At 42.1% G+C, this 64,080-nt stretch overlaps 1 protein-coding gene across 2 annotated transcripts; it reads right to left on the bottom strand.

The window, feature by feature from the left end:
• Nucleotides 1–12,042: 12,042 nt before the first annotated feature.
• On the bottom strand, nt 12,043–60,997 carry syde2 (synapse defective 1, Rho GTPase, homolog 2 (C. elegans)). 2 transcript variants are annotated; one of them, XM_004562123.5, is made up of 8 exons: nt 58,749–60,997; nt 49,778–50,079; nt 49,026–49,422; nt 37,549–38,684; nt 31,580–31,706; nt 20,618–20,799; nt 19,770–20,001; nt 12,043–15,637 (listed from the first exon to the last, which is right to left on the bottom strand). In XM_004562123.5, exons 1-8 carry the CDS (start codon nt 60,796–60,798, stop codon nt 14,925–14,927), a joined length of 5,139 nt encoding a protein of 1,712 aa, XP_004562180.2. In that variant the 5' UTR covers nt 60,799–60,997; the 3' UTR covers nt 12,043–14,924. The 2 variants fall into 2 exon arrangements, with proteins under 2 accessions (XP_004562180.2, XP_023008513.2); XM_023152745.3 differs by having other exon boundaries at nt 60,672–60,997.
• Between the last annotated feature and the right edge of the window lie 3,083 nt (nt 60,998–64,080).

The following is a 64,080-nucleotide window of genomic DNA, read 5'->3' as shown; positions in this document are numbered from 1 at the left end:
AAAGTAAGAACAAAAAGAGAGTTCTTAGTCAAAGCTGTGTCCCAGATGTCACACAGGCACTTTTATTAACATAGAGCAGATGTACATAAAATTTACTCAAAAATAAATTATGAGCATTTATTAAATAATAATGCTCCATAAATAAAAGAAAACAATGTTGTTTTTGTGCATAACAAAAAGCTCACAAATGTGCAGTCAAAATGTAAACTAAAAGACGAGCACTATAACAAGGACAGATTTCACAGCTGCTCTGTTCCCAACTTGTACTGCGTGACTGACAACCTGGAGTTTGAAATCCGCTTCGCAACCACGTCTCTTAACAGGTGCCATTTATGGTCCTTATACACAGTAGGGTAATATTACGTTGAAACACAGTACGTATCACTCCGCGAGGCTCAGCCGTAATGCTCCGACAATCCATCAAGCGCTGCAGCTCCGTAGCTTACCAAAGTCGTACTAAAACATTTTTTGACAGATTGCTGAGCGCCGTGTTCCACATAAAATCGGTGCGCGGCCATCAAGCACAACCAGAATTCATACATAAGGCGCGCTGTCAACTTTTGAGAAAATGAAAGGATTTTAGTCCGTGCAGCACCTCTGGGCTGCATGGCGTTAGCGTGGTTAGCTCGTTAGCGTGGTTAGCTCGTTAGCGTGGTTAGCTAGCTAACACGTTGACGCCGTCCAGCCCCACGCACGGGGCGATGCGCAGTAACTCGTTAACGGATTTGCCGTGTCCATCTTGTCGCTTCCTGCAGGTGAAGCGATGGGGGAGGAGGGGGAGTTGTGTTCAGTGAAGGAGAGGCGAGGCCGAGTAACGTTGCGTAAAGACGAAAGTGGACGAAAAAGAGGCAAACTTGCGGCTCCGCAAGTATAATTATAACGTAACATAGACTATATCGATATAAAGGATATTGTCACATCTTATATCTCGTATAAAAATATATCGATATTTTTTAAAAACTCGATATATCGCCCAGCTCTAATGGTATGCTAATCATGTGTGTATAGCTTGCCCTCATTGCACAAGTAATCAGCTAATGCAGCAATAACGTCTTGATCTAAACAGTGGCCAGATGTTAGCATTATGTCTAAAGCAGTCTCCCTAATGGTCCCGCTGAATGAATCCATTGTTTCCAGTGAAAAGATTCTAATCATTTGTCAGTTTGTTTTTTTTGTGCACAAAAGGCCATGTAGTTATGTGCTAGTTAACGGCTGTCCAAGAACTTCCAAGGCTGTTTTGAGAGCGCAGGAAACTGCACCTATGGCCTTAAAACGTTGTAACCAGAACCACGAGTGTGGTGTGTTACTGTACAGCACCTCTACAGCTAAAAATTGGAATGTGTTCAATATTTTAAGTAACACACTTTTACCAGAATTAGAAGATTTTACTAACTGTGTATTATTTTAGAAAGTAGGCTACTGAAATGTAGCACACATGGAAACCAAACATTACAGTATAAGTTTGCAAAATGGAAACAGCTGGTTTCCCTTTCATAAGTAACTTTGGAACATTTCCATATGGGGAATAGATCAAATAGATTAAATCAAATTAAATATATCTTTAATAAATCCAAGACTGTAGACTGTAAATCCTTTAGACTGTAGTCCTCACAGCTTCATTCAGCCATGACTCAAAAACATAATACTGAAATGAGGCACGGTGGTTAGCACTGTTGCCGCACAGCAAGAAGGTCCTGAGTTCAATTCCAACATCAGGCCGGGGTCTTTCTGTGTGGAGTTTGCATGTTCTCCCCGTGTTTGTGCGGGTTCCCTCTGGGTACTCCGGCTTCCTCCCACCGTCCAAAGACATGCAGCTTGTGGGGATAGGTTAATTGGATAATCCAAATTGTCACTAGGTGTGAATGTGAGTGTGAATGGTTGTCTGTCCCTGTGTGTTGGCCCTGCGACAGACTGGCGACCTGTCCAGGGTGTACCCTGCCTCTCGCCCTATGACAGCTGGGATAGGCTCCAGCGCCCCCCGCGACCCTGAAAAGGATAAGCGGAAGCGAATGGATGGATGGATGGATGAGCCACAGTGATGCATTATAATATCTTAAAGTTTGTTTGTTTTTTAAATTCACTTCATCTTAGAATTGTGTCAGAACTCGGATTGTAGTCATTACTGATGAGTGTAATCTGTAACCCAACCGACTTTAGTCTTTGTTGCAGCAATCGTTAAAAATTGCTTCACCATGTAACAATGTGAGATTCTAGATCAAAGTGAGTGAGGGAAAGTTGGATATACTGTCACGTAAAAAAGAAAGTTTTCTTGGGATTCTGCACACTTGTGAGAAATTAAGTCCACACTTACTGCTTCCATAGGATCTAAGAGGGTAAGTCAGCCAGGTGCTGCTAATAACACGGCACTTAATTAACTGATTATCAGCAAGTACAAAACTTCTGGAACAATGTCCTTTGGACAGATGAGACCAAAATGGAGAGTTCTAGCCATAATGCACAGCACCATGTCTGGAGAAAACCAAACACAGTATATCAGCATGAACACGTCATACCAACCAAGCATGGTGATGGATGTGTTATGATTTACACTTGTTTGCAGTCTTTAAGTCAACCATGAACTCCTCTGTATACCAAACTGTTCAAAAGTCAAATGGGACTGTGGAATACTTGAATATCTGTCATACAAACAGGGCCGCCCATTCGACTTCACTAACGACAAACAAACTGTGTTCTCTGTGCTCTGTGCCATGTATATGGATACATGGTGTTTCTGAAATGCTGGAAAAAAAGTCTGATATTCAGATTTTTCTCCGTGTGCAATAAACACATGTGGACCATGACTTAAAGAATAAAGTTATATTTAGCATAACACAACTCAGTCATTTAAAGATAGCAACTAAGGCCAAAAACTGATCAACAAAGCGTTTACTGAGTTCAAAGACTCAGTAAAGGGATTTTCCCCATAAATATCTGCGCAATATACTGCAACAAGAGGACTCGCCCCCTGCTCGTCATTAAGACAGAACGCAGTGATGAAGAAGATGGCATTGACTTTACTTTACTTTTAACCAGATGCTAACTCAGTTTTTTACATAGTCTTTTACTAAAAGTGATAAAGCTTGAGGAATCTCGTATAAGAAATTTAATGTTAAAAAAAGACACACGATGGAAGGCAAATCCTAGTTAAAAGCATTGGAAATAAGCAGTTAAAATAATTTTACAATGAATTTGTATTAGGTTATGAAACTTTTGCCAGTTGTGTTTGATTCCAAAATGGTCAAGGGCTATGGAAATCACAAGAAAAGCTAAATTAAACGTCGAATCCTCCCCCATTGTTCACAACATTTATGAGAATGTCGTTTCCTTTGCAGTATCTTGCAAGGAGTACCTCTCAGCTTTCTGGACTCCATTAGTTTCACTCCTTCATGGGGATAAAATAAGGACGCCTCAGAGCGCTGGGTCCACCACAGGTCAGGGCAGCGCCGCAAACCTATAGTCCCAAATTGACAGCCGGTGTTCTGCCAGAAAAGAGGCCGGAGGGACGGAGAAGGAGGGGGCTATAGGGGCAGCTGTCTATTGCCAAGTTTTCACACTGTGTTCGAGATGCCTCAAAAGGAAAGAGAGAGTGCGAGGGTTGAGAGAATCAATGAACAACACAAGCACGAATGGTTGAATTCAGGGGGGAGAGGGGGAAGGAGACTGTTAAAGAGGAGAGAAAGATGAAAAACAGACACGATTCTCCTTAGCAGAAGTGAACCGGGGTCGACTTCACCCTGGCCATGACTCATTCACATGGACGGTCCTGTCACGGAGCGAAGGGGGTGGAGGACGGTGAAGAATGGGCTGATGTGAGGGTGCACAGCGACAGGCGTCCATATGGCCCCTGAGGCACCAACAAGGTCCCATGACAAAAGGGGGCTCTGCTCTCAAGTCGTGTCCTCCTCAAACCTCTCTGGGAATTCTCTTTCGCAGTCCCCCCTTTCCTCTGCAGAGCCTCTCACTTTTCTGCCAGCCCAGCAAGCAGCAGAGGAATGTGCCTTCTGCAAACCAGCACTCGCTCGGGGATTGCCTTTACACTTGCTGGCCAGTTATTATTGTAATGGCTGATGCAAAGAATGTTGTGCAATTGAGTAGGCTTATGTGCTATGTAAACATTTGCGGCATTTGAGGTTCTGCAGACGTACATAGAGATGTTTGCAGGGTAAGCTCTACTGCTCAGCGTTTGTCCTCTAGAGCATTCGCTACAATAGTCAGCAGCATGGCCATAAACCAAGTGGCATGAAGGGCATTCATGATGTCAGCTTTTCCTCACTTGACTTCTTCATCTAAGTCCCAAACAAGAGATTTCCCAAACATAAAAAGCGATCTTTAACTAAAGGGGGGAGTATTGGGGGGGGGGGGGGGGGGGGGGGGGGGGGGGGATCTATACAGAGCGGATTGCCCGTAGTCCAGTTTTTATTACCAGTTCATCAAAGTTCTTAAGCCAAGTCCTGGGATACAATGAGCGCAGGTGCTGTGCAGGAGGGGATGTAAATCTGACCAGGCGAATTAAGCCATTGCTTTGGCATTGTTCTGTTTGGCCTCCTATCTGTTTTTGCTCCGGAGGGTGTTGGGTAGATTGGGGTGTTGGGAGGGACATGTGAGGGCCTGCATCCACAAATCTCCCAACATGGGAGGCATCCTGCAGATTTCACACACGGTCATACGAGTCGGACCCCAGCTGCAGAGGAGGATCATGCAGGACAACGAGAAGGGTTAAAAGATATTAAAAGAGGGAGAGCTGGAGAAAAGGACGGTTGAGAGAGAAAGCCACATTTGCCTGTGAGATAAAGAAAACATTTAATTGACTGAAACAAAATTTCTCCTACTTGAGACACAAGCAAATCAGAATTCTGTTTAATCTCAAAGCAGCTGTGCAATTGCTAAAAGTATCCCCAGGTAAACTGTTGGGCTTTCTTTCTGTAAACCATGCCGCTGTTTCTCTTTAAAGCCTCTGCCAAGCTGGTGGTAGGTTTCATTAGTTGACCCTTGACCTCATAAGAGATCAGGTGACCAGGGCAGTGCTGTGGAATGCTCCCTCTTGACTCCTTTTCATTTTCTAATTTCAAAGCTCTCAACACTTTGGATCCTAGTCATTTTACCAGCGCCTTCTGTTATCTACAGCAACATGTAGAGAGAGAGAGAGAGAGAGAGAGAGAGAGAGAGAGAGAGATTTTACGCACTCAAGAAAAAGAATTGTATTTATTCAATCCAGTTTTCGATTCCAGCTGTTAAAAGGATTGTTGTTCGTAGCTTTATCTAATTAGCATCCGGGAAACCAGTGTGAGATATATTTTAAATACAATTTCATCAATGGGATCATTAGATGGTAGGTCATCCAATAAACCTTTCAGTAAACTTATTGTCACGGTCTGGAGGGCAGACCGTGGGGGATGTAGGAGAAAGGACCCAAAACGCAGACTTGATGGAATGAACAGTGGGTTTATTTACAGTGAGGTAAATGTACACCACACATTAAATCTCCAAAAGTGCTCCCTCGACTCCCGTGACGTGTCTTCTCCCAAGTGCTGGTATCCCGTGCTCTCTGCCCCTGTGCCTTCACACACCCCGTGTGTCTTGCAGTCCTGTGTTCCACTGTCCTCCTGGGGGAAAACACAGACACAGCCGTTATGGCACCAACTCCGGCAGGCATACACTTTAACAACACTAGAAACACTGACATGGAGTCTAACTCAACGATCCTGCGCCGGAGGAAGCTCCATCGCTCTGTTAAGTAGCTCCCCCGACGATCCTGATCAGAAGCAGGTGTGTGGTAAGCTAGGCGTGACCAGCAGCTGGCAGGGCCACACCCATCAGGCCTGCAGGTGGCTGTCCTTCATCCTCCAGCCTCACACACATACACACACCAGCATTGAACACAAGAACACAGTGCAGCAAACATACATCCAATACACTAATAACAATAAAGGTCCACACTGTTCACGAACCCCGAGTCCCCGGAACCGGGTCCGTGACACTTATAAGTCTTAAGTTCTGTTTCTACTTTAAGCTAAACAGAGAAGCTAGTGGCAGAAGATTCACAAGGACACTGTTAACCTGCTAATGTTCAGCCGGTGAAGGTACAGTGCATTTAAGTCCACCACTCTAGAGGGGAAAATAAGCATGTCTGTCCACTGAAACTATGTTTTGTGAAGATATCCCCTTTTTGTCTGCTACTAAAATACTGAGAAATAACCAAAATCTGCACTGTGTTGGGATTGGCTAATCTTAGCAGGTTAAATGAGCTACAAAACTAGAAACTGGAGCATTTAATTCAAAGGTCACATTAACCCAATATAGCAGTGGATGTACTATTTTAGCATGTTAACATGAAACATTACCATTGTAGAAAGTTTTGCAGTGTATCTGACAGTTGCAGCTGTATTTCTATAAATCAAGCTCTAAAGCCTTTTCACTGTCTGTAGTATTACAGTGGACTCTGAAAGTGTTTTAGCTAACTATGCATGACTATGGCTACTAACGCAGCTAACATTTGCTTTCTGACAGTGCTAAAAAAGATCCACTTATATACCAGAGCCTAAGCAAAAATAATGAAAATAATACTATCATGGGTTGTATATAAGTAGAGTTTATACATATTGTGCTTAAAATAGTAAAATAGGATAAAAATAAAAATTAACTAAAAAGCACTGCTTTTGTCCAAAACCATGTCCTAGGTATCACCAACAATCATTGATTGGCTGACTTCAGTACTGCAGCTACTGGATGTAGGGAGGCATTTGATCGTCAAGAGGTCTGAAAGTGATCAACAGAATCTTAAACTGAAGCGTCAGTATTGAACTGAACCCAGAGTAAACGGAACATAATCTGTGTCACATAGAACCTTTTACAGGACCTGACGAGAAGCCTTGCAGCACCATCTGGGCCATAAGTGATCCAGGGATGATTACTACATCACTTACAAATGCTTTAAAATTAGTCATTGAGTTATCCACTCCTCACTGTTCTGCGATAGACTAGTGCCCTCTTCGGCACCTACAATGCCTCTCATCCTTTAACAACTACTTTCACATTCCTTCATTTTTTAAAATATATTTTGTTAAATGCAGTTTAATTTTGGCTTGTATTTTGTCGTGGTGAATGTTTCGACCTTTAAATGTGTCCTTACTTGTGTCCTCTTGTGAAGAACTCCTCATGCTCTGCCGTGGAAGCCTCTGAAAGGGGATTCTGACTCTTTTCTTGAACCTGCTGCGACTGCCAGCAAAAACGTTCATCTCAACCACTTAAAAGAAAGCCACTTTAGTTAGGCAATATTGATAATATTTCTGTTCATGCTGAAATGTCATTTCAGACCATCATTTAACATTGACTTGGCAATAACCCTGTCTAAGATGCAATTCCATGATTCCATGAACTGTCAGTCTGTCAATGTATAATAAACACCACGAAGGCCTGAAAACTTTGAGTCTTCTTTTGACATGTTGTCATTACTAATGACCTCAAAGCAAACCAAACGTGCACTTAGCCTAGCAGAAACTTTGCTATCTTGAGCTAAAGCTAACGTGTTTTGGGGAGATTTTTAGCTAGGCTAATTGTAAAATAATGTCAATGCTATTCATGCCAAGTGTGAGATGAGAAATTAATTGAACTTGTATTTGTGCATTGACCTAGACTGTTGCCACGATTGTCTCACGTCCAAAATGGTGGACAAGTTAATGTCACATGATTTGAGGTCACGTGTCTGCAAAACCTCAACATGCAACTAGTTAGCTTAGCTTAGGACAAAATGATAAACCAAGCTCAGAGTTAGCCCCTTATAGCTGAACTACTGATTTTTTTCTAACCCATGCCATAAATATATAATGATTACTTTTCCTGTAGATGATGGATTCACATTTATTATCTCTGGACCAAACCAGGTTAGACATTTGTAGGGACTTCTGACTGTAGCTTCTTATTTAAAAATGTCTGTGGCAAAAAAAAAGGTGCATTTTCCCAAAATGCCTAACTATTTCAACAACAAGGGGCCATAGTGGCAGGTGGTCAGCATTAAGGAGACATCAAAGACCTTATAACCTCCCTATAGACATCACCTCAAGCAGCAGGGGAACTAAGTTTTACTGCTGACAGCTGGAGAGTGCTCTGCTGACAGGAGGAAGGTGATAACACTAAAATACCAACTGTATCACTCCACTTCCTCTGCATGGATCAAAGTTATTGCTTCATATCAGAGTGATGTTAAAGGCTGCTCGGAGCATGCACCACTATTAAAGGTGTGCCACCTGCAAGTTTATCAAACCAGTGAGGCCCAAATCTTCTTACTGAGTCCGAGCACAGCTGCTGTCAGGGCCTCTTTTCAGTCTCACCTTTCACATTTTTTTCTCTCTATCTGTCAAGCAGAGCAAACTCTCATCCTGTCCTCACTCTCAAAGGAGACCGCTCTCTCCTGGAGGAGCGGGGAGGGAGAGAGGTGATGAGCAGCTTACCTCTAGGAGGGATTAGCCTTATTAAAATGAAATCGTCTAGTCCTGAGTGACAGAGCTATGGAGGTGCAGGAGGCAAAGAGGCAAGGAGGAGAGCGCAGAGGGTCTGCGTTGTGTGAGGCCCAGCCCCCGGAGGATCTGAAGCACCGCTTCCTCTGTGTTCTCCTTCCCTCCAGTCTTCACTTTCACCTCTCGCTTTCTCTCTTCATCTTCTCTCTCCTTTCCTCTCGTCTTCTCTCTCATCATCAACCGCGGTCCAGAACAGGCGGATCTGTCAGCGCTGCGTCAAGAGATCTGCCCTCAGTCTCTCAGATGAACTGCCAAGTACAGGAGAACAAAAGACCTCCAAAAACACACACACACACACACATAGAGGTAAAATGTGTTTAATAGTCCTCCTATTGAAGGGCACCATGTATGGAATGTGTGCCCAGGGTCACTGCATAGAGGTTCCCAGCAATTACCCAAGCTTTAGCTCACTCTTGTTTATAAGGAGTCAGATGTAAAAGGCATGGACATACATGTGACTTTGTAAAGGGTGCCTAATGACATGTACACAGTGGTAATCCTTGTGTGGAGAGCAGCTCAGTGGTTGAATCAGAAGACCAGGCCATACACCATATTTGTGTTCATTTTCAGCGCTTTAACAGGTTTAGAGGAGAGAAACAAATATAATCTTAAAGTGACAAAAACAGAGGAACCAAACTCATACAAGAAGCCATATGTTTTCAGCTAAAAGGGGGAAAATGTGGCCAGGGCACTTTTTAATGACAGGGAACCAAAATAATAGCTTAATTGATACTTAAAGTAGACCTATTATCTTATACATAAAGTACAAGGATGCATAAATTAGCCACGGCCAGCATTTCAAATAATGAGCATTAGCAAATCTGCAAGGCGATGTGCTTAATATGGTCATCTCAGGCACAGCACGCTCACCAACCTGCAGTTGAACCCTTCTGTTTGCAAGTGGCAGCCAATCAGAAGAAAGTTTACTTCAATGGAGTTGACTTTATTTCAGGTGGTGGATGGCCAAACTAGTAGGAAATTCATAATCACTCAATAATTTTAGTTGTCTAAAAGTTGCACAAAGTCTAACTAAAAATTCTAACTAAGACAGAGGCATCTGTCTTCCTTCTCTCACCCCAACCGGTCACAGCAGATGGCCCCGCCCCTCCCTGAGCCTGGTTCTGCCGGAGGTTTCTTCCTGTTAAAAGGGAGTTTTTCCTTCCCACTGTCGCCAAAGTGCTTGCTCATAGGGGGTCATATGATTGTTGGGTTTTTCTCTGTATCTATGAAGCGCCTTGAGGCGACTTTTGTTGTGATTTGGCGCTATATAAATAAAATTGAATTGAATTGAATCTTTTATGGAACCAGCCAGTCTGTATATTAGTAGTCATCAATACACTTATTTTCTTTACAAATTGCTGGAAATGGTCCAGCTAATGATCTTGTGGTTTCAAAGGTGATTTACAAATGTACTTTGGGAAAGAAATATCCAAAGGCAGGAGTTGTTTTGCAGAAAAAAACATGATCAAAAGGGCAGTGCCCCTTAAACCCACTGCAGCGCCTTTCAACAGTTAAACAATCCACAAAGGTAGAAGAAGGTCAGACGCAGAAATTTTATTGGTTTGCTTTTTAAAGAACTGATCAACAAATTAGATCTGAACAAAGTGTCTTCAAGGTTATCTGAATGATTATTCAGACAATGCACTTATAAGTTTCAGCACAAGTGCATGAAAAGAAAACCTGGTTAAACTCGAGCATGTTTTGAATCTAAAAATGGTTTTATGAATGTCTTTTTATATATTGTATGTAAATAAGAACCCCCCTTGAGACGGGCCTGATGTTAGTTTATTGCCGGAGCGGCCTGGGAGTTATTTTCTTTTTCATTAAGGGTCATTGTCCACCCCCTCCTGCCCCCACAGCTGATCACAAACAACTTTAAAAGGTTGCGTGGATGATTTCAAAGGTCCAATCTTGCCAAAAACCACAGCTAACGCTGAAAAAAGTCTAATTTGAAACAAAGACTGTGTGTTATGTGGTCGGCTAGTTGACTTGTGGCCACAATGTTGACTCAAAGGTCAGCAGAGATTAAGGGAGCAGATGAGGAGGAGAGGAGAAAAGGTCTGGTTTCACATGCAGGTGGCTGTCAAGGATGTTTACCTAGCAAGACTCGTATCTCTTCTCTCCAGAATTAGAAATGAACAAAAGTTCAGTTCAGTTCACTCCGACTGCCTGATATCAAGTGGCGACCCTGACTATCCAAACAGGCTCGCTGTTATTATGTCTACCTCTGACTTCATATGGGATTTCACTCCTGCTTTTATTGGGACTGAGGGAACAGATTAGCAAGTTGAATGTGGACAAAGTACTTTTACAACAGACGCTTGTGCCATCAGAGTCGAGCACCTGAATCTAAATATAAAACCTTTTTTCCAGATGTGTAAAGTAAAAATGTGGAATTCAACAAAAGCAGATCCTTTCGCATTTACGCTTTGTGAGTGAACTACACAACACCCCCACCCAAAAAAAACCTTGAAGCCAATGGGATTGTTATTGTCAGTGTGTAAAAAAGTATTTGCATTTTCAGACTGTCAGTGAAATATTTGGCTCCATCTGCACAAAAACTCCCAGTGAGAACAGACACTGAAGATGTGGGCGTGCAAACAGGTATGTGTACATTCTGTACCCTAAAGCTTTCTCATACCTGTTCAGTGCAGCCATAAAAAACCCACCATATTTACAGTGGTGACATCAAAGAAGCCTGAAAAACCATTTGATGCTAAAAGGCCTCCGGCTGCTGAGACTTCTCACGCTGGAGCTGCCCGTCAGCGACGTTCCGCCTTTCTGTTTGAATTTATAGCTGCTTTGGAAAAATATTTCAAAATAAAATGACATTTAACTATTTCAGTAAACTGCTCACTCTAACTTGAGGCTATTTGTAGGCGTCTCGTGAATGTCACTGGAAATGCCGGGTGTCGGAGCCGCAGTAAAAGTGCAGTCTACTAGCAGTGAATATTACTGGACGGCTAAATGCAGCTGCATCCCGGGAATGTCCCTGTAGCTCAGAGTATTTCTGGGAGATTCCCACAAGCCAACAAGGGCAATTCCCCAGCTTATTTATCCGTATTCTACTGAGGCTGGGTTACCCTGCTCCCACAGCAAAGAGGTGAATTTGCAAAACATAAAAATGTCTCCTAAAGTTTAAGCTTTTCCTGTTGGGTTTCTATAAAACAATAGCAGTGTTTAAAACAGTTTGGGAATTATGGCCACAATGTCAAGTTATTTCAACAACTGTGACGTGATTGCTAGGCCACATGCTCGACTACCAGATGTATTTACACTAAAAAGCAAAAAAAAAAAAAAAAAGTTTTGTGAGGTTTTTATGAATGAATTCCACGTTTGTGTGTGAGAAAGGCAAGATGCTCTCTGTGCCACTGACAATGCCAACCACAGGTAATTGTTTATTTTTGTGATGGTATTTTTTTCTGTTTCTTAAATTATTTTTATTCTGAAAAACTAAAAACTACAGTGCTGTGCAAAAGTCTTGAGCCACCAAGAAGAAAGGGAGGGAAAAGACAACAGCAGCCACATGTGAACGTAAAATAACATACTTTATTATGACCATACATTTCTCAGGATCAATACAAAGCACTTCTCTGTTTTTGTTTAGCGATGCTTTGAATGTGGCACTTTTTCCTTCAAAGGACAAAGAGGATCAGACAGAAATGATTTTTGTTTGTTTGTTTTGTGGAAGGAGAAGGAGGTCAGATAATGACTCCGTCGCTGCACTTGCATCTCCATGTTAGCTCTGAAACAGACTTCAGTTCTGCCATTAGCGTCCCAGTTTACTTTCATTCTATTTGATTGTTGAGTTGAAACCATAAAAGCATGTGTGCTCTCTGTGTACTCTTTGAGTAATAATTTGAGATCCTATTAGGGAAACTGGGTCATTGTAAGGAAGAATGCACGTCAGATTTAAAGGACAATCTTTACATAAAAAAAAAAATCCTTAGCTGATTCTACACAATGGCTTCTATAAATGAGGCCCTGGTTCTTTGTGTGTTGCCTGCACAGACAGATGGTTTGAAAGGAACCCTGCTGAAACCCAGTTTCAACAGATCCGCTCAGCAGCAGCCCAGCTTCACCGTGCAGCAGCAGGACTGTGCAAAAACACCATGCAGGAGGGCAAACAACAAACTCAATGTATAAGTGAAACAATTTTGAAGACTATTTTACTTATTCTTATTCTGTATATTTTAGGCTAGAAATCCTCCTAAAATAAAATTAAACCAAAAGTGATTTAGCAAATATACTAATAACAATAACAGTGCAATTAAACCATTTCAATCAGTAAAAGCATTTTACAGTTGTTGCTGGAGTTTAAAAGAAAAAAAAAATTGTTACCAGTTTCTGCGTTTCATAAACTGCCTGCCTCTAAGTCCTTTGGAAAAAAGCTTGGACAATGCTGTCTTACAAAGGAACGGGGGTCAAACAAATGCGCATACGTTACAAAATAATCTTATTTTACACATAAATATGATATACAAAGGCAGATGAGACAGAGCCTTGCTTATGTCAGTAAAGCTTTTGACCATGCAACGTTCAGTACCTTAAAAAAAAAAAAAAAAAACGCCAAAAAATCATTAGCACGCCTTAGTCCACCAGAGACATAAAACAATGTCAAATATATACACAATATCACAAAAATAACAATATCACTTTTTTCTGCAAGAGCACGATTGTACCATATATTTTACAGCTAAAGTTGTACCATTAGTCCAGCACATTAAGATGTGTACAGGTAGCTTTAAGGGAAAGAAGCAACTATTGCTACACGGCAACACTAGAAGGTCATAAGAAGTATTTAAATACGCCATTGAAATATAAGCTGTAAAAATAATATATTCCGAATACATTTATATAATTATATACATATACATATAGGTTAAATACTGATCATTCTGAATCCCTGGATTGCTGAAAACGTCCTTTGTCTTTTTAAGCAGCTAGCTATTTTGAACTAACTGGATGAGCCCACCATTTTTATTTCCGCTGCTGATCTACATGATGTGCTTCACATTGTTTATTTCACTGTTTTTGACCATGTGTTTTTTTAAATTAACTATTTTATTTCATTTTTTTTCTTTAACAAAAAAACCCCCAACAACTTAGAAATAACCAGCTTAGAAATAACAAGCTTCTTTATGTTCTTGCATCAAGGTAGATGAGAAAGTTGATACCACGTTCGCATCTTTGCTAAACTATATTTTTGTTAATTATGACCTGTAACATTTTAGGATGTTTTTTTTTTAAATTTATTCATGTTTTTTACAACCAAGCTACTCTATTTTCTCAAAAACATAGCTATCTTAGCTACACTAACCTTAGCTATGCTAGCTTAGTGCAGCTAACTGCTTTCTGACTCTAGCTTATATTCATTTACAGACATGAGGGTAGTATCAATCTTTTCATCTAATCCTGGGCAAGAAGGTGAATTTACCAAACCTGCAACACTACATGAAACACCAATTCTGCTTAAAATCAAAATCTGTTCAAAATGTATGTTTAGCCGTAAGCATAGGTGTGACTTTGAACATAGAAGAGGTTTAAGTGGCAGCAGTTTCTCCCCTTAGTTCAGAACAGACTTTTTACTGCATGATGATAATCTACACTACTGCCTGCCTATTTAGTGCATTGTTGTTGTATAACATTTAGTGTTTTATACCTCAATAGAAAAAGCTCTTTACTGCCTTAAAAAGGAAATCCACCCTAAGACAAAGTGTACACGTTCCTCCAACGATCTTGGTTCGTTTTACTAAATTAACCACCATACAAGGTTTAAAGTAGGTCTGAAAGTGACTAAATTTGCAAGTTCTCTATTCAGACTGGGCCAAATTTTGCTACAGAGCCCCAGAGTTCAGAAAATGGATGTGTACCTGCTGAATTTGAAATACACTATAGCTTTTTTTTTTTCTTTTTGTAAGAAAGGCTCTTGAAAACCCATTCTCAAGCGTTATCTACACAGGCCCAGATCCTCGGAGGTGATGTGTTATATTTCAGGGTAGACTTTCCTCTTGACGTACCACCTTCACACAATTAAGGCACCTTTTAAACCCCTGAGGGGTAATTGGGTTCTTCTAATAAGAAGAGAAGCAACAATAACAACATGGAACACAGAACTGGACTAAAACAAAACCACACAACATAAAGTTTAATCAGCCAACAAAATAAAAGGAGAATATTGCGGAATGTTTGTGGATATGGTACAAACGCCACAAGTGCCCTGTTACATTTCTTATCTCATCTTCTAGGATTTTGCAGCAGCAGTACCGTGCACCATGCTGGCATGGTGACGTCACAAGACCTCCATGGCTGTATCCCAAAGCACCTTCAGAGATAAAGAGATTCTGTCACAAACCTTATCGAGCTTCATGGGGGTGCGGGTGGATATGTCTGCGTATCTGTGTCTAGGAGTTAGTATCCCACGTTGAGCTTGTTTTTGTTGAGCTCTCTCTCCAGGTTTCCTATCAGAGTGTCGATGCTCTCTTGCAGGTCCCTCAGGTTCACCCTGTTGCTCAATACAGGACTGATATCCTGGATCTTCATGTAGGCCTGGTAAGTGTGCTCTTTGGGTAGCCGAGGTGGCAGGATGTGGTTACACACCTTGTGTTCTTCCTCCTCCTCCTCTAATGGGTGTCCACTGTTTGAGCTGTCACTTTCTATTAGCTTCTCCTGCTCCTCCACCGCCTCCCGTGTTTCCTCCTCCTTTACCACCTCCCTTCTCTGAGGTTGCTCTTCATCTGCGGTATCAGACACAGGACAATCAACCTTGAGCTGTATGCCGTCTTTTGCTTCCTCTTGCTTCTCCTGGACCTCCTCAGTTGCCTCGATGTCTTCTGAGGGAACGTCGTCATAGTCTGCCTCTTCTTTGCTGGAAGGTAACAACATTTCAGAAGGGAAGTACGTCTCACCACAGCCACTCCAGTCACCAGCATAGCGGTTGCTGGGGCTGTCCAGACGCCCTGGTTTGGGTCGCAGAACCCCCGCCATCTCTGCTCCAGTGAGGTTCAGCACCTGAGGCCGCTCTTTTCTCCGTCGCAGAGGGGGGGCTGTCCGCAGGTCAGAGGAAGTTGGAACCAGAGAGGGTGCTGGGGGCTGAGAAGAGGACTGGCCATGTGGGTCCACAACTACAGGAAGAAAGAACAAAAAACAAAAACAAAGAAAAAGTTAAATATAAGCCAGCTGGTTATTAAACAATCATGAAAATTACAAAAACACAAAAATAAGAAAAGGTCATATTTTCTCATTCTTTTGTTTTCCTCAGAGGGAAAAGTGGTTGTTGTTCTTCTTTAATAATTACGTTATTTAGACCAGCGGTCCCCAACCCCCGAGCCACGGACTGGTACCAGTCCGTGATTCGTTTGGTACTGGGCCACGAGAGTTGAGGCTCGGGTGTGCAACTTATGGTTCTCAGGATTTTCATCGTTAACTCGGTTTCCCTGGGTCTTATTTTGAAAGAAATATTTACAAGTTACCATAGCGACCAAGACGGCATTAAGGGGTAGCGAGGAGGATGTTACTCTCAATGTTATTGGCACATTTCAGGAGGACACTGCTAATAAAGTTACACACTTACACAGTGAATTCGCGTTCATTGTTATATTTACAATATATTTGTGTCTTGGTTGTTTCATTTTATTTTGTTGTATTTATCCACGACACCTTAAAGGGCGGTCCGTGAAAACATTGTCTGACATTAAACTGGTCCGTGGTGCAAAAAAGGTTGGGGACCGCTGATTTAGACTGTATACTTCTAGTGGTATATTAGCTTTATAAGAGCTGCAAAGCACAGCTTATGGCTCACGTATTATTCACTTATATATTGTAGAATGCAGCTGACTGAATCCCCCCCCCAAAAAAGCAGTAAACCTCAGAGCGAGATACAGCGCAGGTCAGCTGATGACGGCCTGGAAACAAATCTACTGGAGCTTACAGTACAAATGATTTCCCCACTGCACTGCTACACCTACCAATTCATACTTCAGCTCCTGAAAATGACTCTACTTTTCATTTTATTTCTCCAAATAAATAAATGCATTTTTTTTACATCAACTGTAATCTCTTTGCTTATTTTAAGTCTTCAGTTCAGCATAATGATCATGAGCACTGATCATAAAGGGCGTGCTTCAGGGCACAGCCAACTTGTTAGTGACAAAGTGCTATCATAACAGTCTGAACTTCTCGACCAGATTAACTTTGCTGGCTTAAAAATACAACAACAACCCCCCCCCCCCACCCCAAAAACCACACCAAGATGCACAAGCTGATCTTTTATATACAGTCTGTATATGCAGCATTTTTTTTAAAGTATCAGCATGTTTATGGAAAAATACAATGGTGCGCATTTCATAAACTAAAATCCATCAGATTTCGCAGTACGGGAATGTGATGCTATCAGCGTGGCTAGACAGGGCTGGATGAGAAAATGTGATTTTCTGTGATTGAAATGAACTAAAAACAAACAAACAACACACATACATAACAAAAAAACACAAGCCTTGTTTTGGTGCAGCTGATTTCTATTTAAAAGACTCCCACTTTAGCGGAATGACCCTCTGTGAGGACAACATAGAGAACAATCGGTTCATCATTAGGTGAACGAACATGCTGAAGTCACACCACTGCACACAGTGTTTTTGTTGCTTCCTGTGCTGTTATCGAGTAACCAAACTTAAAAATTAACTAAAGCTTGAACCTTAAGAAAGACTCCTCTAAGTGGACTAGGTGAAGGAAAAGTGAGCAGCCAAACACAACCACAGTCTGGTTACCTTTCTGCATTTATCTCAGTACCTACATTTTCTGGCTCCGCTAGCTTACTATATTGGAAAAGAACAAAAACACAGTTGTAAGTCCATGTTCAATAGATACATTATATATTTAAAAAGAAATGCTAAATTTTATTTTGAGACATGACCTTGAAATGACTTGTTTTCCTTTGTGCGCGTTCGCCTATTTCATCCAGCTGACGATAAACAGAATTTTTTTGCACTTGTCTTAACTAAGTTCACTGCAGTTCATTCATCAGAGTGGCTGTTGCTGCTATAGTGTTTACGTGGAGTAGCTGCACACTTCGCAGCTCCCCCGAGGCTAAAGACTTGAGCAATTATCACCTTAAAATAAACAGAAATTATCTTCCTTTCAGAGGCGCTGTGTTATTTAATTCCAGACATGATTCACTGATGACATGATTAAAGCTATCAGCTGTCAGCAGAGAAAATGAAGACGGAAAGCAGGTGAGAATACGATCATATTTTTTTTTTCCTTTCTTGGACAGCTTCACAATGTTTACTTGTTGTAATATATTAAGATTAGACTTAGTTGTGCTAGGATGAGTGTATTTTTACATCTAAACACAATAAAAAACCGAAATGGACAAAATAAAACAATAAACCCACAGCTGATTTTAATGATAAATTAAAAAAAGAAGCAGGGCAAATTAACTGAAAATGAACATGCAGCTAATTTTGGATTTTAAAGATAACACTGAAAGAATCCTCTTGCCGTCACTTTGTCTGTCTAACCATCTGCTCACATCTTCTCACACATACAGTTGGAAAAACTTCTTCATGCACACTCATCACCTCCTCAGCCTCTTCAGTACACACACACACACACACACACACACACACACACACACACACACACACACACACACACACACGTCCTGTAAGTAGTGTCAGTCAGGCTGTGGAGGCCTGAGCGACAATGCCTCGGAAGGTTTGGTATGTGTGTGTGAAAGGCGTGAAGAGGCGGCTCAAAATATCCCACAATGATTGCGAAATGTACGGGTGAAGCTTCAGGGGCTGAGGGGTAAGGTTCAGCCAGGAATGTCTTTAATTATACAGTCCAGGCGCCCTGTACTCTGTACTGGGGAAGCGGATGGAATGGAAACACTGCTGAGGGTGTAAATGAAGGCTTGAACCTGGACTAAAATGCTCTGTCAGTGTCTTTATAAGTCATTAAAGGCAACTGCGGGGAAACAAAAAAACCCAACAAAAACCACAGTTTTTATGCTTTAATTTTTAAAATTCCAAATGTAATCCCCTCTGCTACCTGCAATCATAGGATTCACAGATGCTGACTAATTAAGCCGCTGGCTTACATTTCTTTCTCTGTGCTCCTTCTCTGGGTGATGTAAAGCAGGGTGCTAAGCTTCAGTGGTTTACACAGAATGGGTTCAACGTGGAGGATGCAGTTAAAGTTAAGAGGCTCAACCAGACGCAGAGTCACTTCGTCTTCAGACGCACATCAGCAGATCTGGTTAAAGCTGCAGGCTGTTTGGGAGGAGCTCCGAGGATTGTATAATCATTCAGGAGGGAAAGTTTGTCTCACAGGATGTCGGAGCCATTGGGAAAAAGGTTTTTAAAGACGGTGAACATGTGCTTTTTCAAAACTGTATCAATGGAAATGCACAGAATAACACTGCACTCAGAAAAATGTTAAAATATAGTGAGTTGGATTAGTTTCGGATTGGTAGTCATGCATATGTAAAACCCACAAAACAAAACAAAACAACTAAGCTGTCCGCCCGGCCCAGGGGCTCATTTTTTGATTTTTTTTGGAGTCTTCGAGAATTTAAATGCATCAGCAGCCCCTGCATGGCTCACTTGATTATTAGAAATGTGGTGAACTCATAAAATCAAGCCCACGAGCTAAAAAAATCAGATTAGTTCCCATAACCAATGCAAATATCACGCCACACACACTTGTCTCATCATTCTCCATCCTCTCCTGGATCATCTATGGACTTTGCCATATCTCACCGCAAGCAGACAGCTGCCGCTGGCAGAGAGCAGCTGTGCAGGCAGACAGATGACCTGTGCTGAGAGAAGCTGCTGCTGACTGTCCTTGATTGTTAATTTATCTAAAAACAGAGGGGGAGGGGGGGGACCACGCCCCAAATGTTTGGTTCACACTGAGGCTTTACTGGCTTGGCTCCGATTGGCTCAACCCATCACGATGAAGCACTTGTGGAGGGTTTCATCTCTGAGGAGCCGACAGATGGTGGCCTGTGGCTATCAGCTGCACTTGTGCCAGTGGTGGAAAAACCTCAAGGATCAAAGCAGCCCAGTCCCTTTAACAGCCCTTTGTAGAGCTGAACCGCAGGGCTGGCACTGATTTGTACAAGACCCTCAGGCAAGAGAGACCAGTGTGCGCACGACCTGACTGTAGATGTGCTGCTTTTTCAAGTCACGCCATGTGCTCAAAACGTCTTTAGAGAAAGCGGGACGAAAACAAACAAACAAAGGTCACAATCACCTGGCCAGAGCTGGAGCAGGTAGTGCAGTACTTCGATGTGCTTTTTGAAGTGTAGCGCGCTGGCCAGCTCCTCAGAGTCGATGAAGACTCGGTTGGTGTGGCAGGACGCCTCCTGACGCTGGCTCAGCAGCACCGGGCCGAAACACACCGCTAGGTTCTGGCACGTCATCTTATTCATCTCTTGGTAGGATGCCACCAGCTTCAGGTGGTCAAGAAGCTTCCGCAGCATCATCTGATCCAGACACACACACACACACACACACACACACACACACACACAAAAGCCAGACAAATAAAACATGTTATTATTATGATTAGTAGTTGCAGTTGTACCACTAGCAGCAGCAGTAGAGATGCAAAGCCAAAAACTGCTTTAAGACACATCTGCAGCAGTAAGTTTATCTTAAAAAAACCTGAAGGTTTTATAAAAAAACCAGAAGGAATATTATTATCAGTAATATAAGGCGTGTTGGCAAAGGAGCCGAGTGCAGAATACTGCAAATGCTACACTTTTAAAACTAAGAGAGTAGTTGTATTCTCACAAAGCATTGACATGCTTCTTTCAATGAATCTGGTGACTCTGTTCACTTGGACCAATAGCGTACGGATACAGAGTTTCAGCAACTATTCGTTTTCAGTTTTATGTCATTCTACTGTGGATACGATGACAGTGCTTGAGGTGCAAGGCTGCACGACATCACAATTATCAGCCGAACAGTGGTAATCTGTAGCATTATGATTATTACCATGATTATCTACCCACAATATGCCCTTTCAAAGCCACCTCTGTGACAGTCCTTTAACTCCTGTGCAGAAGAATGTGCACTTTTTTTTAAAATTGTCCTTACCCTCTCCACCTCTGGCAGGTTTTCCAGCAGGCTGACGGTGTGTTCAGAGTCGGCCTGGTCATTCTCACACCCAGACGCTCCCATCCGCAGAGGCCTCGCAGCCATAGACTCCAACACTGCCTCATATAGCTGCTTGTTGATCAGAGGGTAGGGCAGCTCACGTAGATAGTCCTTCAGCACTCCTGACGAGAGAGCGAAAGCAGGGCATGAGAAACTCAACTGCATCAGGATAGTGAGTTTAACATCCACGCAAACAAGCCCGTTTCATGTTCTTACACTAGCCGTTAAATACGCAGGCGACTTTTAATACCTGACAAATTGCTAACGATACCTCTTAATGAGGCGCTGTCACCGAGAAATAAAAAGCTTTTCTTCTCCTCCTCGTTTAAAAGCACTCAACCTGCCACATTCTCTTGGCTGCAGATTCAGGTCCCATTGTTTTCCGGGGTGATCCCGTGGCGTCTACCGAGAGGCCAGATTGAGTCGGGTGTGACTCGGCAGCGTCGGGGGGTTGTGGGGTCTGCTCTGGCATCTGTGACGGCGCATTCGCACCTGTGACTTCAGCCTCTCAAAGTTCAGACAAAAGCTGGGGGAAAACATGAAACCCACGCTGTCTGTCCCCTAAGCCCCTGAAATATCACTGGCATGTCTTTTCATCAAAGGCAGAAATAAAGAGAACGGAGGAGGGGCAAAGACGGGAATTAAAACAAAAAAAAGGGATCCTGGCCGTGTGACAGATCTTTGTGGTGAGTGTCTGCTCTGTTGTGTGCATGAAGCTGGATCAGCTTTCAAGGAAGACCAGGAGGGTGAAGGGGGGGTATATTGTGCAATTAGCAATATTTGTTATCTTCCCAAGTAGTGCAAACGGAATAAAGGATGAAGGATAACCAGATAAATACAGGTGAGCTATATTGGCGCCCAAGACAAATACTTTTATTTTCTTAAAGATCTTTGCTGCTAAGCTAATAATAATAATTTAGCCTGATAAATTCCTGATCCTTTATTTTAATGCAACAAAAGCATTCATTTGTCTATAAACCAGGATTAAATGTCTGCAAAAGAGGCTACAAATACAATGACTCTGATGTGCAACACACTGAATACACACTAAAGTCCACACTGCTCATTGACAAACTGCTGCAAACGTTTCCTGCTGTTCCCGTCACGCTGTGCACCCTTATATTCGTACAGCTACATCTGCTGGTGCTCTGCAACCTTGTTTTTCAGTGACTTATCAGCTGTTGGGTTCCAACATGTTTTTGAAGCCAGAGTACGAGATCTCATTCCCCATGTTGTTGGCAACTTCGATTGCCAGTGATCCCTGCTCTTCTTGTGCTAACATGCTTATCGGGAAACGTCTTCGCTCCGTTCAGGTTTATCAAAAATCTTATATGCAGCTGAGGCCAAAAACCTATCAGCTTGTGGGCTGTGTGTCAGTGTCTGCTCATATGCTGCTGTCTTCTGTTTACTGTATGAGGTGCATTTGCATTGATATCACGGGCGTAGTTCTTGTAGTGTCTGAGAGTGACTGTTTTTTTCTTTGGTTGTTGTTTGGGACAAACTCAGAAAGGGCTTGGTGCTGCTTGTTTTCTTTATTTTATGTTGGCTTACTACAATTAGCATTAGCAGTGGAAACATGTCTGTTTTGCATGGTCATATTTTCCTTATATATTACCTTTTTTCTTCACGTACCTCATATTCAGCTGAGCATCACATATTGGGTTCAAAGAAATCAGTTCAAGCATATTGCTGAACCCTTACTGGACTCTTTTTAACTTGCCAAGCAGCAAACATGTAAGTGGGAAATACAGTCAAGATGGAAGTGTGTGCAGACTGAAACACCTCAACCAATTTTCAATTTTCAAATTTGATATTATTTACGTAGTGCCACATCACAAACAACGGGCACTTTATATTGTAAGGTAAAGACCCTACAATGATAGAGAGATAACCACAATAATCAGGTGAGAAGCACTTGGCTGTTTCCTCGGAGGGCGCTCTCTGCACCGGGGCTGTTATTGACCGTGGCTGCTGGGTCTCTGGGGTCCTCTCAGACTGGCTGGGGGGCTCCTTTGCCTCCCTCCTGCTGTGTGCCCAGCCTGGAGGCTGCGGTCTGTGACCGGCTCCCGGTGCAGACGGCTCCCTGTTATAGTGTTTCCTCACTTGGCTCATGCGAGCCCAGCCCAATTTTTACTCTTTAAGTGTGCGCATGTGTGTATGTGTGTGTGGGTGGGGGGATATATGTGTATTGAGAGTGTGGGGAGTGAGTTGGAGGGTGGGGTGGGCTGCTTTTAACTATGTAAAGCACTTTGTGCTACATTTTCTCTGTATGAAAAGTGCTTTATAAATAAAGATTGATTGATTGATTGATTGGCGACAGTGGTAAGGAAAATATCCCTTTTAACAGGAAGAAACCAGAACGAAGCTCAGGGCGGGGCAGCCAGTTGCTGCAACTGGTCGGGGGACAGTGGAGGGAGACATGACAAAAAGACCAAAAGAGAGACCACTTAGGACTTTTTCAAGGCTCCTGCTTCTGGATAGCTTCATCTTCTCCTGGCTCACCTCCAAACTCCCTCTGTCAGTGAATCTCTTACCTTCTAACAGACAGGATGTAGCTAGCTAAGCTAGAGAAATTCACATCCAGCACCTTCACAACAGGTCTTGTTCCCCTCTTCTACATTTAGACAAATAAACGCACTTCTTCTTATTCCTGTGTTAAGCTCCTGGTGTTTGTGGATGACACTGCTGGGCTCAAACGTATCCAAGATTGAAGCAAGCCTGCATAAAGATAGGAGGTTGTGCAAGCTTCCGTTTGATGTATCAGAAATGCAAGTCAAACTTCAAATTTCAGACAAATACCACGGTTAGGTTCTTCAGGTTCCATAGACGTATGACATGAAGCACAGTATTTAAAGTCCTAAGGAAGTTCAACCTCCCAACGGAGCTGCTGTCCTAGTTCTGCTGCGCTGTATTTGGGTCTGTGTTGCATCCTTCAGTTAACTGTTTTATATGGCTTAGCCACTTAATCAGAAATGAGACGACTACAAAGAATAGTCCGGGCTGCTGAGAGGATTACTGGTGCTCCCTGATCGACCCTCGAGGACCTGTACTCTTCTAGAGCAGGAAAAAAGGGCTGGAAAAGCTGCAAAAATCATTTCAGACCTTTCACACCTAGGCCACAACCTCTTTGATCTGCTGCCCTCTGGTCAGCACTTCAGAACACTGAGCACCAGAACATCCAGTCGCAGGATCTCACAAGACCTCTCCAAGTTTGGTAGTCTCAGTGTATAACAATGTGGAAGTCTGTCTTTTAACATTTAGTGTTACCCGTTGGTATTTGTGGAACATTTAAATTCTGAAGTAACTTTAATAATTGTGATTTTTCTGTTGCGTTCATGTCTTGGACATTTTATCCATTAGGAACATTTCCCTGTGGCAACAGTTCAGTTTGACTGCTTGGGGTTGTTGTTCACATTATTGAACATGTGGCTGTATGTGCGTGATTATAGGACAATAAATCCAGGAAAAATCACGTGTGACACAATTAGTGAACACGCCGTGACTCTAAAGCGTGCAAGAGGAGCAGCTCTTGGTAGAACAACAGATAAGACGACACTGTATCTATGTCAACCACGAGCCTGTTTCCAAAGCAGTGACACAACTGATTAAAGTGCTATAAAAAGGAACACGTACTTCACTGCTTTTCTTGTCCACCTTGTTTGTTTTTTGCCTCTTGTCTTCTATTTACAGCATACTACAGTACGATTCATAGTAAATCCAATGAGCTTCCTTAGGGCCAGTAAGAAGGACAGAGGGCCCAACTTAACGTGCTCACTTTATAATCCCACTAAGTCCTAAATCTGCTCTTTAAGGGAGCATTAGGATTACCACTTTTCAGTCTATTTCTAAACAGCATCGTCAGAACATCAGAATAATGTGGACAAACTAATGTTTCAGTATTAGCTAACAGCACCAGAGTTTCAGGTGCTGTCACACGTGCATTTTCTATTTTCCTTTGCTGCAGTTATATACAAATAAATTGGATTAGAGAGTGGAGGGAGGATCTAAAGTCAGTTTAGTGTGTTACAGTACAAAGTCTATGATTAGCATTGTGATTAGTATCTGCACAGTGGCACTCAGCACCAACATAAACACAACACTGATCTATTTTAAATTGTCTGTTTTACATCACAAATAAAACCAATCAGTGATCAAAAAGGCAAAAAATAAAATAAAAATCTGTCCAACAGCTGACAATAACTGCTTCCTTTTATCTCTGTATGTTACCACAGAAATAAAAAAACCGACTGACTGAGCTACCATAATGAAACTTGTGACTTCTTAAAAATTTCAGAAGAATCTCTGGATTTTGGTGTGGTGGTTAGCAGTGGTGCCTTACAGCAAGAAGGTCCAGGGTTTGAATCCATTCTGGGGCCTTTCTGTGTTTACATGTTTCTGTGTCTGTGTGGGTTTTCTCCAGATGCTATGGCTTCCTCCCACAGTATAAAAACATACATAGGGTTGTGAACGTGAGAGAGAATGGTTGCCTGTCTGTCTCCATTACTGGAGACAGCTGGGACAGGATCCAGACCCCCCAACTGAACAAAACTTTGATAAAGACATTAATGGTCACTGTTGACTTTTTTTTATCCACATGTCACCATGCAATGTATTCAAAAAATGTATTAATAAACTTGCTTTCATTTTAATGGCCACAAGGGGGCTACTCCTCTGGCTGAAACAAGTAAGTCAGAACTTATAAAGGTCTATGAGAAAATTATTTCTAACTTGATTTCTAACTCAAGTATTTTCACAATGAAGGTTTTTAATATTAAATAAAGCCTGAGCATATTTAAAGTAAAATAAATCCTGTCTTCAGCTTCTCAATCAGTTCCATCCCTTACTTAGCCGAATGCTAAACTCCAATGTTCAAGCTGGGAAAACAAACCAAAGTGGGCTTATTTCGGTTACAACCTCAGTAAACACTTTCCTAATGAGGTCGTGGCCTCAGCCCATAGATTTAAGTCTTATTAGAGTAAAATTGCTGATAACAGAGTATTCTTTGTAAGAGCCGAGTTGCTACCATGTTGGTGTGCAGTGTCCTTGGTTCCTCAAAAGTTTCAGATGAGGGATAAAAAAACCTACCACGACAACAGGTGATTGTGGCTATGTCTATCTTTTATATACAGTGTCGTGCAATGTGGCACAATTTTAGCATGTTAGCATTATACATAAATGCATAGGAAGTATGTTTTAGCATGTTAGCAATTATTTGTGGCAAACATGCCTCATAGAGCCAAGTCTAGAAGCAACTTAGCTTTGACCGAAAATATTGAATATGATACATTAAGGAATTATTATTACTTAATTATGATTCTGTACAGTGTGTCTCTTCATAGAAAAATAATAAATATAGAATATAAAAATAAAACAGTAAATATGATTCTGACAGCTTAACATAAACTGAGACATTTTTTAAGTTTGTTCCTTGCCATAAGTATTTTCTCTGAACATGTAATGTTCAACACTTCCTGGCATTAGAAATACGGAAACACTCTGTTTATGAGACAGCCAGCAGATGCTTAGTAGGCAAACAGCTCATACCCAAACAAGGATAATAACTTACTATCTCAGCCCTCCAATCTCAGGTAGATCAAAACATTGACAGATACTACTCAGCAGGGTTAGACTTTAACAGCACTCTGGGGAAGCATGCTCTTAAACCCTCATAAAACTGCCCTGCAATTAAACGCCCTCCCTGTGCCTGTGAGCTAGCATAGGTTCAGTATAAAATCTGGTATGAGCTGAATTTGATCAGGGTATATAAACAAAAGACACATTCACTCTCTTTAACGCTTCCCTAGGATTTCAGCAGCAGATTAACCGGAAATGCTGTGTGAAGATTCCCCCCCCCCCCCCCCCCCCCTTCGTCAATCGTTATGGAAAATGTTACAAAGATAACCACAATCAGCTTGTTTGATCACACGAACACAGACCGTCTGGAAGCAAAAATTAGCAATATATTTTTATCCTTATCTCGCTAAAATAAAGCTTTTATTTGTTTGTTTTGTGTTTTTCTGCATCTGCGAATAATACGTGCTGGGAGGCGCCGCCTGGCTTGCTTTTTGCTGCCATTATTACAGAAAATCATGCAGAGCCCTCTGACCTTCCCTGCACTGCAAGGAAGACCCGACAACAGCGGGACTGTTACACGTTAGCGCTGCCCGATGAAGCGAAACAACTCGTGTTTTTCTTGATATGCAACACATGAAAGCAGCACACACATTTAGGCTCTTTCCAGTTCAAAAGCCAACTGGCCAAAACTGTGTACGTGCATGTGCACATGGGCTTGTCTGACGTGAGGAGAATGGGGCCATTCAAGTAAATCATTAGCCTGCTTTGACTTGGTGCTTTGTTTACTTCTGTGTGTTAGCCCCTGTTGATGCCCTTTTTCACGCAAACAGACACACACAGCTCTCACATATATGCACATATGCACGTATGCATGAGAACTGTGGTCGCAAGCAAGCTGACAACAAGCAAGCTGACAACAAGCAAGCTGACAGCAGGCGCACGCTGCGTGTCTTTTTCACTCAGATTTCAACTGTCGGGTGGGGGGGACTGGTATGGCTCTGCACCAGCACTATCTGCACTGCGCTACATATACTTTCCCCACCTCCACCTACATGTTTGGCTGATAAAGACTGCAGAAACAAACACTTAAAGAAAAACATTAACAAAAACTGAAAGCACCTCAAAGTAATCTGATACAAGTATTTTTTTTTTTCCTTGCTCACTTCAGACTATTTCAGTGTCCCAAATATGCCACCAAACACTACAAGGGACACAATGCACTGGGGCATGGCTCTACCTTTGACCTCTTGTTCAAACAAAGCGGAAGGTCACTCCTCTTGTCAGTGCTGCAGTCAGTGCCTCGCCTGGAGAACAAACAGGGGGTTTGTTCTCCGTCCTGCCCCCTTCTCTGCTATCCCGCACGCCCCCACGCCACTAGGGGGGCCAGAGGAGATTTGTGTTTGTGTACTGCCTTATGTAGTAACACAAAATGTACAGTTGCTGCTTCAACTTTTTCACTTTTCCAAAACTGAGCAGACTCCAGCTCTAACTCTAGAACCACGCGCTCACACGGTACACGTGGATTCATCACAAATACGCCTGCTTCCAGTTTTCAATCCCACCCTGCAGTTTAAGAAATATTCTGACAGCCCCACCGTTCTAAAACTCTTCACCAAGTGGTTGCCTGCCTCCCCGGCCGACCCAGGGTTCAGCTAATCCCCCGTGCGTGAGCCAAATACCATCTGTGTTTGTTCGGCAACAAAGGGGGCACTTGTTAATGACTTTCCATGTCTTCACTGGAGTACTGGCAAGGGTTGGGGGTGCTGGGGGGCTTGGGGGCAATTTAGAGTAGCAGGCTATGGAAAAGTCGACTCAGGCAAGGGAAATTGAAGACCACAGACTAAAAATCAATGCCAGTGCTCCGAATGAAAAAGGGCAGAGGACACACCAGTTCCATTAGTAGAGGAGAAGCGACTTTCAAGCCTTTGTTTCCACGTTGAGACCAAAATCTTCTATTAGATGGATTTAATCATAATTTAACACATGTGTGGCAAAAAATGTTCAGGTGCTCACAACCGCACACTCGCAGGGGCTTCAGGCAAAGCTACCATATGGGCCTACCATAGAGGGCACCGATCCCCCCATTATCATGTCAAACCACTGATTGAAGCCTTCATTCTTCAACAAAAGGGATACCAAGAAGAAAGAAGAAGAATGTCATCAGGATGTGCTCAGAGGCCTTTGTAGAGTTTAAAGAGAACGGTCCAGAAAATATCCAGTGAGGAGCAGTTCTGAAAATAGATGCTGATGTCAGAGGCCAGAGGATGATAGCCAGACTTCTTCCAGACTGATAGGGAGGCAGGAGTAATTTAAATAACCACTGGTTACAGCCAAGGTCACCTCTGTACGCACGGCACGTTGAACCTTGAAGAGATGGGCTACAGCAGCAGAGGACCACACAGGATGCTACCCATGTCAGCTAAGAACAGGACACTTTAGATGGACTCAGTAAAAGTAGATATCAGAACAGTGGAAAATGTTGCCTGCTCCAATGAATCTCAATTTCTGCCACAACATTTGCTTCATAGGGCCACGATTTGGCATAAACAACACAAAAGCATGGAGCAGTCTGTCAGTCCTGCATTGTATTAGTGGTTCAGGGTCGTGGTGGTGTGATGGGGTAGGGGATAGTTTCTTTCTCTCACTTTGGGCACCTTTGGGACGTGGTGGAATGAGAACACAGATGTGCAGCAACTGTGTGACTCTATCGTGTCGATATGGATCAGGAATGTTTTCGGCACCTTGTTGAATCTTTACTACTAACAGTAGCAGCAAGGTGTATCTAATAAAGTGTACACTGTTTTTAAATGAAATGAAATGTGAGCATTTTGTGAAACATACTGTGAAGCAAAGAACTGTGATTTGAAACAATGGAGCGCCATGCGCGGAGCATGTTTTGCAAGCTTAGGATTGAACTCTGACCCCTGGATAATCCCTTTCACTACCTCCATTTTTAAATTAGCTGTGCGACGCGCCAGCCCTCTTAGCTCCATTAGCTGTTCGCTAATTAGCCTCTCGTCTGACTCCATAACAAAAGACTCCAAGGTTAGTTTAAGGCTTCCACTATGAATTAAAATTAGAGCAAAATATATGTTTTTTTATTCCGTGTATGTTGGCTATTGAAATCAAACAGGGTGTATAATATAACAATGCTACAATCAGCTTTTAAAACTCCTGTTATTGTGTTTTTTATTCTGCTGTGCTTTTTATCCTTTCTTTTATTTTTTCTTACCTTATGATCACTATATCCCAGAAATCCCTGCTTTTTTTAAAGCACACACCATAAACCTCTTCATCTTCAGCTCTTTTTCTCTCTATGTCCTCGTCCACTCACTCAGACCCATCTGCAATGGCAATTCGCCTGGCAGAGCAAATTTAGGCAGCGAGCAAAAACCAACAATCCTTTTTTCTAACCCGCTCAACTGTTAACTGTGTGCTTTGCCCTGCCATGCAAACGCATGTGGATCAAAGCAGGCATGATAGGACGACGCCTATACAGGGCCTCTCCCCAAAACCAACAGCAGCCCCTAAAATGCCCAGGGGTTTCCATGGTCCTTTCCTCCTTTTGTGGAAGAAAAAAAAAATCATGACCAAGTCATTTTCTACAACTTTGCCGCCCCCTCCCCATCTCCCCAAATCTGCTACACTTTTAGAAGTAATACTCAATTCAATGCCACAGCTGATTTTGGGGTTTCTTTTTGTGAGATGTGCTCACTGTTTCCATTTTTCATTTCAAGGGAGCAACAGAGCAGAAAAGAAATTCAGCTGACAGGAATCTGAATGGAGTTTAAATTAGAAATGTAAGGTTTGCAGTTCTGCTTGTTGGACAGTCAAACAGCTTCAGGGGGACTTTTTTGCATTTGACAAGATAAAAATCCCCACATTTGACGTGATTTAAAAGGTCCAAAGCACAAAAACTGAAAGAACAGTCCGAATGCGTGCAATGATCTGATTTGTTTGACTTTGTGTGTGTGTGTGTGTGTGTGTGTGTGTGTGTGTGTGTGTGTGTGTGTGTGTGTGTGTGTGTGTGTGTGTGTGTGTGTGTGTGTGTGGCCCTTCCTCTCACACTGATCTTTATGTTGCAGGGATTTGATACACACACACATAGATTCTTATAAGATATACACAGGTGCTGACCTATTCGCCATGGCTACATTCAGGAAAATTTATTGCAGTGGATCAATACTGAAGCTGGACTCCATTACATTAACACCCCATTTGTTTTTGTTAGTTTTGTTCCATGAGTAAAAACTCTCATGAATTGTATTTTTCTTGTTTTACTGGGAGTCATGTGTACATGTCAAATGATTAAATGAGATGCCTATTAGAGATGCCAGTTTTAGGTTTGTGGTTAGTATTTACTTAATGACAGCTATAGAAGCAGTTAACAGCTGTCTGTTAACTTCATTGTTAGTTGTTCCTAGTCCTTAGTCATTTCTCCACCCTTATTTTACTCAATATTAACTGCAACTTGTTATAGAAAAGTGGGCATTTTATTTAGTTATTAAGCTTCCAAGGGATTGGAAAAGTAAGAAATTGTGGTAGTGCCAAAACTGAGATTCCTTTATTGGCCACTTGAGGCAGACAGAAAATTATTAAATGTTAAATTGCCCAACTTTACAGCAGAAATAAACATTTTCATTGTCCTGTTAAAAAAAAATGTTTTGGTCTCTATCGTGAATTTTTAGCTTTGCCATACATATGCAGGGTTGTGAATTTGTCTATAATTTGCCTGTTTAAATTGTATTAAGGTATTTTTGCCATTGTTATTAAGGGCGTGGCTGTTTTGAATTGAACCAGCAGGTGTAGTTAATAGCTGCCTCAGCTACTATAAGTATGTAATTTTCTATCAAATAATTGCTGTGGGACTAAATGTACTCATGTAAGTTGAGTAAAACTGCATTTTTGACTAACATTTATTTAGCGGTTATTAGCAGGTAGCACTATCTTTGTAATGTACATATTCATGCTACAAATGCTTGCTAACTAAGCAAGCGAGCATTAGCTCATAGCTTAGCATTTCAAATTCCTGTCCAAATATGGTCACTTGTGGATTTTTACTTGGGTTTTGTGAGTGAAAACTGAAGAACTGGTTTTCAAAAATCCTGTTCAGTCTCTTTTTAAATTAGAAACTGCATACATTGCTCATTTTGTAACTATCCTGCTAAGTACAAGTAAGAAGGTAATTTACAGATAAACAGACCAAAACACACCAGTGCTCTCTGGAAACTTTGTCAGGTTTGAATAACACCCTTGTAATTAAACTAAGTGTGTTTAGTAATCTTATGCCTTGTTGGCATCTTCTCTGTTTCCTGGTGATCATTTTACCTGTAATGACGTTTATGTCTGGATACGTGTTTTCGCACAGCTCCACAGCGTGGCTGTCTCTCTCAAACGCCTCACGCAGCTCCTTCTTTACTGCTGCCGAACCACACAGACGGTAGAGACCCACCACCTGGTAACATAAACACACACACACAAGTAGGTCAAATAAACACGCATGGCTCGAGAGTCAAACAGTTGACAGCGATGTAGACATTTTTACAGCCTCATCGATCAAGTTCTACGTCTGCACTCAGATAATGTCCTGGAAGGCAGCCATAAGTACTTTCTCAGAAAACTCACACGTCACAAACACCAGTCTGTTTTATCTCCAGAAAAGGGCGCCTCAATTTAACAACTGACCAAAAACCAAAAATGTATATGTTTCTAATAACACTATAAGCACTCACTTTTTTAAAGACACAGGAAGATGACTTGATGTAACAAAGAAATGCTGGACTAACAGAAAACCTTAAACTTAACACGTTCCCTATATTATCTTTTCCCCTCTACTTTCAGTTACTTTACACTAGCATCTTTATGCACTTTTTATTATTGTGATTTTGGATCCACTGTATCCATAGTTTAATTCTTTCATTGCATGTTTGTGTGTAGAGGCTGCTATCCAGTAAAGCCATGAGAGAAATGTAGGCGAGACAAATAAATCTGAAATGAATGACCACTAAAGTACTGGCACTCTCTGAAACATGGTTGGAGACAGCACCTTAAAAGTCAGCCAACTGTCTCTGTGTCTATCTTTATCAGTCTAGAATTTGATAACAAAAGCCAACATGAGCTAATAAGGCCCAGTCGTCAAATGCTTGAATTTACAGAACACCGCAAAAGCACATTTATTGCTTGTAGTTTCAGCTTTTATAGTCAGAAGACTGAGTCTCTGTTGTCAACAGCAGTATCTATTTAAAGTTTGCTATGGTTAGCCACTATACCACAAATGGGTAAAATACAGCCCCAGGGCTCAAACCAGCTTGCAGCATCCTAAGAGGAAAACACGACAACCCCTAAATCTCAATGAAAGAAAGCATTATGCTAATGAATCTTTAGCAATGGGTCTTTACCATCTAACTGTAATAGAGAGAGTATGCAAACAAACTTACAGAAACTACAAGTCTAGAATATCAATTCAGAGGTGGCCATCTCGACATCAGCAAATAAGAATTTAAACAGCAAAGAAGAGAAACACCCTTCAATAATTTTAGGAGTGTTAATGTTTCATAGTTTGTTCACGAGAGAGAGAGAGCTCTGAGTACCTTCATTTTTGGCAACACACAGGAAACTGATCTGAGTAAATAAATGACTAAATAAATAACTACACATATCAAAAGTTAGGGATCTGATTTGATTCTGTTTGGTATATCAGAATATTTCGTTTTTAAATCACCAAATATTTGTATCGCTGTTAGAAATCCTTCCATTCAGCCCATTCATTGATGCACACACAACGTTTGGAGTAAATAATGAAACAAAAGTGCCTTAAACTAACAATGAAAGAGTAAGTCTTCTTGGTTTTTGTTCTTTTTTTCTTTTTTTTTTAATGAAGACTTAGGCCAATATCCTATTTTACCACATTTAGCCAAATTTAAAGGATTCAATATAAGTCACTATTATGTCTCATGCTTCAATTCAACTGTCCAGTGTTTGGCCCTCTGCTTACTGCGTCTTAGCTCTGCTCAATCCAGCACTATGTATTGACAGTCAAACCAGAGGAAGAGGGATGTCACTGCAAAACCCCTTAGTGGAATAAAGGGACTAAATGTGCATTTCCTCCCTTATTAACTTTTCATCTGTAATAAGACAATTAGATCATTTATAGACTGGAATGAAAAAGGAGAAAAGCCTGTTCAGGCAGTCTGCCTGAGCTGGACTGTGTCAAAAACACTTTAAGATGCAAGTCTCACCTCTTTGGAGCCATTTGGCAACACCTCCAGGTAGTTACTTCTAAAACCCTATCTGAGAAAACACAAAGCTATTCATAAACTTTTACTTTAGTGGTCACCAGGACGTAAACACTGCATGTACAGAATCATTGTTATCAGTCAACAAAGGTCACTTTGTACCAAAAATAAGATTTAAAAAGGTTTTATTCCACCACAAGTTATACTTCTACTATATATGTGCACCTGTGGACCCCAGAGCTATGCATACTCATCACTCCACATAACATTATCCTAACATATTTGCAACAGTCATGAGCCTGATGAGTCTCTCATGATATTCTGCTGCTGTAATAAATCATTTCCACAAAACTGACAATTGCAAAAGTAAAGACTTAAACACAGTATCGTAAAAGCAAAATTAACCTCCCACTCTGGAGACAACATGTTGAGGACCATTTTCCTGGACCATTTTCTCTTTATGAAACCTAACAGTAATACATGACACTAAATTAGCTGGCAAAGTGAAATGATCTTAGAGTTGACATCCTCATGAATGAATGGATAAACACTGAGATCTTCTAAAACCCAAGTGACAGCTCAGCATTAAAAATGAAAGGACTAAGCTATAAAGCATTTATGTTTCTTTACCTAAGGCTCCAGACTGTGACCTAAAGAAACTTGAGACATCTGATGTTTGTAACTCGGCACCAGCGCTCTCCTTGTTATGCTGGGATTAGGCCCGGCTACAGACATACCATAATTTCTCCTACATGTGTCTGTCTGGTATGTGGCATAGCAGACCAACTGGTGTGGTTGCCCTGGAAACGTGTTAAATCAGTGGGCTGTGAATGGCGGGTTGGGTCCGGTTCCTCACAAAACACACTTGCACACACACCGCCGGCCTTTCCGGGCTCCAGCGTAGGAGCGCTATAATGTCTCCCCCATCCCTCCAGAGCAGCTATTTGTGAACTCTCCTCGTCGAGTCCAGCAGCGTTTTTCTAAACCTCACACGAGAGGGAGTGAGGAGGACAGATTAGGCAGGGATTTGGCTTTGTATGCGAGTAAACAGAAGTCACTGGGCACAATGAACAACAAGTCCATTCAGAAAAAAACAAAAAAAAAACAAAAAAGCAAAGGCTCTCTCTTTGGGGCAGAGCTGAGTGCAGGCGGGGAACAGCTGTTAGCAAAAAAAGGACTTAAGAACTGTGGCCTCTGGGCAGCACAACAGGCACCACTAGCCAACCCTATATGTAGAAATGAGATCCAGAGGAAAGATGATGTCTGGTGATGTGGAGGGGTCAGAAGCTTTTTTTCTTGGTTTAGGAATATCTTTAATATTTTAAACAACAAAGAGTTAAAGGACAGAAAGAAAAGTGCATTTAATTGACTTTAGGGTATTTATGTGGGCGTATTCTCTGCATACAAAGACACACACATGATGGGAGATGACATGGGCAAAACTTAATATGCTAATTATTTTATCAGGCAGTCAGCAATCAGTAATATTTTTTTGTTTATAAAATATAAACGTAATTGTGAAAAATACCTACTGACATTTCATGTGTGTGACATAGTATTAATCAATACTAAGTAATACTAATAATTAAAGCACAAAAAGATCGAAACTTTCACAACAGCTTGTTGAATTCGGGGTCATGGTAGGGATAGAGCCTGTCTCACCTATCACAGATTGTTGTGTACACCCTAGACAGATTACGAGTCTGTTACATGGCTAACACAGAGAGACACACAACCACCACTCGCCCACATTTACACCTAAAAATTTTAGAAACATTAATTTTCCAAGCATGCATGTCTTTGAGCTATGGGAGGAAGCCGGCATGCCCGTAGAAGAAATATCCATGCATAGGGAGAACATGAAGTAGTAAACTTTATGCTGCTCTCATAATTGAGTCTCTTAGCCACAATAATTACAACACTTGTGTCAAAACAAAGTGTCTTAATATTTCCAGCTTCTGGGCCTTGAGTGTGGATTGAAGGAAGTATTAAGGAAGCACACAGTTAAAGACTGTTGTGTAAATTTACCATCATCCACTGAGAAAATAAAATCACTTAAAGCAAAAAAAAAAAAATGCTCTTAAAAGGTACATCTCAAGTTGTAGAAGGGTTTTTCTTGTCATGTCAAGTATAAAAAAGAGCTTGTCGATTCATTCATTCATTGAGAATGGAAGTCAGACAACAGCATCAGAAAATCTGTCTCACTCTGCCTCTCACTCATGGGATCGGCCTCCACAACCCTGAATCAATAAGCAGTTAAGAACTGAATAACCAGTTAAGATAGCATAAGTAAGATTGTTGCTTATATCATCACTGCTAGATGACATAAACTGTCATTTTCGAAAAGAATCTTCATGGAACAATTACGTAATCAAGATCTATGTATGAAAGCTCCAAGGCACTGCCTTTAAAGGACAGATGAAGTCACAATGATTAAATGAAAAGTCTGTTCAAAAAAACCCTTCTGTTCTGTATAAAGGCATGCATCTGAATAGCTGCTCCTAACATGTCCCAATATCTGTGTGCATCATATATGACATGTATAAAAGCTCTTTTTAAAAACACATCCCCCTGTCTTTAAAGCACTCTGAGTGCTCCCATACATAGCATGAGTTGCAGTCTTTTCAAAACACTCACAAACAACCAGCATCTCGCAGAAGCCCAGAGGACACACAATTCTAAGAGACTTTGAGAGAAAGTCTCCATGAAGCCATTTGAAAAGGCGCAATGCTACACATCTAGCCATACGTGCTTTGGTGACACAACCTGCAAATTCCTCTGGGATCTGGTGTCATCCTCATCGTGAACTCTATCTGCCTGCAGCCTGGAGGAGCCCTTACACTTGATCTCAGACTGATAGCATGTACAAAGGCTGCTCTGCATCTTTGTGAAGAAACAAAGGCAGCAAAACAGCTGCGAGGGACAGACGACAAACACTGTCAGACTGAGTGAAGGAGAAGCAGAGACTGATATCACAGCACAGAATTACAGAGTGAATGAGGCAGTGCTTACCATCAGACTCACATCTTATATTTGTGTATACCGCACAAATATCCCTAAACCAATTTAACACTGCACTTTAACACTGTCTGACTCACAGAAAGTGAAAAGTTAAAAAAGAAGACTAAAACGAAGCTGTAGGTGATTGAGAGCTGTATTTCTCTTCCTGTTTAAATGTCAGTGCAATTCAACCACCAGTCAGGCTTTCAGACGTGTTGCTAATATGCAACCTTAAGTTTTAAGCCACAGGCTTACTGGAGATGGAGAGTAAAAAACTGTTTACTGGAGCTCAAATGAATAAATTTCTCCAATTTATTATAAATTGGAAGGTTTGCTGCTACTACTTCTGCTGTACTGCCGTAGGTGGTAGAAGACAGAGTCTAATATAATGCACAGGCACCAAAAGTTTGCCTATTGAACCTTGCATGCCCCTCTAGAGAGATCAGTCAAGAACACTCTAGAGGGGCAAGCAAGGCACTACCATTGGCCCTTGCATGCCCCTCTAGAGTGATGAGCCAAAAACAGTGGTCAGACGTTATTATTGCTGCTGTCTCAGTTCTAATTAGGAGAAACGCTTCTTCCTCTTTGTGCTCTCTCTATGCTGGCTGTCAAAGGCCTCATGAACTCTCATTTCCTCTGTCACTCCTGCTATGACTACAGCAACCTCTTAACTCTGAGCCTCTTTCTCTGAATAAAAGAGCCAGTTGCCTCAGGAAGCCAGAAACTCCGTGACATCATTAAGTGTGCTACGTCTCCTCTGTCCATTCAGTTCATGCCAGTTATTGAGCCTTCCTGATGGCTGCAGGGTGTGTGCTCATTTCATGGAGCTAAAAAGATGCTGTGAATGTGGAATTATTCCTCCAGCCATTCTTTCCCTCCTATTTTAAAAATTATTTCTAAAATTGGACATTACCAGCCTTATTTAAAAATGAATCTGACTCATTAGAGAAGAGGATTAGACTATATATATATAAGCATGTTTCAAAACAGAGATATTGTACTTTTATTCTTATTTTTTTGACAAAAATTATTTGGGGAAAACGAGAACAGAATTACACTCACCTGACAGCCTCTCTTCTCGATTTCATTGATGCATTTGCTTATAAGAAGTGGTACCATCAGTCCTGAATTTTCCCTCTCCACCACTCGCCACACCTCCACACCAAACACCTGTGGCTCCCTGTCTCCATCTGGACCACCGTTCAATGAGTTCTGCCACTGCTCCATCAGACTCAGCTTGACATAGATAACTCCACGTGGCTCCAGCTTTACCGCCAGCTGGTGGGAACGTGTCACTCTGAAGAGAGCAGGCAGTACCACTGTGCCATGGCAGCAAACACGGTTGCGTCTGGGTGTGGGCTCCCAGCTGAACACTACCAGCTTCAGATGTTGGGCATTCTCCAGCTCAATGTTGAAGGTGTGGTCCATATCTAAAAAGGTTGTTCGGCAGGTGAGGAGAGCGGTTCGTGCTTTGTTAACCGAGTCCACCTGGATGGCACAGTAGACATCTCTAGAGTCAATACGTGGGGGTTTGAGGTCCTCTGCTCCATAAAAATGCAGACTCATCAGTCCTGAGATGTACTGGCTGCACTTGGGCTGCTCTGAGAAGCTGTAATGACGGAAAGCATCAATGTCCAGCTCTGTGCCGTTGATTCTGGAGTTTCCACCTCCTCCTTCTGTATCCTTGCCTTTTCCTCCCTTCCCCTCTCCAGACCCATGTTTGCCAGATTTGGCCACCAGCTCTGGCGAGTCACCATCGCTGAGGTAGCCACCTTTACTGGCAGACTTTGAGCTACCACTGCTTTTCTTCTTATAAAAGCTGTGCTGTGTGGACACACTGCTATCCAGGTGGTAGCGTGAGATCACATTACGGCTAGCCTGCCCACCCCCAGATGAAGCTAACCGAGGAGGCCCTGAAGTCTGCAAGACAACCTCTGACCCGCTGCCATTTGCTTTTGGAGAATGGGCCCTCGGTTCTAGCTGACTGCTTCCATTGCTGCTGCTGTTGTTTTGGGTCCCCTTGACGCTGAGCTTACGGCTTAGCTCTGGGAGTTTCTTCATCTTCATGGAGATCTTCCTGACGGTACGTGGGGACTTGATCTTGTCTGGGAACGACCAGTTGATTGAGCTGCTCTTCTTGGCCGGGTTTGGGCTGGAGGGAGGTGAAAAGCTGGCGGTGTTGGGCAGGTCAAGACAATCTACAAAGGAAATGACAGGACAAGAGAAAATGTGATTATTCTTTCTTTGTATTTTCATGTTTATTTAGTCATTAAGGTTGTATTGGTACCACACAGGTGCAGGAATAGGGAGTGCAGAGTTTGTGTAGTATTGAAAGAAATAGACAGGTAACCATCAGTCACAAATTCTTTAGGTTACTGGTTCCCCAGGATAATTTTACTTAGATATAGACAGGAAAAAAAATATTTAAAATCAAAGGCGTGAACCATAATGTACAGGAAAGTGCTACACCCTCACAGCACATCATCAAGTGATTAGGTTTACATGAAACCCAGTAATCCAGTGACAGACACATATGGGAGGCAACGCTTCATATAAACACTTCAGCACTTTATAATACAGCTACAGTCTATATATGTAGACCCAAGCTATGTTCAAGATAATTAACGGTTATGATGAAAAGGGTTGCTGAAACGGATGTAATATTAAAAATTTTAATATCTTTCTGAGGTCTCTTTGCAATATATTGTATTAATTCAACTAAGCACGATGGAAATTTTAGTGGAATCTCATTACGCTTCCAAAAGAAAGAAAAGCAGGGAAATGTCTTTCCGGAGACACCAGCTGCTTCAGGGCTGAGGTAGAATTACTCAGTCATTATTCAAGCTGGAAGATATCCATTTGGGGTTGACCTTGTAGGCAGCTCTCGCCTACCTTGATGTCTAAATGAACATGAAGATTTCTGTGTCTATAGAGTGTCTGACAACCACTGTTTAGTCTACAGGACTTAAGCTTTCATCATGATTTTCTTGTATGGCAAATAATTCAAATATTTTGGTCTATTTTGGAGAATTTGCAGTAGAATTTAAGTTCAATACGGACACAGCTGTTAAGGCTAATGTGTTACCAGTTACCATTTTTGGTCTCTTTACTTGCTATATATTGGGCAGGGATAGCTCAGTAGGTAAAGTGGTCGCCCCATGATCGGAAGGTCGGCGGTTCGAATCCACTTAACGGCTACCCTGAGGTACCCCTGAGCAAGGTACCGTCCCTACACACTGCTCCCCGGGTACCTGCTTAGTGGGCTGCCCACTGCTTCACTGAGTGAATGGGTCAAATGTAGAGAAAAACAAGTAATTTCCCCAAGGGGATCAATAAAGTATCCATTATTATTATTATTATTATAAACTTAAACAGTTATTCCCTACCAGTCATTGGTACTAACATCAGTCGCTCTGTCTCCTTTCTGTCCTCTGGGTCTGTCTGAGCCTTCTTGGTTAAAATAGCTGACTGTATCTGAAAGCAATGCCAATGACTGACAAAAACCCCAAAAGAATTAGCTGCAGGCTCTGCTATTAGGAACTCACAACACAAGCCACCCATTTCAGATCCAGGAATCTGATTCATAGTTCATTTGAATTTTGAACACTTTCTTGTACTGACAACAGCCCATTTGTATATTCTTTCTATTGGTTTGAATTCAGGTCCCCACAGCCAAACACACTGTAATCTTCCAAGCCCCAAAAATCTACCTGGCAAAAAAACAGAACGAGCTGACACAGAGTCAGCTACGATTTGAGTGATTAAAGTGGAATATGTCAAATTATGAGCATCCTGCCTAGTCTGCCCTACAGGAAGCTTGAACCTGACTTACATAACTATTTTCTGCTTTCAGCACTCCTTTAACAAGATTTCCTCCATGGCTTACCTGCCTTTTTTAACTAAAGAGCTGATACCTCACTGCATGGGTCATGGAAGATTAAAGCTGAAACACATGATTCAGAGAAGGAATTTACTTTTTGAAGGTCTTTTGATGAGTGTTTTTAGATCTGGCCTAGATATTAAGCAACACGAGTGAATAGCTCCTCAGTGTTGGCACTGAGAAGCTATTCAACCCATTCACACTATATTGTATTGAGTTGAGACTCCTTGTTTAAGCCACTAATGTAGTTTTGGCTAATTACTTTCTCTGAATAAACTCTGGAAACAAATAGTGATGTAAGAGACAGAACAAATATGGAGAGAGCGACAAAGTGAACAGAGGAAGAAGCAAAGAGCGCCTGATCCTGCCAACTTCACCAGTTCTATTTTTCTGAGGGAACCCGCTGTGCTATTCTGGGGTGAGGGCCCACGGGTGAAAAGAGGGAGGCAGAGGAGGTGCAACAGGATGGAGAGAAGGGTAAGATGGGGGGCAGGAGCAGGGCAGGGTGTAGCCGACAGATGAGGGACAAAGGCACCCCTTGTCCAGGCACTCCGAGGTCTAGATGGACGACTGGAAGGCTGGCAAGCCCACTGGTGAATGTACAAAATGAACACGGCTGTTCTCTCACATTCCTCATCAAACCATGTTTACACTCCTTTTAGCCCAGCTCAGTAGCCTTCCTTGTCACAGCTTCCTGCCTATAATAGACATAGAGGTGCTCTAAGATGGGAAAAAACGGGTGGAGACCACTGGTAGTGCAAATACACCAAACATCAGGGGTAGTATACAGAGAGCTTTTGGGAGGAGTTTAGAAGTGAAATTCCTCGTGAAAAAACTATTTTGTTCTCTTATAATCTGATTTACAGTGCGGATCAGATAGAGTACAACTAGAACCCGTATTGGATTGAACCCACGGGTTTTTGTATTTGGTAAACATGCATTTAATACAGGCTGTACATAAACATTGAGAATTGTCACTTAATTTACAGTAAAAACAATCCTGTCTCTTGTTTAAAGTGGTAACAATACAGCCACAGGAAAACAACAGATGTCAGGCAATATCCTTGCTAAAATAGGCATATGGCTATTTGTTTTACAACACTTTATATAAGACTAAGCATATATCTGATTAAGGAAAGTAACTGTACCGTTGCTGTCGAGACAATGCTTGTACTACTAGAACCAAACATGGTATTACATTAATTATAATATTGTAGATTCTGCTAATCTCTTAGTTTGGGCAGCCTCAACATGTTCAAGTTAAGCTTGAAGGCAAAATGCACCAGCGTCAAAAGATTAATATGAGAAATATCTGAGCAAGATTATATAAACAAGGATATTTTTAATAATTGTGTAGGAGCATCATGATTAGTGTTTATAATATCAGTGATTTTTAAAAGTGAAATATTGGCATTGTGTTATTAACACAGATAGCTGATATTAGCTACACTTTTATGCGGCATCCGTGCACACGTCTTGAGTTTTGAATTTGAATGAAAACGTTTGTTTCTAATCAAACTGTCATCCCAGTAATTATTGAACATGTGCCAGTGCAGTAAGGACAGCTGTTGCATCATTGCTGAATTAAAACACAGGACAGTAGAAACACAGCACCCACGTTTTATGACCTACATTAGCTCATTTACCTCACTAACAAATGCCTTCACCTTCTAGAGCGAGAATCATCAGTTCTCTGCTGCTGTCACATTCTTTGGATAATCAACATGGACCGAGGCAACACACACTAATCCTAAAGGTAATAACACTTGCACTGTGTGACTGTGGCACATACACACACATGAAAGCTGTGTCTGTAGCCTCTGGCCTTGTGGCAGCAGCCAGCAGGGTAACGTGACACCTCACAAGCTTAGGTTCAGGGGCGATGACTTGACACCCAGCCCTCCAGGGCCATGTTCTTAGGTCAAAGGGCAAAAGGTCTGCATTCTTCTGGAGGACACCTGAGCTGGCTAACTGTGTCAACCTCCAACATTTTATCATGGACATGCACCCACCGTATTACTGTAACACAAAGCAAGAGTGCTTTCATAAAAACACGCATAAGCACATGCCTTTCCTGATCCTGCTGCCCTCGGCCACTGACACCTCTTATTAACAAAGCTCAGGAATTTATGGCGATGCTTTATCACAGTACTGGCACCAGACAGGTGTAAGAATAGGGAGTGTAGGGTGTGGGTGCATGCGAGGGAAAAACAGTTCATTGCCAAATACACCTGACAGCAGACATAAGATAACCAAGATGGAAATAATAGCGAGACAATATGAAGTGTCGTGCAATTAAACAATTATCAGGCACCTGGTCAGCAAGAATGTGAGACTGTGTATTAGCCGTGTGTGTCTGACAGTGAACATGAGAGAGACTATTTGCTCTGCATATACTCTGATAAGCCTTGGAGGGAGACAATAATCTGGAGTTCAAGATTGTAAAATTGCTGGTATTCACTTGAGTGCATGTGCCCGTACAAGCACGTCTGCCAAATGTGCATGTGTTAACTGTTGAAACAAAAAGGACCAGGTTGTGCTAACAAACAAGGGGAGTGTAAATAAACTGGTGAATGGCATACTTGTCCTGTAGTTTCTTTACCCGGTGACCGAAGCTCAGCTTTAAGCCGCTTCCTCTCCCCCTTGGCTCCAAATCATTCGGTGTTGGAAGGCCTTTCAGCGGCTGCAGGAGCAGGGCCGTTTCATTACAATGGTTACAAAACCTCTGCTAATATATCCAAGCATGCAGTCCTGCTCGCTAGCACAACATGGCCCCCTGCCAAAGCACTCCTCATGTAGCCTCACTCGCCTACTGCTGCTGGCCTTTTCTTCCTCAGCTGTAACTCAAATGACAGAGAGGCTGCTAATTCTAGTCAGCCTGCAGCCACATCGGTCTCACTACACTGCCTCGAGTGAAAAACATACTAGAAGATATGTGGTAACTGTTGACATGCAACTCCTTTTTTATCTAAAAATAGACATAAAAAAAAACCATGTACTGCACAGATATAATAAATGCAGTAAAAAAATATCAAATGCTCATCACATAGGGTAAGTGAAGAACGTTACTCAGAGACCAAGTGATTTGATAGCAACGTATAACACAGCTAAAGCAAGAATGAGAGAAAATGCCGCTGCTAGCATCAGAATTAAATTTCATTCATGGACTTAGCCACCGTGAAATCACCATTTCACTTGTGGGAGGTTTTTTTTTGAAAGTTCAATGTTAGCATTTTGGCAGCCACCATATTTTGGAAGCCTAGAAGTGACCATTATTGGAAAAGAGGGCAGAATGCTAAGTTATCAACTAAAGCTAGCAACTAGAGCTGTACCATACTGTCCACAATAATGCCGTGGTTATCAATGATATGGGAACACAATGAGTTCACACTGACTGGAAGCAGCGTGCCAGCATACAATGATGATTTAGTACCTACGAAGGGAGCCACCATGATAACCTCCAACAAAGCGTGAGAGAACAAACAAATTATTATCATTTGGGACAGAAGCAGAAGAACACAGAGTCTTCAGTGATAGTAGCTCATTGGATAAAAAAGAATGGAAAACAGCTCTCACTTTGTTTGCCCTAATGCTACTGCTGCTTTACGATAGCTCCGGTAAGTGATAAAACATTATTCAGTGGGTTTTTTTCTTCAACATTGTCATAAATATAATTATCACAAATGTCCTTGAAATATTACGATATGCTATATCTCCCACCTCTTCTAGCAAGCTTGGTTAGCATAGCCTGTATAGTTGAGTCATACACTGTGCATCCCGATTCAGGCGCTACATCCTTCACATCTGGAAGCTGCTTACAGCATAGCAAGGCAATGAATGTGGCCCACAAATAGGCCCTTATTTTCCCAGGTGGATGCACTGGGTGGATCCTTCATGGTCCGCTTGATCCCAAGATTGGTAACTGTTGGTTTTTTTTAATGTTTAAAAAAAATAGCAATGGTTCAAGCAAAGTGGTCTAGGAATTCTCTTTTAAAAAGTAAGTATTGTATTTCATATCACTCAAATATCCACCAGTACAAATGTTGAAATAACAAAGAAGCGCTAAATTTTGCTAACAGTATTGGTTATGCGAGTTGCTACTTGATGCAGTTCAGGTCCTACATGCTTTAAAATTATTTACTTTATAATGTAAGTGGTTCAAAAGCTGACTTTAATTGTACCTGGATTTAATCTTAATTTATACCAATAATACATCTTGGTTTTCACTCAGCTAGTTTTTAAAAATTAAAATGATGGTCAAGAGGTATAGCACAGTGACTCAAATTTACATAGGTGAAGCCTAAGACAGCCACCAGCTACCGTCCACCGTCTGCTGACACAAACAACCCATTCGGTCACAAACAGGAGCTGAAGTGTGAGAGAAGGTCAAACGCTACACTCAAACTAGCTATCCTGTTTAAGGAGCCTAATTATTTTATTGGACAGCACTGTGTTCATGGAGTCAGATAATTAATTATGAAGCAATACAATGAATTTATTCCTTGTGAGGATTTTTTACTTTTAATATAATATATGAGCTTTGGTTTAGACTTGTGCTTGGAAAAAAACTATCAAGATTAAGACATTACATAGGCTCTGGAAAATTGTGATGGACATCTTTGAAGTTTTGAATTTTTGTAGTTGGAAGAAAACTAATCAAGTTAGAAAAGAGTCCTAAAGCTTTATGAACTACCTTTGTGTGACTTATGACCTCCAATTTATGTATATTTAGTTACAGTATATAAAAATTCTGCTTTCACTAATGTTTTCTCCCCTAAAAACAGAGACCAGAAAAGTTTTCCACAGCTGCTCTGGTGCTGAAATGAAGAACAGAGCAGAAAGAGAGAGCTATGAGAAAACTTTGTGACCTGAACTTCACATCTAACATCCGGCTAAGGAATCTGTTCTGGTTTTGAAGTGCGGCCCTCACAAAGTTGTTGACTTCCTCCAGACCCAACCATGCAATCGTCAGCATAGATTAGGTTCCCAGTTTCAGCTCAGAGGCGTGAGCTCTCTGTAACTTGCAACCAGGGCCAACTCTCAAACTCAACTGCCAGTGTGACCAAAACATCCCCCAGAAATAGCTCTGATCCCATTCTGAGTGCTGGCCAAGTCAGATTCCCCAAACAGGCGCTAAAGGGAACAGCAGATTGGGAACACAGCAAGCTCACCACCCCCAAAGTCCATCAATCATTATTCTCCATACAAATAGAGCATTGAAATGGACAAAAAGTCACTCAATAGGCAGCACACGAGGAGTCTGGAGTGTATCCGGTGAGAGGGAAAAGAACCAGCCAGCCGAACAGAAGAAAACCATGGTCGCAAAGAGTCATCTACATCTGCACAGCTTCATTAATTCAACAGATGCCCCTATTCACACTCAATCAATGAAGGGACTGTCAAATTTCTAAACCGGCAGATAAAGTGGTGTCTGTACGGTCTCATTTTCACAATGAATTGGAAACAGAAAACAGAAAAGATGAAAAAAGTTGAGAGTGACAGAGAGGCTGGACTGAAGAAGTCTGGGGCAGCACTCTTCTTGAATTTTTTTTTTTTTTTTTGTAGTTAAAACCTTTGTAAATCCTAGATCAAAGAATATATCGTAAGTGGCACGGGCACATTTAGAAAATGTGGCCAACCAACCCATTACGTGGTAACTTAAACACAAATACAGTAGATGTGATAAAAGATATGGCTCATGGTGGCGGTTATAGTGATGTTACTACCAACAAACATGTGTCTTTGCTGAGGTTTAGTTAAACATATTATTACCTATAAAGAGCCACAGTAACATACAAATTGCTATAACTAGGTTGGAGGAGGTTTTAGCCCTTTAAAATGTGGAGTCCAAGACCACATTTTTAATAACGCTGGGAGTGATGGGAATGGTCACAATGGTAAAGCTGAGGCTTCAAAACCGCTCTTCAGAAACCAACAGCTGATGCTACAGTAAACCCTCTTATCCAAATATAGTCTCTGTAAACTCCAGAAATAAGCAAGACAAAACGGTCAGTATTGGGATTCAGAATTCTAGACCACAAACCAATATTCAACATGATGGTGGTGATGCCAAACATTTACACACAATCTATAATAAACACTGAAAACAGGTAACAAAAAGCAACTTCAACTGGCTCCGTTCAGCAGAAAAGAAATGTGCTTACCAACACTTCTAAAGCTAGACATTTCTGCCTGTTCACAATCTTTCAGCTAAGTTGACCTGAAGGGTTTGAGAGTAATCAATCAATCTTCCGACTCTGCAAAATTGGGGAACGGCTGCAAGCAATCGACGGCAACCACATGAAAAAAGTGCCGATGCGTTTCCCTCAAAGCTATAAAATGCCAAAGTAAGTAATATGTTAATCAATATTCTTCCAGATTCAGCAGATACTTACTGATAATTGTGTGCTATAACACAGACTAATGCACTTAGCGTTTTGAGGTCAGTGATGAAGCACATCACTCACCCAGGAAACAATGTTTGGTCATTATCTAGGCTTATTTTGAGGAATGGAACAGTGGGTGAATTGAAGGAGAGCTGTTGCCCTTTTTGCTGCCCACCATCCCCCAACACTGCCTACCAGTTTAAAGTGGAGGAGTGCGGTGTCATTCTGCAGCCCTAATGCACATAGCAATTTCTGAAGGGAGAGGAGGTTTCTAACTAAAGATGAAGAAAGACAGTGAAGCTAAACTAAAAGTCCCACTGCATCCACAATGAATAATCAACCAGTAGCCAGTGAGTGTTTCCTCTCTGATGACACGTACTCGAGCACGTTGCTCTTTTTTTTGCGGCGGAGTGTGGGATGGCGTCGACGAACCCACAGGAATCAATTGCAAAGTCAACAGGCAGCAGAGAGGGAGGCAGTTCCGGAGCGGGAGGGGGGGGGACAACACTGCTGTTCTCTTGTCTCGTTTTCAGGCAACGAGTAAACCAACAGTATCGCACATCTTCTACTGACTGCTCCCAAACTGCATTACGGGATGTAAATGAGGAACAGGTCTTTGAATAGTAGCATGTTGCCAAACATTGGAAAAAAATCTACTGAACAATGCAGTCCAGCCTCCACTTATGTCCACTCGTCTGCTTATCCAGTTTCCTCTGTGCTGCAAATTGGCACAATGGGTCTGACAACGAAAGGTGCACCAAAAAAAGAAGCTTACATTTAATTAGTGCAGCATGATTAGTGCTTTTCCTGGGCTGGTACACTGAGCCTCATTCTGATTTAATCCTAATCCTACAAGGAAAGTCTCTCAGGGCAGAGAGTTTTGCTGAGCCACATGTGATGTCAGCAAGAGCCAGGATGAAGGAGTTTATCATACGCCAATCAAAGCCTGTGTCCTTGTCAAGAGCACATTTGTTAGCCCTCACCGAGAGCTCAGCGTCTCAGTGATCATGACTTTAACTCTTAAAAAGCTGGCGTAGCCGTGGAGGGAAAAGTTTCTGCTGAGCTTGTTAAGACACCTTCACCCCTGCTGTGGAACTGTTGCTGAGAACGCTAAAGCTGAAGCATTAGATTTCCAAACCCAAAGCATCTAGCCTGTCTTTGTGCTCACACAGCTAGAAAAAAATGGCTGTTGCGTGCCACAGAAAAGCGTTGTTAAAAGTTGTAATTATAGGCTCAGCTCAAGATGTGCCAATTGGTTCAAACTACCATGTTGCCACATCACAGAGAACAAAAAGTCGGAAGTTAGAAAAAACAGACCAGGGCTTATTAAGAGACAGGGAGCCGTGTGCTGGCTGTCATCATCATGTCGTCGCTGTAGAGCAGAGTTGTCAATGACTTTCAAAAACACGAGTAAATAAAAAGCGCAGCAAGTGAAAAAGACAGAAGGCTACGATTCATTTATATCTGCAAATAAATCTTTAGGTCTTGAATTTGTTTTCTGTAGGAGAGGTGTTTCAATGAGCCATAATATACAAAGTTCACTGTGTGTGTGTGTGTGTGTGTGTGTGTGTGTGTATTAGCTGGAATAACAAGTAAATTGATATTCTTTCCTCTCAGGAATGAATTAGCCAGGAGGAATGAATTCCTCTGTCTGTCTAAGTTTAATTTATGAGGGACACTGATGTGCAGCGATGAGATTTGACAGCCGTGGCTCCTGTCTGCGCCGATCAAAAGAGAAAGAAGAAGAAACTCTCCTTGTCTGGCTCCTTATTACAAACTTTTGACTTATGTTAATTGAAAACTGGAGATTTTAAAACCTTGAGTTGCCAATTTGGATGATTTAATCACTTTAACCTATTTGTGATCTTGACCAGTTGGTATGAAATGAACTTAAATAGGATTTTGAGAGGAATTTCAGATTGCCTCTCTTAGTGCACCTTTTTTTAAAATTACACACTCCAGCACTTATAGATGATATAAGAATTTCTATTTGTAAGCAGAGCCTTTACAGAGCTGGGAAAAATGTTGAGCTTAAAAAAGTCTGTTTATCTGTTGACTGGTAACATTGTCAACACTAACCTTGATTAGTGCTCAAGGTGTGCACAACTGCAAAAATCTGCCGAGAGAAACTGGCAAAGCGACAAAGAGTGTAATTGCCCTTCAAGCATCAACCACAGAAAATTGGTAGGGAACAAGTGAGTAAAGAAGCTGATGAAAACCAGGAAGTGAAGTTAGAATGTGGGAAGGTGTGGGTGTCTTTTTTTCTGCCTTACCTGTGGGTCTGCTGCTGGAAGGCCCCCCCTCCTCCTGAGGTTTGCACGCGAGCATCTGCCTGTGCGCATGTAGTACCTCTGTGGAATGCACAGCATTCCCCTGACTTGCATCTCCTGAACCGCCACCGAGGCTTTCCACGAGGGCCTCTGGCCCACCACAGCCGGATCCATCTAGGGACTTGCCACCATGAACCAAATCAGTCCCTTTGCTGGACCCCCTCTGGGGTTCAGCTCGAGGAGGGGCGGTCAGCCCTCGGGAGCGTTGATCAGAATTGTTTTGCTCATCTTCCTCAGGTATGGGATTGTACCAAATTTCCCCTTCGTCATCTGCATCGTTTTCCTCAGCTGGGTCCATGCTATGAGGGTGAGGAGACACTTTTGCCGGACTAACGCTGACCTAAAACGACACATTTTCTTGTTAAACTTTGCCAGAAAACTGCTGGTTGCATTTCTGCATTAGTATAAGACTTAATGGGAAATTAGGCTTATTTATCTAGTTAGCTCAACTTAGAATAAATTTGGAAGCATCTAGCTACACAGTTTCAGATTCTCAGATTCTCTTATTATATCATTTGTGGGTTTATGATGACACATTATCTTTGGGACTATTTCTTTGTTTGTAGCCTTAAATGAATTCGGATAGAGCCAGGCTAGCTGTATTCCCCAGTTTCTGTGTTTTTAGCTAAGCTAACTGGCCAACTTTTGCTTGATCTATAGCTCATCTTTTTAAAAAGAGAGACCTCGAGGCTAACCTGCGGCAGCTGCAAGCGAACCGGCCTAGGGGGTGCTCCCCTTGAGGGCCTCAGATGGTCTGGGGAGGGACTAGGAGAAGGAAGTGGCTGATGGAAACCCTGGCTGCCCTCCTCGTCGGCTCCCAGCATTCCCTGAAGCTCATCCTTAGTGCACTGATTCTTCCCAAGTGAGCTCTGCTGCAACCAGTTGCGCTTCTTGGAGACAGTGATGGTGGTGAGCTGTGGCCTCCATGATGAACTCTCGTTGGTCCTGCCCGCCTCTCGGCTATTAGCACAGGAGGTCTGGACATTCTCAATGAAAGCTGAGGGAAGCAAGAGTGAAGAGAGTTACAGCCCCATGCCAGCAGACAACTAATTTTCATCCTGATCACTATCATTTAAGTAATTTCTTAACTGCATTGAGTTACAGGAACTGATCTCAGGCTATTCATGTCATGACAAGATGAAGAAAACATCTGTATCAAAAAACCACAGGTGAGGAAATGTGATATTTTACTATAAGCTTTTAGATTTCATCTCGTCTCTCTCTCTCGTCTGTGTTTTGAAGCCACATCTTTGATTTGTCTCATTTGATTTCTCTGCTTTATGACTTTTGGACGGACCATCGTTAAATAGCTTTTACACCCAAAGTCAAACTTTCAATCACACCACCACAATCCCCTGCAGCACCTCAGCTTTTTTAACCTCATCTTTAGGATCCTAGTTCATGTGAGCTTCAAGAACGTGTGGGTTCTGAATTCAAAAACGAGATGGAAAGATGTGATAATTGCTGGTGTTACAGCTGTGAAAATAAAGAGGACAGGAGGTGTGGAGAGGCTGATGGTGATATGTGCACAGTGTAAAAAAGCCAAATAATAGAGAGATGACTCAGTGCCTCGATGGCCCAAAGAAAGGAACAAAGGAGCTACTGCAAGAAAGTTTTCTCCAAGCAATCAAAAAACACCTTTGCCTGTAAATCAAATGCCACGCTTTTATTTTTACAAAAGTTGCTAGCAGATGCAGCCGGAGAAAAACAACTTGTGCGCATGTGTGTGTGCATGTGTGTGTGACAGGGAGAGTGAGGTGCTGAGGGCAGGGTCTTGCTTGAACTTGTACAGCAAACTCGTGTAAAAGACTGTTTTGATCCTCAGCAGCTAGCAGACGAGCCCCTCCGCATGCTATAATGACAACATCTCTTTTCCTCAAGGAAATACATTTCCATGCATGTCAGGCTATCCGGCAAATTATAGACTTGAGAACATTTTCACTTTACAAAATCGACTTTAACAGTATATACACACTTGACTGTAGTATAAATATCATCTAAGAGAGGACATTAAAATCACATGCCATAACTTCTACTTAGTAAACAAAGTTTTTCATGCTCATTATTATTATTATCATTGTTAACAAACTTGACATTAGGACAAAGACACAGCATTTGCTTTTCCCTGGAAGTCAACCAGGATCTCTGAACAGTGTCTCCCGCCTTTCCAGTGATCTACGCCATTATAAAGCAATTGTTGTCCCATAAACATCAATTATGTAGTTCCTCTCACCAAGAAAAAAGTGGGAGAAATAACTACTTGGAGAAAACCAATCACATCGCTCTCTCTTCTCTTTCATTTCAATTAAAAGTGGCCCCCAACCCCCGGGTACTGGTCCGTAAAACGTTTGGTACCGGGCCACGAGAGGAGGCCCTCTCTCGGGCCACCGGTTTATTAAAAAAACATTATTTTTAATAACAATAAAAATAACATTTTTTATTTTTTTAAATCGTTTTTATCATTAACTCGATTTCCCTGGGTTTTTTCCCGTGTTCTGTATAAATCAATAAATCTTTGTTTTTTTTGGTACCGGTTGGTTTTATTTTGTTGTATTTATCCGTGACACCTTAAAGGCAGGTCTGTGAAAATATTGTCAGACAAAAGACGGTCCGTAGTGCAAAAAGGATTGGGGACCGCTGCTATAGGATGTAAAGCACATTTTAAATTTTTGTAGTTTTTTTATTACTGTGTCTGGAACAGCAACGTGTTTGCGTTAGCCTGGTTTGGGCTCTTTAAGGGCCTGAAGTTTAGTCGTTTTAGCCTGTGCTGACTGCCTGGAGAAAGACAAAAGTGTACTAAGCTAGTGGTGATGCACTGAGCCCCACGAGTTAATGCGTAGACCTAAGCAGCCAGCCTCTACTAATCTGCTATGGTTTATATTCAGATGTTATGGCAGTTCCTTATTAAGCTTTCAACTGAGCCTGCAAGAAATCTTTTTACTTATATTTGGAAATTTATGAGGGGAAACCTTTTAGAAAGTACACTACAATGAAGGCGCCGACTGTAAGCTATAGTTTACAAAGGCGTGGTCTTCAAAAAGGATTTTTTAGCACCACGAGATGTTCAAAACTTCAGCCTCTTAAGGCTACAATTGTTAGTTTGCATGAAAAACTCTAAATTGACCAGATGAATTTCAAAAAATGGGAATACACACATAGATTGTAGGAAAAGCAAGAAAAGGATTACTGGTGTGGGAAAGACATGATATGAGATGGGAGGAACATTTAGGCAGAATGGAGGAACGATTATAACGACCAATCCAAAGCTGCACAGCTCACTGTGTGCTCAACCTGGTACCGTAAGACTACAGAGAGGTGAGACAGTTGTGCACAAAGATTTTGTCAGCATGCCATCTTCTTTAAGGGGTCTTTCATAACTGGAAGAGGAAGCGAGTTCTGACATGAACAGCATTCCAGACCACAGCTCCAGATTTACAGCCTGGCTGCTGTCTCCTCGCACTGTCACACTCCTTCACATGAGTAACACCTCGCCCTGGCAAACAGCAGCCTGCTGCGTTGACTTAATAAGTGAGACTTTAGCCATTTTCACTCTTGTCACTCTTGCCTGCCTTTTCCTCGCAACTTTTTTACACCAGCATTTCAGTATTTGAACTGCAGAACATTCAGTCTTGATATTAAACACACAAAGGAACTTGTGGGTCTGCCTTCCTTGAATGACAATCTTCATACCACGATTACACTTAGGGTGCCAAATGAGTCAAAAACATATCAAAATGAACAGAAAACGTTGGGCGTTTTGTTTTTCTGATGGAACAAGAGATGCAAGGATGCATCTAATTTTAGGAATTAGCATTTCTACCACAATATCCTCAGATTTGTCTGCAAAATTTGCCTGCAAAATTACAGAGAAGGTTAGCAGCATTAAGCTGTTTCTATACTTTGTACCTACTGCTATATAGAAAATAAGCTTTATATTTTTAGCTGTTTGTTTGCCATTACTTTTGTTTTAATGTTCATGCTCGATAAATGGGCTATTACTGTTAACTGCATCCATAAATAAGCCATTCCTCATGATGACTGGGTCTTGAGCTTAATGTCCTTTATCTCTGTACTGAACTATGAAAAAAACACTATCATCGTTAGCCGTTATTCTCCTCCTGAAGCAAGAATGTTACCAAACCTTATGACAACCACCCTGAAGGTGACCACTGGCCGTGGGTTATTAATCGCTAGAGGAGTCTTGGCCAGGCTTACCAACTGCTTTTTGAGTCGTGCTAGAAGCAACTGAAATAACCATCATACTACTACATAACGCATTATGAAACAACAAAACAGCAGCTTCATCTTTCACCAACATTTTACAGCCTTCTGTTACAGAGTACAAATTAACAGACCTGGAAAATAATTCTTAGTTTAAAGTCTGTTTATTCAAAGTAAGGTAGGAAAAGATTTTTTGTCTTGTGAAAATTAGCATTAGTGAATAAGCCCCTTTCACTCATTCCCACTTACATTGCCACATAAAGCAAGACAGCCTTCCAGAAAAACAGCTCTTTTCCTCTAGTAGCACCCAGTTGCAAAATATTTCCATACCAGAGCTAACACAGCCTGTCTGCCTCTGCCATCATTGTGTGTAGATAATGTATTCATTGTAAGGCAAAAAAAAAAATCACACCTCTGACCTGAAAGTGACAGATGGTACACGGGTGCATGTCTGTGGGTGGAAATTAAGAGAAAAGGAGAGGTGGTGCATGCACTGAAAGGAGTGTCGTGTTTGTCTGAGGTGCTGCAAGGAATGCACCTTCCTAAGAAAAAAAGAAAAATCTTATTTACTTGATGTGCTGCTGTGGACCTGTGCCATATGAGCCTGACAGTAGACCCAATTATATTCATGCCTAAATCTTCTGAGTGGCTGAATCATTTCTCTAAGACAAAGCGCTTGATCCACTTTCCCATAGGCTGTTCTTTTATTCCCTAAATTCCTTCTTTATAGAGGCTCCTCTTTTGATATGTGCAAAACACACCAGCTAGTTCTCACCTCCATACAGACAAAACTTTGTTGTGAATACAGTTTCAGAGCCTCCTTCAGAGGGAATCTTTTGCGGTGTGCCATAGATTACTGCTGACCTTCATTCATATGCTAATGATGATTCTTGGTGTAGATTTTTCTTTTTACAGGCAGGCAGCGCTGAGATCATCCAGGGTTGCATCACATGTCAACACTTGTATCCTGCTGAGGTGTCCTGGCATCGTAGCCTGTTCCTAATGCCACTTCCACTTCGGTATGCTGGCTTGAAATCCAAAATCTTTTCTATGTAGTGCTTGTTTTCCTGTCTTATTGCTTCTGTTTAAAAGAAAAACTGATCAAATGCCCAGGAGGAAGGACGCTGTAAGATAATTACCCAATTAAGCTTGAAACACTTGCAATCCTAAGACAAGTCCCTAAAAGTAAGCGAAAGGCCTTTCAGGAAAGCTCTTCAGCCCTTAAGCTGCCACCTAATTATTACAATCTACACCAATCAGCCACAACATTAAAACCACCTACCTCTTGTGTAGGTCCCCCATTCTGTCACTTAAACTGGGGTTTCTCAAACCTTCAGGAGCAGGAAGCCCTTGTACAGAAGAACATTTTCAAAGGCCCCTACATAAAAGTAGAGCCTGATTTATTGGCAAGCCGATATCTCTTGTTATTACCATTTATAACAACCAATAAATAGATATTTAAAAAGTAATGAAATGACACTAGAAACACCGTTGTTATGACTGTTGAGGTTGCTTGTTCTCTGATATAAGCAGAGGCAGGCAGATTGTAAACCATTAAAAACAACACATGACAGATGTTAGGGAAATCTGTTCGTTGTTTGTGTTTCTGAAAAAAAATCTCAGCTGACATATTGGTACATCCTATTTTTAAAATACCACGGAAAATATCATCAAATATCATGAATCAGGTTAAAACTTCTATATCAGTTGGTGCTCTACATAAAAGCCTTTAACATTCTTCAACCTAAATACTTCAGACACATCGTGTCACGTTAAATGTCTGCCCTTCTCTTGGCAAGCTCACTCTAGAAAAATTGATTTTCAGTCTTAATTTCAGGTTTCTACTAGCCCAAAGAAAACCTGGCTAGAAGTTAACAACCCACAACATTTACCAGAGATCTGTAGTCATTCTCTGTCAATATTATGGTATCATCTGTTATCTGGCCTTGAATGAACCTCAGTTTGACTGCTGTTGTGCTTCACAGGCAATCAACAGATTGTTATGTCGCTGATAACCTGCAGTTGGACTGACCGTGCCTGGTAGAAAGACTTTAACGTAGCCCAACAACGTACAGGTTAACATAACATTTCAAAATCCTCCCCATGAATGCCAGGGACCAAGGATTTCCATTGCATTGAAACAGTATGATCAATGGCATTTATTTCAAATGTCATTAGTTTTAATTTTCACTGTAGTTAGTATTGTTTAGCTGTGATCATCCTCATCTTAATGTTTGCCCCACCTCTGCAGCAGATACCATCATCTGACTCACACAACTCATAAAATCATCCAGGAATGAACCCAGATGCCTCAAGTTTCTCCTTCATCACCTGATCTGTCTTTAGAGCTACCATCTTCCATAAATCTGTCCACATACAGACACCAGACAAGACAAATCACTGTGAAAAACCAAAAACCCAGCAGCTCTGTAACAAGGTTTCTGGCATAATGCAGAAACCAAACGCCGCATCGTTCTGACATGACTTGACAGCAGTCGAGTAATATTATATTACACCTGCACTCCCATCTAAGCTTTGGAGTTAGGAATTCGGGTTAAGCAATGCTAAACAGTATACCTAATTCACAGCATATTAAATGTGATGCTTGACACGTTATTCTTTTAAAGAACAGTTCTGGAGTTAAGGAAATGTTGGTCTCAAATGTTATTGTGAACAGTCTCATGTTAATGCTAAAGGTAATGACATTGCAGTTAGCATAGCTTAGGACAGGAACAAAGGGAAAACAGCTAGCATGAATCTGCCCATCCACAGTTCACTTACCAGCATCACTTAAGCTCACTGATTAAAACATTACATCTGTTCATTTGTTTACTCTGTACACTGTGCATTTATTAAATTATCACATCAGAAAACCTGATGAAAAACAAGATATCGCTTAGCATATTTCATAGCCTACTCTTATAGACCTTACATAACATTGATTACTGGGATTTACAGGTGCTTGTAGGCAGATTTTGTACATGAGAGTCAGACTAGCTGTTTTCACTAAATGCATTAAGCTAAGCTAAGCAAACTACCTGCTGATTGCAGCTTCATATTTGAACTTGTTATATTTTTCTGCTTCGGAAAAATATGACAAGTTGGTGAGTGTTGGAGGTTACTGGCTGCATCCAGGAGAAATTGGTGGATAAGAGGCTGCTGCACCATGATTGCTTTGGTTGCTAGCATATTGCCATGGTCACCCATAGTTTATGTGGGAGACAACACTTGCAGTTTACTTTATGAACTACAGTAAAAGTTGAAAAAATACAACACAAACTGGAAACAGAACAGTCACCTTCAAAGTAAACTGCCATCAACCTTCAAAACCAGTCAGGAAATTCACATTTTTCCCTTGCAACAAGTGGTTGCCAGATAGTTGGGGACTGGTTTCCACACACGTGTGACCGGGGACTTAGAAACACTTGACTCAAATGAACAGAGGGCTTAAAAAGAAGTAAAAAAAAAAAAACAGTCTGCCTCCCAGGAGTGAATCTTCTCTATTTGTGTTATCTATGGCTCAGTCTCAATATCAGCTTTGACTGACACACCACTCCTGAGCTCAGTTCTGGCCAAAACATGACACCTGGATACTGAATGCCTGCCGGCACACCTGCTGCTCCACTGCAACTAAACACAACGAAACTATAAATCCTCACACTGCAAATACAAACATGCACACTCACAGCATAGATGTGCAAATGCATGCTTGTGTGCACAATATCGCACACCCACACATAAGGAGTGACACACAATAATGGACACTTTTCTTTTACAAGAGTAATTAAAGGACAAGTCAGGACAAAAATAAATTAGCTATAGTGTAATTCAGACAGTATTTTTGTGCTACGATTTTAGGCTGAGGTTTAATTTCCAAATAATACTCACAGGGGAGGAACTGATCTATTTTTAGAAAGTCAGAAATACATAAATAATTCCACGAACCAAGAATTACCAATGAATTCAATTAAGAGCTTTAGGCCAAAAAAAGCATTTAACAGGAACTTTGCAGCTTTGGCATCTCTTTCTTTCTTTCTTTTGTTTTTTTAAATGGGTCTTTGTATGGTGTGGAGGCCCACAAGGGCAAGATAAGCTCACGGCTGACCTTAATAAATATTTAATCACTCTTCATTTTGTTCATTCATGGTGGTGAATTAAGTGACACAATGCAAACATGTTAAACAACAGGAATGGCATTCTAAATATTCAATCCAAGGTCTCTTTAAAATGCAAGTTACCATGGAGCTGTCCAAAGCAAATGACTGGGGAGGAAGGCAAGATGACAGCCCAGCCCCCCTTACTCTAAAACAAACACACACACACACACACACACACACACACACACACACACACACACACACACACACACACACACCACTACCACAGAAAATAACTGCAGTGGCTTCTCTCCTGCTTTTGGATTTCTCTGGCCACAGCTGTGGAAAAGTTCAGTTGGGAAAGCTGAACAAAATGGGGAAAATATGAGATTTGGGTGAACGGGTGCATGGAAACTAACATCTACAAGAGCTCTGACTTTATTTTTTAACTAAAAGACCAGAGAGGAAAGAGCTGTAAAGTTGGAGCTATGCTAAGCCGACAGAGGAGCGGCCTCACGGATCACACACTATTTCTAGCAGTCCGGCACACTGACAGTCAACACCACCCTGCACACATGGCACATCATCGTCTTACTATGGTAAACACTGTCAGAGACACACACACGCACATTTCACAGGCAGGCATGCTGGAACACATGCGCCGCAACATAGGAAACTACCACAGGAGGCAAAAAATAGAGGAGAAATTAAAAGGCATGGGCATGTTTTTGATCCATAGAGCACATCCTGTGCTGCTAAATGCCAATAAAAGCTTACCACACAGACACTTTCTGATTAATCTGGCATTTGATTGCATGAGGGATGATGACAACACGTGTCACTCGGTAACGGTTGTTTTATGATACAGATGTTTTCTCTGTCATCTAAGCACAATCAGAAAATCATTTGATATGTTCATAATCAGATAATCAAATGTCATTCCAGTCAATAGACACACACACACACACACGCACAAATCCCACCACCAACACCACTAACAATGCTCTACCAGGAGTGAGTTAGTTGTTACTGAACTACGCTGTGAGTAATCCGACCTACGGCCTGATGTGCTATTAATCTGGTGTTAAAATGCACCTAAATTAGTGTGAAGGATAGAAGCCCGCCACCGATTAGAGTCTTAAAAAATAAAAAGGAAAGCAAGAGGTCTGAGGTGTCTCGTCCCTTTGCTTTGCATCCAGAAGAGGAGGAGTGCGGGATGGACCGCCACCAGAAGGAGTATACTATGAGTGGAGGAGGATGATAATTATCAGAAGGGAGGAAGGAAGGTGAGAGTTGTCTGTTTTAGAGGATCCACGGGAGTTGAGGCCATGCCGTGTAGCCGTCCTACCTGGCTGCTGCTGCTGCTGTTGTGACTTGGCCTTGACAGATTTACCCGCTCGGCTGGATGTCTGGGTCCCCGGTTTACAGCCTCCTGGGTTAACCTGAGGACAGGACCGGTCATGGCTCTTGTCTCCACCGCGGGGCAAAGATGAGCCTTCAATGCGCTGCTTCATTTCAGAAGACAGCATGCGGCCTTTGTGCATCCACTCTTGCATCTTGTTGACAGTGACACCATGACCTTTGTTGGCCGAGTTGGCCACCTGTGTCTGGAGTTCAGTCAGCTCCTGCTTGTTGTCGTGACCCTGATGTGTTGCCGTCTCGGTGTTGCTGTCTGAGGAACTTGTGATGCTGTTGATGGAGCCACTGCTCTCATTCAGCTTCCCGTCCCGTTCTTCTTCAACGCCATCATCTTGCAGCAGCTCCTCATTGCTGACGGCACTGCAGAAAACCCGAGATTCAGACAGCTCACCCGCTCCTGTGCCTCCTTCACCTGGTTCAGCTTCTTGATCATCACAGATTTCAGCACTTTGCGTTCCACAAGCCTGAACACTCTCTGAGAAGGCGTCCTGGTACCTAATCTCTCCATCACTTGTAGAGCGTGACAAAGTAGGTTTTTTGGTGAAAGACAAGTTTGCCATGCTCTTACTCTTCAGCCTGCCTTTAAGTCCTACCTCTACAATCCCAGTGAGACAAAGCAGCAGTGAGTCGGTGTCTGACACCTGCTGAGGGCTTTGGTCCTCTCCTGACGACCAGGAGTCACTGTCCCTGTTTTTCAAAGACAACCTGGAGCACAGGCTGTCCCTGGACGGGCTGCTACATGATGAGGTAGCCTGCTGCTCAGTTACACCACCGATCTGCTGGACATCCATGTTGATATCATTCATAGCATTGATAAGAAGGTAATAAGCCTCTTTCAGCTGGTTCCTAAGCCTGTCTGTTTCCTGGGCACTGTTACTATCACCAGCCTGTCCTTTATCCTGACCAGGCTGGGTGAACTCTACAGTCTCTGCTCTCTCACCGTCAGTCATTGGTCTGATTGTTTCGTAGAAGGGCAGAATTTCATTATCGTAGTAATCGTCATCTTCGCTGTCTAAAGGGTATGTGAGTGAGGGCTCTGTGGCGCACAGGGATGCCATGTTCACGTCGCATATTTCTAACTCAGTGGGGAAAAAAGTGGGACTCAGTAGACCACCTTTAACGTCCCCGGCATAGTCAGGATCGTAGCTCTCAATATTTCTGATTACAGAGTTTTCTTCGGTGTTCTTTAACATGCGGTTTGGGCACACGCGTGCGTAATTTCGTGCGTTTGTCTCCAAAGTCGGTCTGCTGTCAAAACTCCAGTTGGCATTGGCCGTGTCTGTACGCACGGCCAAAACAGTCCCTACCATGTGCCGGGAGCACTCTCTGTCTTTGGGCTCTCTAACCTCACCATCAGCTCCTTTAAACTGGTCCTCTGATGGTCTCCCATCCCCTACATGCGCCTGTACCTGCGTTCTGCTTAAAACTGGATTTGAACTGTCCCCAAACCCGATTGAATCTCCGACCGAAATGCAGTGTTTTCTCTGCACATGCGGTTCAGGGAGTGGAACACCCGCGGTGACTCTGTCAGCGGACCTGTGCCCCGGTTTTCTCCTATCACCCTCCCAAAAAGCATCCCCCCCAAACGGCAAGTCTCTTTGAAGTGGGACCCCCAGGAGCTCCTCATTAACCCGAACCCTGCCCCCGCGGCTTCGCTCTCGGGGACGTGAGCCGGCCAACTGCGCTGAGCGACTCTGCGCTACTGCTATATCCCCGTCTGTCTGCACCACAGCGCCGTCAATATAATTCTCGTACGTACTCATTCTCTCTGGCATGCAATCCAGATCTGCGAACAAGACTATGGAGCGAGCCTCATCGGAGTCTCGCTGCGTTTGCAAAACTTTTTCTTTACCTTCTCGGCCCCCATTCACCGCAGCGGCAGCAGCAGAAGAGCCGTATCCACCGCCGACCGTCGCTCCTTTCCTGGATTTCTTCCCCCGGAGTTTCGCTAGTAAAGTCCTCCGCAGAGGATCAGCCATTCCTTTCCTTTGCCCCCCCACCCCTCCCCCGTCCCCCACTAGTTAATTCCTCCCGGTTTCTTTTTGCGCAGTTGCTCCAAAAGGAAAGGATCGAGTGGGTTCTCCTTTGCTCGCCGCGGTCAAAGCTCGCCGGGTGGACGGGCTCCTCTCCATTCTCCACTGTCACCTCGGCTCTGTCGACCCACTCACTCCAGGCTCACTTCGCTCAACTGCACCACCTCTCTCTCTCTCCCTCCCCTCGCTTGCTGCCACACGCACACACGCACGCACACGCTTTGGCTCTTCCTTTCTCTCTAGCGCCTCACCTCACCCTTTCCTCATGTTTGCATCTCAAGTATTTGAAGCATTTTTCTTAGCTTTAAGTTCAAGTAGACGAGGCTTACCTTGAACGTGATTTATCCGAAGAATGTTATATGGATGCTTTTTTGTGGGGTTTTGTGTGTGTGCGTGTTTTTTGTTTTATCCAGATGGAGTATCCAATCCAAATACACACAAGAGGGGTTCACTGGTGAGTCTAAATTGCCCAGAGGTGTGAAGCTATCTATCTGTCTGTGTTATCTCTGAAACACACTCGCAACCACACCGGCAAACACTCCAATCCGGTCCCACTGCATGGCTTTGGATAATGTGAAGCAGGGCATACATTTTGGACTTTTAACTATACTTTATTAAGTTTTAGAGCTTACATTCAAACTCAGAGTTTAAGTAAGTAATAGAAAAACAGAAAGAAATCCTGTCTTTTCAACGTCTACTTTAGAAAATTGGGGGAAGGGATTTAGCAAGAAAAGAAAATTGTTTTTGATTAACAAAAGATTTATGTTTTCAAATTGCAAGACAGTCTGGGCAAAATTCCAGAACATAGTAGTAGAACATAGAAAACACATTGGATATTTGCACTGAGACTACTTTAAGAAAAAATTGTGTCATTTTCAATTTAACCCTCCTGTTATGTTGGTTTCCAGGGACACCAATTATGCTCCTGGGTTAATTTGACCCGGGGCAAATTTACTCATCCAAAAGTGTCAGAAACACTGGCACTGATTATTTTACAATTTTCTTTTATAATTTTGATTTTTTTTTTGTTTTGTTTTCTGTAGTGATGCAGATGACATGTGACATCTCTTCTGTTCTGGGTCAATCTGACCAGCAACATAACAGGAGGGTTAATGGCAGCAACGAACGGGGAAGTTGGGACGGGGTAGCAAAGGCTGGAGAGTAAGAGGTGTTAAAAAGAAACAAATGGAGGAGCATATTGCAGCTATTTAGATTAACAGTCCACAGTTCAGTGACTGGGTATAAAAAGAGCATCTCATAGAGGCAGTTTCTCAGAAGTAAAGATGAGTGGAGGCTCAACAATCTGCAAAAAACTGTTTCTACAAAGAATAATGTTCTTTAGATTATAATTGTTTGTATCCTGTGTGCAACAGACAAGGCCAGAAAATCAGTACTGGACTCTGGTGATCTTTGGGCCTTCTGCCTTAATTGCATTCTTGTGGTTCACATTTATTTTTACCGAATGAGGAAATTTATCTACATTTGATATTTCACCTTTGCTATTTTCAGACAAATATACAGATTTAAATGACATGTAAATGATTTTACAGTGTTTCAGTTACAGGTTTTCTTGTGAGGAAATGCATTTATGTGGAAAAACAATGGTTTTATACAAATGTATACCACTGACATATTACTGATGCAGTCCTGTATGTTCATTGATAAAAATGCAGTACAATAATTTAAAAAAACCAGACAAACTGTAAATCTTGGTCAGAGTTGCCATAAACTAAATGTAGTGAAACAAACAAACTCCTTGGGATGAAGCTGCAAATGTGCTTTGCATCTAAACACGAGTATGGCTCCACACATCACAGAACTTCTCCATTTTGGTGATACATGCGTATAATTGTAGCGTTTTAAGCTTTACGTGCAGAGCCACGGCGCGGGTGATGGGGTGTGAAGCGCAGCTCTCGGGAGCTCCTGCCTCTCTGCTAAAATTCAACACATATTTGTCCCCAAAATGTGAATTAAATTCAGTTGGAGAGCAGTGAGCCAGGACTTCAAATTACCGCCTTCGCTGGTAGTTGTGAAGGCATTTCAGCAAACAGCAGGGAAAACAACAACTTTCATCTCATGGGAAAAATGTGCTTGACACTCTGCGAAGAGAGAGGGAAAAGAGAAAAACACTAAGCTTAAGAAGATGGCGATGAGGTAGCTACACAGTGTTACTCTTTAAAAATGAGCAGGATCGCGTGTGTAATGGGGAATTTGTCTTTTCATTGCTTTATCTTTACTTTTACACACACAATCCCTTTTTTTATCCTCAAAATGATACCAACGTAAATAGCCTGGCCTGCCTGATGATGAATCACTGCCGATTACTGGACTGACACTTTTATCTGAAGTGTATCTTCTGTAATCCTCTCCTCTTTGACCTCGCATCTAACCCCTGTCCCTGCTCGCGGGACAACCCGTGTCTTAAAAGCAGCCGAAACAGCAGTGAAAGGAATGAAACATACTTGACTTCAACCTTAAGCCGTTTGTTTGCTGTTGCCTCTACTTGGAATGTGCAAGAGGATGAGCTGCTGAAAAGCTGCAGTGGGTGTATAAGTGCACAAGCGCTCTGTATATACCCCTCCCTTTAAGACATGCACATACCCCCTCCTGCACACACACACTGACTGGATCTGAATCCATTGTAAGCCTCTTGGCATCACTGCACCTCTGTTTTCTAAAGTCTACCCATGATTGAGGGCATTTATTGTCAGAGCCATTCATCAGCAGGGCCCCAGCGTCCACACTTTCACGCACCCCTCCACCCACCTCCACTACCCTCACTAAAACATGATAAGCATCTGTTATGGCCCTGCAGGAGCCGCGTAGGCCCTGACGCCTCGGCCTGCCTCCCCGACTGACTGACTAGACCCTGTCTGGGCAGTTATTTACAGGTCAAAACCTGCAGGCTGCATATTGTGTGTTTGTGTTTGAAAGAGAGCTAAAGAGAAAGCAGGAGACAGATGAGGGGGGGTTAGGGATAAGAAGCTAGAAGCACAGCAAAGGATGCAGACCTCTGAACTTTAAAGAAGAGCAGGAGTTATTCAGTGGGCTCACTTCAGGGCATGAGCTATCTCTTCTTTGTGACAAATTAGTGCAATTTTCATATTTAAAATGTCTCGCATTCTTCGAAATGTGCTTTTGATTCCTTTGTACCAGCAGCAGTGGCTGCCCGTAGGCACAGCAGTGTGAGACTGGAATGCAGAAGATGGTTATCTGTTACTCAGTAAC

The sequence above is a fragment of the Maylandia zebra genome, linkage group LG17, assembly GCF_041146795.1.
Source record: "Maylandia zebra isolate NMK-2024a linkage group LG17, Mzebra_GT3a, whole genome shotgun sequence".
In the NCBI taxonomy this organism is placed as follows: domain Eukaryota; kingdom Metazoa; phylum Chordata; class Actinopteri; order Cichliformes; family Cichlidae; genus Maylandia; species Maylandia zebra.
This window is presented reverse-complemented; position numbering and strand designations above follow the sequence as displayed.

Bases quoted from the DNA above. Each gene is read 5' to 3' on its own strand.
- syde2 (XM_004562123.5), bottom strand. From the start codon at position 60,798: ATGGCTGATCCTCTGCGGAGGACTTTACTAGCGAAACTCCGGGGGAAG. The intron at 50,080-58,748 runs GTAGGACGGCTA...TGCTTCCCTCAG, and splicing joins ACAGCAGCAGCAGCAGCCAG to CTTTCATTGAGAATGTCCAG. The intron at 31,707-37,548 runs GTGAGTGTAATT...TTATGTTACCAG, and splicing joins TCGAGAAGAGAGGCTGTCAG to GTGGTGGGTCTCTACCGTCT.